At 29.6% G+C, this 72,089-nt stretch overlaps 3 protein-coding genes across 4 annotated transcripts; 2 read left to right on the plus strand and 1 right to left on the minus strand.

The window, feature by feature from the left end:
* Positions 1 to 5,322: 5,322 nt before the first annotated feature.
* On the minus strand, positions 5,323 to 10,665 carry LOC112688034 (platelet-derived growth factor receptor beta-like). Its single transcript, XM_025561048.1, has 13 exons — positions 10,341 to 10,665; positions 8,699 to 8,823; positions 8,445 to 8,604; positions 7,704 to 7,810; positions 7,489 to 7,606; positions 7,159 to 7,383; positions 6,940 to 7,069; positions 6,624 to 6,855; positions 6,437 to 6,559; positions 6,243 to 6,372; positions 6,078 to 6,156; positions 5,891 to 5,996; positions 5,323 to 5,554 (listed from the first exon to the last, which is right to left on the minus strand). Exons 1-13 carry the CDS (start codon positions 10,405 to 10,407, stop codon positions 5,456 to 5,458), a joined length of 1,701 nt encoding a protein of 566 aa, XP_025416833.1. The 5' UTR covers positions 10,408 to 10,665; the 3' UTR covers positions 5,323 to 5,455.
* A 13,684-nt stretch (positions 10,666 to 24,349) lies between these two features.
* LOC112688047 (high affinity cationic amino acid transporter 1-like) lies at positions 24,350 to 33,010 on the plus strand. Its single transcript, XM_025561067.1, has 14 exons — positions 24,350 to 24,591; positions 25,227 to 25,458; positions 26,583 to 26,711; positions 26,836 to 26,991; positions 27,495 to 27,599; positions 27,792 to 27,947; positions 28,998 to 29,122; positions 29,203 to 29,300; positions 29,369 to 29,508; positions 29,578 to 29,680; positions 30,138 to 30,274; positions 30,538 to 30,704; positions 30,924 to 31,032; positions 32,738 to 33,010. The coding sequence occupies exons 1-14, from the start codon at positions 24,577 to 24,579 to the stop codon at positions 32,842 to 32,844; spliced, it is 1,779 nt and encodes a 592-aa protein (XP_025416852.1). The 5' UTR covers positions 24,350 to 24,576; the 3' UTR covers positions 32,845 to 33,010.
* Positions 33,011 to 37,913: 4,903 nt separating this feature from the next.
* LOC112688042 (cationic amino acid transporter 2-like) lies at positions 37,914 to 53,416 on the plus strand. 2 transcript variants are annotated; one of them, XM_025561062.1, is made up of 14 exons: positions 37,914 to 38,147; positions 41,164 to 41,395; positions 48,561 to 48,689; positions 48,833 to 48,988; positions 49,268 to 49,372; positions 50,222 to 50,377; positions 50,902 to 51,026; positions 51,102 to 51,199; positions 51,279 to 51,418; positions 51,873 to 51,975; positions 52,092 to 52,231; positions 52,425 to 52,526; positions 52,662 to 52,770; positions 53,136 to 53,226. In XM_025561062.1, the coding sequence occupies exons 1-13, from the start codon at positions 38,130 to 38,132 to the stop codon at positions 52,727 to 52,729; spliced, it is 1,572 nt and encodes a 523-aa protein (XP_025416847.1). In that variant the 5' UTR covers positions 37,914 to 38,129; the 3' UTR covers positions 52,730 to 52,770; positions 53,136 to 53,226. The 2 variants fall into 2 exon arrangements, with proteins under 2 accessions (XP_025416847.1, XP_025416846.1); XM_025561061.1 differs by having other exon boundaries at positions 38,130 to 38,147; positions 52,360 to 52,526; positions 53,136 to 53,416.
* Positions 53,417 to 72,089: the final 18,673 nt, after the last annotated feature.

Raw genomic sequence — 72,089 nt, forward strand, 5'->3', positions numbered from 1 at the left:
TACACGCGAATAGGTTTAACTGTTAAAAAGGATTATGAAATGAATTTTAGGATAATTATTGTATTCATATTCCATGGATGCATCGATTGACATGAATATATTGAACCGATGGAGGCGAATAGCTATAAAGAATCGAATTCTACATCTTATTAAATTTCGATGGAATGTCGAAAAGTGTTAAATTTATATTGTTGTTTAAATATATATAATAACTTTATTAAGTCGACTGCTCTCAATGCGGGTTGTCAAAAAACACAGTATACATATTCAATATTGATATAAATTGGATTGTTTTAAAATTATAGTAAAAAATTATATAGATATAATTACGATTATTATAAAAAGATAAAATATATACTTGGTAGAATCGATAAAGATTTATAAAAGAAAAAAAACACATTTTATATGATACAAGTACCTCATCCATCACGATTTTACTGCTTTACTGAACACGTTTACTTACTTAAATCGTTCGGTTAGCCGATCGACGACCATTGTCTCCGTCCAACAGTCGGCGGTGCATAACCTTTTAACTTGACGTTCTCCAATGGTCAAGTCGAAATCCTCTTGTTTCCTTTTTCCTGGAAAAAAGAAACATAATTGCATACCTACTATAGGCATTGCCGTTGTTTTGAATAGTTCAGGCGTGAACGACCGAATTAGTATCTGATTAAGGTGTCTTCCGAAGTCTTACCACTAGTTACTGACATCTTTAGAAAATGAATACCACGAACAATTTGCGATTTTTATAAAATAACGTGGACGAATACCAAATGAAAACTAACGTTTCTTAATCGATGTATTAAAGTCAATATTAACAATTCCTTGACAACGTTATTTTGGTTGTCCTAGGATATTATAATAAACTTTGTATACCTAAATACGTAGAATTTCAGATTTACATAAAATTATTATTATTATTTATTTTTATTTTTAATATTTAAATACATTTACACTTTTAATTTGTTTATAGAACCAATACCGAACATTGTGGTCTACAGTAGGTTGGGGTGGGTCTTTGATTCTTAAACGTCTATCTAAAACCATTATAATAAGCATATAAGACATTAACATATTATGTTGTTTATTTTTCGATTGGTTGTTCATTCAGTTAGTGTTTCAAACAAGTATATTATACATTTTTCTGCACCGATAACATTCATTTTTATATCTAAGTAAAATCGTTGTTCCTCTCCAGTAAAAATGAAAAAGGTAATTTTTAAACACAGCAAATAGTAGCCTATGAAAAAAATCCTAAATTTCAAATCGAAAGTATATAGGAAATGTTATAGATTACATTAAAACCACACAACAAATACCGATTATAAACATCGAAGTGAAAATTAAAGCATATTTCTCTTAAATTTAGAAAAGCTGAGGAAATATTGGAGTATTATCGAGAAAACTTATGGGTGTTGATTAATTTTATCTATTAGCCTCCCCGCCTCCAAAATTTCAGGAAAATCAACGATTTTTAATATCACCTGTAATGTTTGCTATAGCACTAAGCACAGACAACATAAAATACAGGGCCGGTAGCAAAATAGGCAGCCGCCTAGGGCGGCAAATTTCGAATGCATCAAATCGATTTATTCGATTTATATTTCTATTGGAAGTGTTACAGCTTATTTTGAACATTAACAATTTTATATTAAACGTCGCTGTAGCACTCCGAATTGCTTCAACAATACCTGTATCGGTCGCATCAGGTGAACGAAGCTTTTCCAAATTAAAAGTAATAAACAACTAACTTAACCTTAATTTAGGTTGAATCGTTTTTACCTTGACGACACTTTCTAAACTATTCGGGCGACCATGTTTTGGTGTTACCGCATGACCACTAAGGCGAAGGGTTATCTCCTTTTCCCGAAAATTTGCTAGAGATTTATTATTTTTATATTATATTTTTGAAGTGAAAATACACGGGTTTTATTTGCTTGAGCAACAATTCGCTTACGTAGTAACCAAGAGTCTACAACTAAAAGTGACAATTAAAAGGTGCACTATGGTAAAATAATCGCAAGTAACATTTTCTTATTCTCATTTTGATTTTGTACCTGCCTAATAACTGTTGAGTAGATCTACCCATCTCGTATGTTTATCATATATTTTTACGATGTTGAGAAAATCGACCTCAACTGTTTTCATTTCGGGTTTTGACTCTTCTTACTGAATCTTTGTTCACAAATGTCGATAGTAGTTTAACTACATTGTCTCGTCAATTTACTACAACTTCTTCTGATTTTTGTGGTGTTGTCGAACAACTATCAAATTAACCTCTTAGTTTCTGTAGCATTGCTTTTTATTGTCATAATTTAACATTATAAACAGAGGCATGCCCAAAGCGGATGTTCACCTCCCATGTTTTGATGAAATTAGAAAAAAAGCATTGCTTAATATTTTTTATACAATTTTAGTTTATGATATTATTTAAGCATTTACCACAGTTATTCATAATATCCGTTGTCGATCTATCTTGTGCTATAAAATTAATCATTACCAAAATTATAATTTTGCACAATAATTACATTTGCAATATATGGTAGTAAAAATACTGATCCCCTTCGAAAAATAATTCGCACCTGATTACATTACAGAGTCTATTTCGTCGAGCCGTACCCAATGACAATTTAATCTCTTATTTTTAATGAACCATTAAAAGAATTGTCATATAGAAATTATCAAATATATTTTGAAATTTTCTTTTTTTGGAACTACGCGACATATTCTAACTACAACCTTAGCAGTAGCTCCTAAATCTGATTTATGTGATAATCTATAAATGCCGTTATTTTCTTGTCCGGTATATATTTCAAAATTATTGGAAAAGCATATCTTTTTTTTTGTAATTTTACTTTTTGTTTGTTCGACTTAGATAATGGTTTAAGTTTACGAGTATTTACTGCCAACAATTCTCAGAGTTGTACGATTCTCGCAGTTTTGACAAAGTTCGAGCAAATCATCAAAGACGGAGGCGGCGCATTGTATAGGCACTAAAAATACGTAATATGTAACTGTGTTCTATGACGGGCAAGGTATTAATTAATAATCATTTTTTATCCATGCGAATGCCATATTTCAATAATTTATTTATAATTACTACCATAGGCGTGCGCACAGGATGTGTTGTGTGCTGTTTTTATGACTTTTATTCATTCGGGGACATTGTTTAAATTTTAAGCTACAAATAGTAAAAATAAGTTAAAATAAATTAGCGTCTCCATAAAAATGGCAAAATTTTGACCCATGGGTTAACTCAAATTTATCCTTTTTTTTTAAAGAGGGTGGGTGTGGTGAGATTTGATAAGGCTCGTATAAAGGAAAGTGACCAAATTTTCTTATGACACAATGCATAGAAAATTCTTGCGCACGCCTATGATTACTATCCATTAATGCTCCAAGGCGATTTAAGCGTAATTGGTGTCGTGATATTTTACACAACTAACATGCATATTTAAGCTCCTCAATAAAAGCATCGTTAATGAGTGTCATTTTACTTTTAGATTATTGTGTAAATAAGATTGTATATTACTTGTTTTTTTTTAAATTTTTTTATTTTTATTTTGCTTTTGAAAATATCTTACTTGTTTAAATAAAAAAATTATCACCAGCGGATGATCGATGTTTGGCTGATGTGTTTAAATTTTACTCTCATATACCATTTAGTCAGTGTTTCCGAATTGCGTGCGAAATTCATTACCTAGCTCAAATTTCGTGCGTGGTTTTTTCGCGACAGAGTTAAGTTACATGCACAGAATTTTAAAATAAATTGTTTTCAATAGAAAAAAAAACATTGTGTATTATAATAATACATATCAAGTGTAAAGAATTAAAATAAAAAAAATTTATAAATTTTTCTAACTTTAAAAAAAAGTTAAAAAGTCAATTGAAAAAACCTTTACGAAAATTATTATATAAATAAATTAAACTGGCAAATTTTTGTTAGCTAATTTTTCTACGACATCCAAAAGTGTTATAATTTTATCTTCATACCGACCCTGTGGCTATCCCGAAGGGGGGTCTTGGGGGGGGGTGTCTCACCCCCAACGAAAACACCAGTCGGCAGTCGGACTTGTTTTATTATAGCCTAGGACCTAATTTTACTTACCGAAAACAAATATTACATATTTTTTATTACAGTGTACCCACGAATAAAATTTATATAACTACTTATTATACAATATAAAATATCATTATATATATATAATTAAATTGTAAATTTTAAGAACGTGCGACACTGATACATATATAGATGTTAAAAAGTAAAAATTGGACTACATATTTATACTACATACATTAAGTAAAAAATTGTAGTCGGCATTTTTTATATTATTTACCCCCTCTTGATTTTCATCTTTGGAACGGCCCTGCTGACGGATAATATCACTGATATAATTTTCCTTTTCTACTGCCTTACGTAATTTTTGTGTCAGATTTGAGCTACGTATTTTGACATAAATGCCAGTTTGTACATTTTTCAAACTTCTAAATCTGGAAAATATTTGAATACAAAGAGTAGAATATTTTATTAAGATTTGAATGAAACGATCCACAAGCATTAGTAGAATGCATTAAACTGTTCGAAAATTCGGTCCATACTGACGGCAGAAATTTACAGCTTTGTAAAATATAATTATTTTCAAAAAAGTTACAAAAATAATTTGTGTCTTATTTTTGTTATATTTATAATAGTACTACATAATACATACTACTAATACGAGCAGGTTGACGAAAACTTGTTGTCTGTTCAAACTTTTACGCATGCAATTTGGCCTGTTCCGAAAAATACCCTCACGTAACTCCATTTTATCACGAAAAAACTGCGCATGCAATTCAGTTTTCCTGAGGTGGGTAGTGATTAACTTTTTTCAAAATTATTGGGGCTTAAATAATGTGCAATAATGGGATATATATACCGGCTATTTAATTCGTGGTTACTACAATACAATTTTGAGGGATCACTCTTCTCCCACCCCTCGCCCAATAAATTACGTGCCCAAACGCAATGGCCATGATCACAATACAAATGAAATGCTACAAGGAGATGAAAGACTAAAAACTTCGATATTACGAGCATTATAATTAATCAATCGTTATATTTTTATCCTAGTTACTAAGAAAAATGAATGATATTACAAAATATGTTTGTATATTTATGCTAATCCTCATTTATATCTTAAGTAAACTATAGTAAATTCAATATTTTTCAATTAATAACAATAGAAAAATAACAAATATAATTAAAAAAACATTTAATTAAACAATTAATATTAATTATCAAGCATTTATCTCATATCTTATAATAAATATAGTCCTCTTACTAGTATATTATATCTCGAGAGGGTTTAAACCCATATTTACGAGTATTCCAATAATAATTAATACATTTCATACAAATTTTGTATGATAAACTATCAGTAGGATTTTCACTGTATTTTGTAATGGGTTTCAATTACTAAAATTTCGATGTAACTGGTATAAGAATGGAATAATCTTTTGAAGGTGTGTTTTCGTTATTCAGTTTCATATAAGTATCGTTTAAATGTCTCAGGTACTATGGATAAAATATCAATAATATTATAAGTACCGGTTTTTTCGAAATATTTTGATTTGTAAATAGATTATTAACCTTTGGTGTGCGTTCAAAGGGTGTTAAGTCAAAATAAATGATTTTTCAGTAGAATTTACTAAAACTTTTAAATATTTTCCTAAATTAGTTGTTACTTACATAAACTTATTTATACATCTTTTAAACTCATATATACTTTGAATTCAGTTTTTTCCAAAGTAATGAAATGATCATTTTTTTTCTTATCTCAAAAAATTGAAACATGACTTAACTCTTTTGGCCGCACATAAAAGATATACCTATTTAAATAGTTTTACTCACTGATATTGTGATATGTTTCAGTAAACTTTCCAGGCTATGAGTTATATTTTTAAATGATGGTCTCTTCGATGGATCGGTTTCCCAACATTTAAACATTATTTGAAATCTATATACAACAGAGTTTATAGTTTTAGAGCAGTATAATAACTATAGTCGTTCAATAAAGATACGTTTTTAAATGTTTTACATTCGTTTGTTGGCAAATAGAGGTTGCTCCATTCGGTAACCTTTGACCAATGCATTTAATAAATCTTTTACCCTTATATCTAGAAGTGTATAAGAAAAAAAATTATAAATACATTCCATTCTCACCAATGTGCTATTGAATGAATAAATTATAAAATGTATGTACTTGGATAAGGAGTAGCACCCAATGAGAATATTTCCCACAAAACGATTCCATATGTCCAAATGTGTGACTGAGTTAGGTAAACTCTATCGCGAAGTGATTCGATCGCCAACCATTTTTTGGGCAAATCACTCTGAAATTCAAAATCACCTATATTAGTGTTAAAATAATAAAATTAAAAATACACAATATCATACGGTTGACAAGATTTGGTAATTTTCATCGTGACTGTTCATTTTCAAAAATTCGAAATCACATATTTTTACGATATTCCCCTCGGTTAGTAGAATATTTTTTGTTGTTAAATTCAAATTAAATACCTTGAACATAAATATAAAAATATTTAATCTCACGTAGAAGTAATTTTTCATTGTGTGGACATACTCTTTTGCTAGCAATATATTCTAATCCTTGTGCTATTTGATACGACCAGCACACCAAGTCATAGGTGCACGATGGTTTATAATTACACTCCTCGAAATCCCCACGGTAATTCAGATACCATTTTGTTTCGCCGGGCATCAAGTATTCATTTTCATCAAAAATTTGTATACTATCTTCGTCGTGTTTTTCAATGAAATGTTTGTTTTCAGCATTATTTGAGCTATAAGGATTTCTAGTTGATGAAAATTAAAAACAATCCTTTCATTTTTTTCTACTATTTAACGTGGCTCCAAAATTAGCTCTAAATTCGAATTACCTTGATGATGTATGAATATTAAAATCTAGATCTCCATTAGGATTAATTTGGCTAATAAAACTGCTTCTTTGACTTGATAAATAGTAATGGATGTTTCCGAAACAACAATACTCAGTGATCATCATCAATTCTATAAAACAGGTATTAACATACCTTGTTAATACTTTTATGTTATTTAACCATGTATTAATATTTTCGAGTTTTTTTTATTTTTATTACTTTTGTTTATGCTTCCCGTATATGCTCCGAGTAAGTTGACTATATTCAAGTGCATTCCAATATGAATCATAATATCCAATTCAGAGCGTATAGCATTTATATGTTTTTGATCAGTATTCGATTTTGCCATTTTCACACAAACAGTGGTAGTGGTCACATTGTTAATCATACCGATAGCCTCAGCTTTGCAAACAACACCGAATTTTCCTAGACCTAGTTCTTTACCTACGAAAATACAAATAAACGAAAAATTAATATTATTAGAAATGAAGCGGTAGATAACTATTGTTTGTTGTCATTAACTCAAACATGAGTACATATTTATAATACCGAGTTTCAGTTGCAGTTTAGAAAATTCAAAAATTTTCACATCGGGAAGTAGATCCAGTTGTTCTTCGATTCTCGAATTTCTTTCTGAGTCGATCCTGAACTGGGTAATACACATATACTGTATACATATTAAGTATTTTTAATAAAAAATTTTGATAAGCGTATAAAATATTTAATAATTGAATAGGTATATAAATTATAAATGCCTGTTTTACCAATATCCGTTTTAAGTTAAAAAACGACATCGTGTAGAATGCTGTGATCAACATTGCGCAACAAATAAATATAAACATATATGGGTTATGCATGTAGTCTGGTTTATCTGCAAAGCAAAAATATTGTTTGTAAATAGTGTAAATAAGAACCAGCAACAATTATCTAGTGATAAAGTCGGGCGAGAATAAAGCATTTAGTTATTGAAATACCAATAAAGTGAAAAGTGAGCCGCGATTACCACTCACTTATTGGCAGTTTTTCTTTAGGGATATTTCAATTTTCTTTCTCTTTCCATGTAAAATATTTGAAAACAGTGATTAACAACAATTTTGTTGTATATATATTTCATTTGAATAAAAATGAAGTGTCTATGGTGTAGGAAAATACATTAATAACACGTCCCTACATTGTGGAAGTGTAAAATGTTTACGGAATGTGTATTTAATTGAAACATGCATAAAATACGCGTCAGCTGTCGTTCGTCCGCTAAATGAAGAACTCCTAATTGTGAAAAAAATAGTAAATAAATATTTAATGTTTTCATACAAATCATTCTGATTGCATACGAAAATCGACAGTGTACGTTCCCTATCACAGACAACAGTGGTTTAGTATATACAAGAGCCATACAAACAACACAATTCGAAGAATTGAACTATTGTCCAAAATATTGGAAGTCATATTGAAAACAAAGTACCTATAATATATATTGTGTTACATCGAATATTTTTACAGCTTACCAAATATTTTTAACGTGTAATTTTTGTGTACAGAATCCGTCAACGTTACATTGCATATGTATTCGCCTTCATCTGCCGCAGTAACATTTTGAATAATTATCACACTAACAGTTAGATTTTCCAAATTTTTGACGAAATGGTTCTCGACAACCCGTCCATTCTAATTGAAAACAATTGTTAAATATTGAATATATATGTTTAAACTCAAATGTATAATATGAATTAATGCACGTATAACGTAGTGAAACGCATACTTGAAGTTGCTGTTCGTTGGGCACTTTCCAATCAAATTTGACGTCAACATCTATGTTCACGGTGCAGTTAAGACTTACATTTTGACCAATAACTATTTGATCTGGACCGTTGATATTAACTGTAACTGAAAATAATATGATTGTAAAACGTACAGTTTTCATGTATTTTTTTAATTTTTTTTAAAAACGCCATTCAAAATCGCACTGTACCGTTTTCTAAGCTTAATGTTTTTAACTTAAGGGTTTTGTGTATATTGTAAACATATAAAGATCTTGATATCTCTATGGTTGGTATGCACTGGTATAAGAAACACTTGGGGAAAGTCTCTGATCATACAATCTAATGGTAAACTATAATAACACGTCATAGTGTCGAGAATAGGTTAGTATTAATATAAATTAATAGAATTTAATGAGATAATTTAAAAATTTAAATTAAATTATTAATTTAAGAAGTTAATATTAAAACTAGGTAGATAAATCTTTCGTAACGACATTTAGGTGATTTTTAAGGAGTTATAAGATATAGTTGTATAGTAATATGTAGCAGTTTGTACGATTGTTTTTTTTTTTTTTTTTTTTTTTTTTTAGGCGAGGTGCAATGTTTGGTTAGCCATGAGAGGATTTTTGTAGACGGAAAAATTGTTTTTTTTTCGGTATACTCAGCTACAATAGTATTTGGGGAGATGGGTTGGTCAGCGATGAAAGTGTTAAAAAGAAGAGAAGCGGCTAGCATTACTTGTGGGACTCTAGCGTATATTGTGGATATAGATGATAAAATTCAGTGGTAACGAACAGAAAATTGACGTTCAGCAACGTATAAATGAAATCTTAAAAAAAAGTGGATGGTAAAATTTTTTTTTAATTTATAAAATGAGTCGGCGTATAACAACTCGATTGAATACGATGTCATCGAAGAAGACTGTCGTGCAATTTTTTTTTTTCAGTAAGGATGAAATAGTATTTATTACACGATTAATTTGATGATTTGTAGAGTGATGATCGAGGAAACCGAATTGCGTATTTGGGGTGATTCCTGAGTTAGATATTATTGAGTTAAGTATTTCGAGGAATAGTTTTTCTAGGACTTTTGTAAAAAAGGAAGGAGCCTAATGTGTATGTAAGATATAGGTGAATCGGGTGGTTAGCCTGGTTTTGGAATTACAATTATAATAGAGAATTTCCACTGAAATGAAAAGTTTAAAAGACGGAGTATGGCATTTAACATATGCAATAAGAGTTAAAGTTTTACTTGGTAGACGTTTCACAATTTCACACGTTATGAAATTGAAATCTGGAGAACCCGAAATATAAAAATAATTATATCGGTCGGCATGAAGCGTGAAAAATCATAGAATTATTCTCGTTCACAATGTATAATAGAGTTAAAAAATGGAATTATATTTTCGATGTTTTTCTAAAAAACGTTTAGATTAACGATATTGCAAAATGACGTACCCGTTATACTGCAGTGATGTTATTTGCTTATCGATTTTAACCATGGCATTAATTACGCATCGAGCATACCACATATAATTTTAATTGTATGTCACACAAACGTACCAGACGTTGGACGTACAATTCCCTTATTAATTTTAACTTCGTGAAAAAAGACCTGCGGTAATTAAATATGATGACTCACTGTTTTCACAAACGGAGCCCAAAGTATAATAGCCACAAAGCAACAGACAGCTGATAAAATGCTTCATTTCTTCGGCGTTTGGATTTGTATTAGTAATTTGTTCATCAACAAGGTATTAGTTCTATTTTTTGTACGGTAATGTTGGATTACAACTTCCTTTTTTAATTTTCTTGCAGCTGCCGATAACGAGTCCTGCAGCTATATATGGATATATAGGTAGTTGGTCAAATGTTTTACTGAATATCTTCCATCCAATCGACCGCGATCGTTCCAGACGATATGTTACTTATTATACCATTATACTTTTCACGTACCTAATTTTCAAGTACGGTTGATTGCCGAATGGTGACTGATGCGCTGGAATGTTGGATTCATCTGATCTGTTTTGTCCTAATATGGTAAACGCGAAATATGAATCATTGAAAATCGTTACGTTATTCCTTGATAACGGGCATAAAATAATTACAGATAAATTTAATAAATGTAATAGAACTGCGAGTCGATGTTTTTTTTCATATTTGATGCATTTCCGCTGTCGGTTGCCAATAAATACGCCGATTTGGCGAGCTCTATTTTTTAAATATTGAGATGAGAAAATTATTAAAATATATGTTATATTAAATTAAAATGTACTCTAGATAAGTATACATTATACAGGGATCAAATCCGAAACTAAAAAAACCCAATAAGTTCCATTCCCTGGTATATGGTCAACCTCTAATATGATGAATTCAGCAATTCTAGGGATTTTGTTTTGAAATTCAATTTTATTTTTACGAAGAACTGATTCATTGATTGTGGTACGTTTGTGGTAAATTTCACTTTATTTTTTGTATTTTTTTTTTACCAATTTAAATACTGGTTATGCGACTATAATTACTATTAATCAAGATAGGTGGAAAACAATTGTCTAGCGGTATTTGTATATCGAAAAATAAAGTTTAAAGATACCATTATTAATAATCTTTAATGGGCTTTTAATCGTACTAAGTATAGTATGCATATAATTTGTTAATAAAAAAAAATGAAGTAGTTTTGTGAACGCCAAGTGGTAAAAACCCATTAAATATGTGTGTTTTATCGTTGATTATAGAATAGATCTATTATATAATCAACGATTAAATGCATTTATGAACAAGTATGTAATATAAAACTTGGGGTTTAAATTCGGCGTGATATGAATCATAGACATTTTATACCTCCATAGACGTGCATACACTTAGTACAAATATGCAAATGCACATAAATCCGGACTCTACTAATAAATTTTCTCCCGACATACTTTTATCGTACCAATTAATTTAAAGATAACGTGACATAAAACGATTAGGTTGACGTTGCGTTAATTTTTTTTCTCCAAGTTTTAAAATATAATAAGTTCAAAAAATAAAAATAAAAATAAAATAAAAAAAAAATCAATAAAAATTGTATTTCGTAATAACTGCTTGCTCCTTCCCGGCAGTGTACACGCCCCCCAATTTGGGAACCAGTGATTTAGAACGTTTGGAATCATTTAGGTTTTTATCAGATGAAAAATATAAAATTTCTTTAAAAATATGTAGGTATTTACAATATTATCCGTTCCCAGATCATCATTAATTTGAGATATTAGATTCCGGCTCACGGATTCCTATAACTCGATAATACAACGATTTTTCATAATTAAAAAAAAAAATCATCCGGCATATGTTCTGAAATTTTATACTACAATACCGTATTGAAAATTCGAAAGTATTTATTCCGAAATGTAACTAAAATTACTATCGTATCGTACAAGAGGAAACTACGTGTTTTTTGGTGTCTCATGAGTCATCGCCCATTAGATAATTTTTAATCAGATGGAATATTTAACTTTCGACCAACGCTTGACTATTGCATTTTCTGTTATATTTTTATCGTAAATAATTATTAATAACTCAATAATTTGCCCGTATTTTTAGCGATTTCGATTCGAAACATTGTTAAAACCGGTATAATCAATTAAATACAATATTTGGGTACAGATAGAACGGTGAAAAAATGTTTAACGACAGGATGATGGACATAGTGAAAGGGTTGCAATTGAATAAAATTAGATACGTACCAAGTCCACGGAAAGATAAAATTATCCGTCGGGGAAAAAAAATAATAAAAATTGTTTATTTTTAGCCGAATCGGAGAACACAATATACTTACGGTTTCGGGGCGATAACTATGCAGGAATTTCTGATTTTTTTTTCTTTCCCGGTTCCCGTCGATATAATATTACACAGACGGATTTAAAATGTGACCGAACACCGTCGAAGAATCTATTCGGACGAAAAATCCCTCGCATTGCCAGACATTTTCGACGCTGACGTTTGGTCCGTCTGATCTATGCACCGGCTTTCGGCAAAAAGACCGTTCCTGAAGGAAAAATTAAACCTAGATGACTATTGTCCGATGAAATCTCAGGGATCCAGTGTGACCATTACCATGGATGCGTCAACGTTAAAAAGTCAAAACCAACCAAATTTACAATGGTAGTTGAAACTTGTAACTGATTTGATAGGTCGTCCGAATCGGATCTACCAAAACCATCTCATTCTTCGTGGTCAATACTTTAATTCAAAACCGTTATCGGATTCATAACGTTTTACTGGAGCCGATCACACTTCCATGCTTCTCTGTCACAGCCGTAAATAGAGCGGTTTAGCTTTCGAACACCGAATATCACGCCAAGCACCCGTCACCCAAATTAAATATTGTATTCGAACCTTTCGTCGTTTATTATATTAACTACATGTACGCGGTATGCACAATCTTGCAACATTACGTTGTATTCTATTGTTATTATTCCGTTTTTCAATTTTGATCGGGACTGAACTTCTAGAATTTGTACCCGTGCCGCGTCTTATTATCATTAAATTATTCGTGTAATGATCAATGTACTTTGGATGACAAATGTAATGTACTCGGTCCAAGTATTAGACACAATGAAAATAATATTCTCAACTATTTTCTTAACCAACATTAATGTAAAATTAAAAGTAATTTAAATGTACATGATCATTTTTACAATCATAAGTAATTATTAAATATTAAACAATAAAAGATCCCGCAACAGGTGTCAAAACAAATAAGAATGTTAGTTCGAAAAATTATTATGTATATCGGTTGATGATCGATTCATCGGTTGATTCATGGTCGAAATGTATGTAAAGATAGAGAGCGAACGATTTTGATACTTGCGATTTAATCAAAAAAAGCTGCGTGCAGAAGATTCTCAAAACAATTGTTAGATATTGGAGATGGGAAAGTTACTACAGATGAAACGGAATGTATAAAATTACCGACCGATTTCTGCACAATCATTTATTCGCAAGATGCTCTTATTGACTAGATATTTTCCAATGTACACAGACAATACACAAATCATGAGTGGCTGGCAGAAAGGGCAATTTTAGTAGTAAAAAATGTGGACGTCAATGAATCGAATCTCAAGATAAACATTTATTACCAGGAGACATGGTGTATATCTATAGATATAGTTTGCTATGCTACTGAAGCTGTAAATTATCTAACAGAGTTTTTAAACTTATTGGACTTACCAGGCATGCCACCGCATAATTTACAATTAAAGGTTTGTCCTCCGGTTATTTTGCTTCATAATTTGACCTACCACGGTTGTACAACGGCACGCGATAAGTTGTTAAAAAATTAATGAAAAATGTTATCGAAGCCATAATTTTAAATGGCAAATTCCGAGGTGAAAATATATTATTACCACGAATCTCTATTATAATCACAGATGTGCCAATACAATTTAAATGCCTTAAATTTCCAATTAGATTGGCATTTGCAATGACTATCAATAAGTTTCAAAGCCAAACAATGTCTGTAGCTTAGATTTGAGTACATCATATTTTTCCCACGGATAATTATACGTGGTGTGCTCTCGAGCCATCCAGTTTTTTGTGGCGAAAGATGGGATAACAAAAACTATTGTTCACTCTGTTGCATTAAGGGATAGATATTGTTTTTTACTAATATTGTCATAATTAGCGATATATATAATTTTAATGGATCAATTTTAATAAATTATTAAAAAAATAAATGTTTGATGTTTTTTTATTTTTATATTTCGTCACCATTCATAGCACTCCATATTTCTTCCTTACATCCTTATCCTTACCCACATTCTTACATGCCTATATTTAATTAGTTATTTTTTTCTAGCAAAATATTCTCTAGAAATAATTTATATGACAAAACAACGTTTGTCGGGTCAGCTAGTTAAATATAATAAAATGTCCCGTAACTGATAATTTTATTTATTTACAAAATTCAGACAGAATTTAAAGTATAACTTATTTACTCATAAATTAACAAAAAAATAAAATAAAAAAAGTAACAAATCCTTATGGTGTTGTAATCACAACTAAAAAATCACAGTTTAATCAAAATATATCATGTACATAACATTAACATAATTATAATAGTAGTAATTATGTTCATTCTTGTCATGAAAATCTCTTTGTTCATGACCACATTGATTTTAAAATCTTCATATGGTTACTATGAAAACATCACATCAATAATTGCTCTGTGAAATAACAAATATTAATATTATTACTTATTAGGTGCTTATATTTTATTATTATTTATATTTCTAATATTCAACTATTTTATACAGTTATTAAAAAAAAATTAAATCACTTTTGTTTTTAATATTCAAAAATAAATTTGTATTTACTTGCTATTTCTGTTATTTTTTTTTGTTTTTTTGCAATTTTTTTTTGCAAATCAAGAATTTTTTTCTTTATTTTTTTAATTTTTTCCATTTTTTTCATTTTTTTTTTTGTAATCAAAATTGTCAAATTGATATGGTAACTTTTAATTTTTTCAGGATAAACCTGATTCAGTGAAAGTTGCCTGTAATAGAAATGTCACACATCAATCGGACGAAACATAATTGCGTTTGAATATGATGTATTTACACGCGAATAGGTTTAACTGTTAAAAAGGATTATGAAATGAATTTTAGGATAATTATTGTATTCATATTCCATGGATGCATTGATTGACATGAATATATTGAACCGATGGAGGCGAATAGCTATAAAGAATCGAATTCTACATCTTATTAAATTTCGATGGAATGTCGAAAAGTGTTAAATTTATATTGTTGTTTAAATATATATAATAACTTTATTAAGTCGACTGCTCTCAATGCGGGTTGTCAAAAAAACACAGTATACATATTCAATATTGATATAAATTGGATTGTTTTAAAATTATAGTAAAAAAATTATATAGATATAATTACGATTATTATAAAAAGATAAAATATATACTTGGTAGAATCGATAAAGATTTATAAAAGAAAAAAAACACATTTTATATGATACAAGTACCTCATCCATCACGATTTTACTGCTTTACTGAACACGTTTACTTACTTCAATCGTTCGGTTAGCCGATCGACGACCATTGTCTCCGTCCAACAGTCGGCGGTGCATAACCTTTTAACTTGACGTTCTCCAATGGTCAAGTCGAAATCCTCTCGTTTCCTTTTTCCTGGAAAAAAGAAACATAATTGTATACCTACGATAGGCATTGCCGTTGTTTTGAATAGTTCAGGCGTGAACGACCGAATTAGTATCTGATTAAGGTGTCTTCCGAAGTCTTACCACTAGTTACTGACATCTTTAGAAAATGAATACCACGAACAATTTGCGATTTTTATAAAATAATGTGGACGAATACCAAATGAAAACTAACGTTTCTTAATCGATGTATTAAAGTCAATATTAACAATTCCTTGACAACGTTATTTTGGTTGTCCTAGGATATTATAATAAACTTTGTATACCTAAATACGTAGAATTTCAGATTTACATAAAATTATTATTATTATTTATTTTTATTTTTAATATTTAAATACATTTACACTTTTAATTTGTTTATAGAACCAATACCGAACATTGTGGTCTACAGTAGGTTGGGGTGGGTCTTTGATTCTTAAACGTCTATCTAAAACCATTATAATAAGCATATAAGACATTAACATATTATGTTGTTTATTTTTCGATTGGTTGTTCATTCAGTTAGTGTTTCAAACAAGTATATTATACATTTTTCTGCACCGATAACATTCATTTTTATATCTAAGTAAAATCGTTGTTCCTCTCCAGTAAAAATGAAAAAGGTAATTTTTAAACACAGCAAATAGTAGCCTATGAAAAAAATCCTAAATTTCAAATCGAAAGTATATAGGAAATGTTATAGATTACATTAAAACCACACAACAAATACCGATTATAAACAGCAGTTCGAGGGATTTTGTTTTGAAATTCAATTTTATTTTTACGAAGAACTGATTCATTGATTGTGGTACGTTTGTGGTAAATTTCACTTTATTTTTTGTCGTTGGTGTTTTTTTTTTACCATTTTAAATACTGGTTATGTGACTATAATTACTATTCATCAAGATAGGTGGAAAACAATTGTCTAGCGGTATTTGTACATCGAAAAATAAAGTTTAAAGATACCATTATTAATAATCCTTAATGGGTTTTAAATCGTACTTAACGCATTGAATTTATGCTTACACTGAACTTAAAGCGATAAAATTAATTATCAATACAGTAAAAAAAAATGTTACAGCTTAATATTACGATTAATACAATTTACTGCGTATGGTACGCGCAACCGTAGGATATATTTCATCATAATTTTAACGTGTGTAATGTGATTTATCATTTTTTTATTCAATGCAATTAGAATTAAGCGTATAAAATACGTCCTAACCCATTCCTTGTTCAACGCAGAGTAAAATGTAATACAACTGTGGGGCGATAACGGATGAAAAGTTTCGAATTATAGAGTAATCTATGAAAATCTCGAATGTACCAGATTCAATGTAAAAATAATCATGAAAAAAAAAAATGATTTTTTCATCTTAGATAACCCTTAGATACCCATCAGCATTTTCATCTAGATATGGTAAAAGAAAAAATAAATATAATATAGATGAAATAACTATGATAGATAAATTAATTTAGATAAATCTCAACCAGGGACTGGAACCGTTTAAATTTATTGGTATCGGTTCCGGTACTGGTTCTCAGAAAATAAAATAAGTGTTTTGGTTCTATGATTAAAATTAATAAAGGTACCGGTTCCAGATAATTTCGGTACCAGTTCCTGTTATCAGTAAAATATAATATTATTTCTTATCAACGAAAAAAAAAATAGTGAATATACTCAAGGGCGCTAATAGGAAAATTCTCAAGGGGGGAGGTTAACATTTTAATTTATCAATCTATTCATAAATAGGATGACCCACGATATAGGGAAGGTTTTAAAATTTTACATTATACATATTGTATATAACAAACTGGAAGACTATAAAATAATAATTATTTAACCAATTTACCATAAAAGTAATTTATTGAAATTTTTATTTAATTAATAATATAAATTGGACACTTAAAACATTAGTTATATTTATTAAAATATTAATTTATAAATATATTAATTTACAATCGGGTGAGCTTGGTGGTAAGTTTACAAATGGCAAAAAACTTATTTTAATATTTAATAATGAATCTTCATCGCCGGAAGAAATTGAACGTGCCGGAGAAAAATATCTTTTAACATTATATAAAGCTCCAACCCACATTACGTCTTTGAATAAATTAAGACATGATGTTTTTTAAAAAACCGCAGCCTCTAACAAAAAAGAAGTTCAACTAGCTAGACTTCCACCTACTATCGATGCGGCAAGAGAACATTTACATCGAGTTTATTTAAAAATACAGTTGTTGCGTGACAATAAATTAGATCCACGGAATTGGGGCTGGAAAGAATATAATGGTAAAGTCACCAGCACCGGATACTCTTTTGAATGTGATTAGTTTTGTCGGCATAAAAACATGTGAACAAAATTGTAGCTTTCGAAAAGCAGGATTGGTATGTTCAGTTATATGCAAGCATTGTCAAGGAGGTTCGTGTTTAATTCAGCAATCGATCATAGATGATGAAGAAGAGGACAATTTATAGGACTATATTGATGAAATAAATCTAATTGAAAATCTAAAAGAAGAAACCAACACACCAACAATAAAAAAAATTCGACCCACATAATTTAATTAATAAGGTACAGTATGATTTTAATAATTCAATACATAATATAATATAAATATGAAAATATTAAGTATATTAATTAATTTGATTTCAGGACCTACAACCCCATTACACCATTCCAGGACCTACACCATTTTTTTTTTAAATTTAATTTCATAACTTATAGTTTGAAAAAATAAAAATAAAGGTATAATTTTCAATTTTTGTATTTATTTTAAAAATTATTGTAATTAATAGATATTTCATAATTCAATTTTTCTTTAAATTTCACTTTTATAAATATGTATGTCAAATAAAATAATGTATTATTGTAAATTGTATGGTCTTTAATTTTAGTCATAGGTATTTTTATTATTTTTATACTTAAAAAGCTGATGAGTTATAAGCGAAAACAGTGAAAGGGGCGTGCCACCCTTTGAAGAGGGGTGGAGAGCTACGCACAAGGTGTAGGTGTCAGGACTTTTGGTATGTTTATAAGTAAAGTATAAAATACTCACATACCAAAATTCAGCTTTCGGCAATTTTTTTTTAGTAGATTGTAATTAAATTTCTGATTCTTGTATTTTGTAATTGTCAACAAATTGTTCAATTATATCGCTACTACTGATATAAAAAACATTATTACTTATGGTAATTGAAATTTTTAAAATAATTTAACGTTTTATTATGTAAAATTATCTGCTCGTTAACTTTTGTCATAGGTCATTTCAACGTATCATTGACGGTTTTTGCTCAAACACAATAAAAAAAAGATAAAAAATTTTTATTTTTTATATTTTTTTAAAGTATAACACTTATCGCAACATATATATATACAAAAAGTATATTAAGTCTATGGTAAATTTTATGGTCTTTAATTTTGGTCATAGGTATTTTTAATATAAATTGAAAATCTGACGAGTTATAAGCGAAAATAGTGAAAGGGGCGCGTCACCCTTTGAAGAGGGGTGGAGAGCTACGCACAGGGGGTAGGTGTCAGGACTTTTAGTATGTTCATCAGTGAGATATTAACTAAAAAAAAAAATCAAAATCCTGCTTTCGTGGAATTAGTTCCGAACTTTTTTCTAATTTGACTGGACTATTCATGTAATAAATACTTTCAAATTTAATTTTAAATAGGTAAAGAATAAGAACTTTATATAGATCTAGGTATAAATATAATGAGAATGGATCCCCGATTATTTATAAACAAAGTAGTAACTACAAATATCTATGCTAAATAAAATTATTTAATTTTGGAACCTAAAAGAATTTTATAATTTAAAAATTCAGGTTCAATTTCGGCAACGTACATGTTTCGGTACTTCATTTATCAAAATTAAAATTTGGGTTCCGATATCTGTTCCTATTATTTAAAAGGTTCCGGTTCTAGAATCGGTTTTGTTCCTGTCTCTGGTCTCAACACTATTAATATACCAATAATATAATTAAATATTTAAATATGTCAATGGCAAATCATACAACTGTCCATGTGAGAAACAGTCAGAACGCAAATCAATACCAATATATTGAAATTTTTGGCTTCGAGCATTATTAATTGTAATATCGAATAAAACTTTATTGAGGAATTGAAGTCTCTTAAACTGGAATCAGTAGGAATTATAGGTATATGGAGTATTAAGGACATTTTTTCCGCTGTACAGTACAATATATTATCACCGTCACTATAACGTGTTCAACGACGGTGCGAAGGAAATACATATTTTCTTTTATTATTATTTTCTGATATCCAACCAATTTTTACAAGTTGTGTTATACATTAAAATTTTCCCCAAGACGCGTCCAAATAAAATGTAATAAGTAATAAAAAAGACAAAACAATGTAAAAAAAAAAATGCAAAAAGGTAAAGTACTGAAACCGTGGTTCGAATTTCTAACATTGGGATTTTTAGTCATATTTATCAAATGTTGACTTATATTATTGAAGTTTTAGTAAGGACCTTTTCTAGTAATAAATATAAATTACTTTACTCAAGCATAACGTAACATTCTAATGGTGAAAGAATTTTTGAAATCGGTCCAGTAGTTTTTGAGATTTTTGTAAAAAAACGCTGTCCATATAATAGTGAGATAAGATAGTCGTTATTCATGTTATGTTTAAAAAATCTGTGTACCTAATTTTAACATTTTAATCATTAGTAGATGTATTAATTTCAAATTATAAAATACACATTTAACCTTTGGTTAAACTAAATTATTTGAAATATATAAATTTTTATTTTTTTTTTATCTAGATCTATTTTGTTTGTATTTTATCTTATCTGAGATAATTAGAATCTGTTTTCTATTATCTTATCTTAATCTAAATAATCTTAGAGCACTTACGTTTTATCTAGATCTAGATAAATGTTACACATCTAGTCTTAAAACTGGTTAGAATATGTATTGAGAAGGCGCAACAGTAGGAGTAAACGTATTCAACGTGCAAGAGAGAGCGTTGTGCGTCGTATTGCCAACACAATGACATAATACAATTGGGTTTCATCGTATCTATGAGATTGTGTTTATCAAAAGTAATAACAACCATTAACTTTTAAAACGATTTTGTTGTCTGTTTTATTGAAGATTGTTTTATATTGAGAGTAATACATAAAAAAAAAAAAATATAGCAATAAACTTGTAGGAGTAGCTTTTTTTCCCTTATTTCGTAACAATCATTACAGTTTTACTGTGAATTACAACGTGATCGCGAACATTTTCAATTATGTCTCAAAAAGATCATTCAAGAAAAAATTGTGGTTCTAGACAAAATGAAGTATTTTCCTCTAGACACTTAAATATGTTTGTGTATTTATTTATCTATTAATTTAATAAATAAATTTATTATCATTTTTCCAACTTAATGACTTACGTGAGCGAAATAAAAACTTTTCGATACTAAAATTCTTGGTGTTTTTGAACTAAGTTCGGTTTATATGGCCAATCGTTTTATATGGGCAAAAAGGTCCCAACGTGTTCACATTAAACGGAATATACTGTACATCGAGTGATATCACAATTGGTATATCTTTATGGTTCACGGTGTATTATATTATTTACTCTTTTATTTCTTGTATTTGAAATATTTTCGACGGAAAATTGCATAAAGATTTTATTCGATGAATTAAGGTGACAAAATCTGTTGTCTTCTGGATATCCTGAAATCGAAATGCTCCATCCGAGAGAAGTAAAATAGTATCTCGATACAGGAACTTGGGTTCCAGGTCAAAATATCTCCAACAACATCTCTAGTAAAAAATATCTCAAATTTATTATTTTAATTGATTCAATAGATATTTTTAAACGGAGATATTTTGTACCATGTCCATTTTTTACTGGACATGTTTTAAATCGAAGGTATTTTGACTAGAGATATTTTTTATCCGAGATATTTTTGCGAATATTTTTTGACTGGTCATAAAGAACTTGTGGTGATTTTGAAATGTATAGATGTGGTATTACTGATCACTTGGTAATAAATATAAGGTACTGAAACATAGTAAGTGATAAATGTATCAAGTACGAACCAAACTCTCAAGTGCCGTGTGTTAATTTACAACGATTATTGCGTTGGAAAATGATTTTGTTTTGTTTCACCAACGTTATGATTAACAATAGTGAAGTACGTGTCATATAAACAGGCATTACGGAAGTGCTCAATGTTTTTTTTTTTATCATCGAAGAATTTTTTTAATCAGTTTTTCATAAATAAATTCGGTTAGTTATAATCCATGTGCGGAGGGGAAGTGATGTAAGCGGATTGAAAATCGTATGGTGAGATCAGGTTAAGTACTCAAAGCAAATCAATAAAAATTATGTTATATATTTGCACAATTGAATAATTCACAAACTGAACTGTAATCATCGTTATCGTGATACATTGTCAAATGCTCAAACTATGTTAATAGTGTATTTTACAAAATATAATAGCCCGATTTATACGAGCCAAAGAAATTTAGTGTACTCTTGTATAAATAGTGCTTAAAATATATGTTATTTAAATAGTAATTTTACCAATAATAATATAAAAACTATTAAAAATGAAGTTTTGAGCTTTTTATTGTAATCTATGACCATATCTATAAAATAATATGGAACTATTATTGAATTTATATTTGATTTATCGTTTTATGTCTATTGTGAGGTTCTGTATCATAAAAACCAAATATCGCAACAGACTTCATGATGAACTCGACACGAATATTAGTATTTTTTCCTCGGCATTTGAACCCGTGCCATGACTTTGATTTGTCTTACACTCTCGTGTTTTTTGATTTAACATACATTTACCAATTAATCTACATTAATCCTTCATTAATCCAGTTTATTCAGTATGACGCTATGATTAAATAACTGTTTATAATTTACTATTATTTAAACTGGTATTGTAAATGATTACCAATATATAGTATAAAATGAAGTCTCTATTTTTTTTTTTTTTTTTTGTTCTGAATTAACTGTTCATTATATAAATGTTATACTATAATTTATATTTTTAAATTGAGAATTAATTTTATAAAATTTTGTTCAGACTAAATGGCCTACGCATACTTATCGTCTGTTTGCCTATCTCAAATTAAAATTATAAACTTATATTATATATATATATATATATATATATATATATGATATCAGATTCTAATTATTGTGTTGCCATCAGATATTAATACTTGTGTAGTGGGTACTTATTAAATTATATTTTGTTCATTAAATAAAATATTTTTTCATTAAATTATATTTACTACTGTTATGATAACCAAGATTTGTTTAATTTAAATAACTTCTGTGCAATAAATGTGTGCATAAATGCAAATAAAATTTATATTTTTGAATAGCTGAAAACTTTTTTTTACATATTATGTGCACCAAACACATGGTAAAGTTGAGTTACTTTTAATAGCAGTCTATTCATGTTAAAAAACAATAAAAAAAAACGTTTTTTTTTTAAGTGTATGAAAAAAATATTAATATATGTATAAGTACATTTTTTATTTATTTTAAAGAGCTTAAACTTTAAATTAATTGTGTTCAAATATTTAAAAAAAAAATTATTGGATCGAGTAAAAAATACACGATTAAAAGTCAATATTTCGATAACATAGCGATATTACCATAATAACGTAAAAAAAAAAAAAACGCTGTAAGTCCCGTTACATACATAGGAACTTTAAACTCTGTATTAAAGTTATTTCGGATGTATAAATTGTAAAAAAAATTATGTATAAATTAACTGTTCAAAACATGGGTTTTTTTTGTCTAAATTGTAGTTTCAGATCACTGTGCACGGGTTTATTTAGCTATCATTAAAAAAAAAAAAATATCATATTAGTCTCAACATATATTGTATAATTTATTTATAAATCATGCATATAAAAAAAATCATTAAATTATTCAGTTTATGATGGGGACGTAAAGTTTTTAAAGCCGACAATGGTGACGTAGAATGAAAGAGGTTGGGAACCAATGATCTACGAGTAAATACATATTTTTTCAGTCGTTTATTTTTATTTTTCCATAAAGACTCGTTGAAAATGATCAAACAAACCTGCTCAAGTATAAGGTCTACAGTTCATTTGAGGCACTGTTTGATAGGATAATGAATGTTAAATTCAAAATCAGTAGAATAATCTCGTAGAATAGGCATCATCTTAGACATGTCGGCGGCGGATATACCTAAAGAATGTCAAACGACATATACGTAATACAATTGCCTATACACATTCGCCGTACTATTCGTTAAGTTTATAATAAAATATTTACGATCCCAGGGAGACCATGGGCATTTAATTTCTAGTAATAATTCAACTAGGTTAGGTTATCGTGTAAGAACGGTAAACGATTACCGTTCTCACAAGATTAATCGCGCGTGGTCTGTTGATTACGGACGTATCAGTGTATATTAACTTCAACATTGTCGGTTTATAGTGCATTTACTGTATGCGAACGGGCGAAAGTGAAGTACCGCCGCCGCCTTGTAAATCGTCAATAAACGAATTTTTTCAGGTCGTATTTTTGTATTATACCGGTTTATTTGGTTACGTTCGCCGAAAGAGAGTGGACATACATAGTGGTTTATCGGCTTCGACAACAGGCTCTTGAGTTCCACGTTCATTTTCTCCGCAGATACCATACACGGATCACGTTCAACATGAAACTGTGTTCGGTAAGTATTCATGATCCACGCTTATATCATCGAATAAATTTGATAACAATTAATGTTAACATAGATGTGTCTTGCGAAAATAACGATAAAAACCGTTAAACGGTGTTCAGTTTTCTCTGTCTCTCTATATTTCCCATATGTTTGCCTCGCCTAGAAACATCATACATAATTAGAGTTATCGAGACTGATTTTCCAGATGAATTCTGTACTGCACAATAGTGACAAAACGATTGGTACATTTATTTTTATTATTTAGGTACTGCATACGGTAGCATTAGAAATTATAACTAATTAGTTAATTTATCTAGTGAATTTTATAAAAGAACTTATTTCCTTTGATTTTAATTTAAACATTTTTCTTGTTCTTACGATAATTTTAACAATTATTGATCATGATCATTTAAATTAGATAATAATAAGTTTTATTTTAAGATTAAACATGATTTGTACATCGAAATATTTCTCTTAATCGCAAACCGTTAAGTTTATTTGTTACTCAACCGTATATTATTGAATGAAATGTGAATTTTTTATGAACACTGCGTGAATTTAATTATTTAAATAACACGTTTACAACACGATGTTATATTAAAGTGATTAAGTATTAATTGATTTATTTTATTTTATTTTTTAAGGGAGCTGATTTTTGCCAAATGCTCGGGAGAAAAAAAATGCTCGTGGAAGAAATGGAACCGGGAAAAGAAAAGTTCAAACGAGTGTTAAATATTTTTGATCTGACCACTTTGGGTATAGGCGCCACATTAGGATGTGGAGTGTACGTACTAGCCGGAACTGTAGCAAAAACGGTTGCTGGACCAGCGGTAGTATTGTCTTTCGTCGTAGCTGCAATAGTGTCTTCGTTTGCAGGTACGTACTTCAATTAGTTGATTATCTTTCAATACAATTTTCGGGTCGCAAAGTTGCTTACGAAAAATTTCATCGACATTTAAAATCTAAAGTTTATTTTTAAACATTTAAATTAAAATTTTTTTTAATTTTATCAGTAGTATTTCTAGTTTACTAGAAGTTTATATATTCTTTTTAATTTTATCCTTTAAAAATCATATGCAATTTTTTTTCAAATCTAAAACAATGCTAGGAGTAACCTAGTAACTTTTTTTTACAAAGGTTAACATTTTAAATTATTATTGTATTTCAATCAGTTAATAAGGATATTATAAAAGTATTGATTTCCTTTTATTAAAAAGTTTTTTTGAATTATTTTAGCGCTAAATAAGCATCGAATATAACTAATATCGTACTTCTAAAACTGGTATAATTTCAATAAACTCGTATCTAAAAATGTATGTATTACGCGTTACATTGTAGTTAAAGTTTTAATTAGATTAAAAAAGGATATCTAACGAAAATTTTGTTGTAAAGCTAATACCTCTTATTATATACTAACCATTATGATAATTTTATACATGTATTTAAAATTATTGCTCGGAAAAATGTATTATAAATGTAAATAGCTGCCTCAAAAATGATTTATTGAAATAATAGTATTATAAAGTTTAATGATACATATTTTTTGCTATATGATTGTGTTCAATAAGTATAAAATATTATACTAAAGATTTTCGGTATTCAATCTAAGTTTGCATCGCAATGATAAACCGATTGGTTATTTTAATTCAGATAGCTTAGGAATTAATACGTTTGCACATTAAATTTCGGAAGTCTTTAACTAGAACTACACCTAATTTTAGATTTCTGTAAGAATTTATCTTTGTTTTAATAATATTATATTATTGTTGTGTTGCTAATATAATATATATACATATGTTATAACCAGTGGTGCCGAACAAAATTTTAGATTGTCTGGTAAATGGCCACCCAATTTACAACTTACAACTCACCCCACAATAGGACGTTTTCACGGCACCACCTACCACCCTAAAAATGTGGTTTGATCATGACCAAACTTGAACCTAGTTCAACGCTACTGATTAAAACAATATAATGTTTTTTTTGTTTTTTTTTTTTAGGTGTTTGCTATGCCGAATTCGCTGGCCGAGTACCTAAAGCCGGGTCTGCATATATTTACAGTTACGTGTCAGTCGGAGAATTTATAGCATTTATTATTGGCTGGAATATGTTTATCGAGCACACGATAGGTGAGTTTTGCATTTCCAATAAACCAAGCGGAAATTCAATAAAATGAAGAAACGTCCGTTTTGATGATCTTTTTGCTTGTGTGCTGATAACGATAATTATTTACCTTTTTTTCTTTTATTTTAGGTACAGCTTCTGCCACCAAAGCTATGACAAATTATGTAGATTCCTTACTAGGATATCCTCAAAAAAGATTTATGATGAAACATTTCCCGATGAATATGAATTTATTGGGCGAATATCCGGACGTTGCATCGTTTTTATTCGTCATGTCCATAGCGTGTAAATGAAAACATAATATACGTTTGGAAGAAGAAAACAAATCGAAAACGTCTCTTGTTGTGTGTTTGATACTTTCATAAAAAATAAAATCCTTTTACATGATGTAATAATAATTTTATTTATACAAGCCAAATACAAATAAACATTGCCTGTAATAAACGTGCATTTCGAGTAGAACAAATATATTTTTACACTCGAGATTAATGTGATCAGATTAAACGTTTTATGTTATTTATTTTACGTATCAATGAAGAGGATGTCAAGTTCATGTTTGGTTGTCTTCGTCTATTGGAGAACGCGAATCGAGGTGTTTAGTAAGATTTAATGTTTAAGTTTATAACGTGGAATTTTAGAAGAGTATAACTTAAGTAATATGATAAAAAATTGTTTGAACAGTTGACGTCCTCTTTACGCACACAACGAAAGATGGTTTCTCGATTATTTTAAGTAGACATGAAACATTATTATTAGGTATTTGGTTTTTAACGACCCTTGTATTTCAGTGGTTATGGCTTGGGGTGTTCGGAAATCGTCCACCCTAAACAGTGTGTGCACTATATTCAACTTATTGACCGTGGGCACAGTAGTAGTCAGTGGATTTTTTTTTGGTACGTATATACATATACTACCCGACGAATATTAGTGTGTACACAGAATTTTGACTCAGTTTTGTCATGTATTGTTTTCTTATCAATTTATTCTGTGTCGTCTTTCCGTTGTGTAATAAAAATTATTAGGTGCAAATTGCATCTGACTGCAACTGAGGCAACATTATTAATTATATAATCAACTCGTTACAGCAAAATGGTCGAATTGGTTTATTCCAAAAAGTGAAATCCCGATTGGAGTAGATGGCGGCAATGGTGGATTTGCACCGTTCGGTTGGGCTGGAATAATCGCAGGAGCTGCGAGATGTTTCTATGGATTTATAGGGTTCGAGTGCATTTCCACAACAGGTTAGTTTAATTTACTATTCTAATACATATTATATATATATATATATATATAAAATTTAGACCTTAGAATTGATTCCATAGTTAACGATCTATTGTAAAATCTTTAGTTGTTTATCGAATTTTAGCGATTTTCGAAAAATGCGGTTGCTGGTAAACATGCTTTGGTTAGTTGGTTATTAGGTGAAAAATTATTTATAGCGTTGAGAATTTAATTAATTTTTTTAATGCTTAAATTCGCATAATAATTTATATTTAAATGTCAAAGAAAAAAGAAAAAAAAATATGAATTTTGTATAGTATTTATAATTTTGTAATATATAATTTTAACTACTCGTACATATGTCGGTTATTAAATCACGGTTTTATTTTTGATACATTGAATGGATGGAGAATGTTTGTCCAGTAATAATGGGTTTCACGCGAAAATTAATCTTGTTGATGTATTACGGCAATAGCGATTGCCCTTAGCATTGTATGAAGAATGTAAGTAGATAAAGTAGGTTAGGTTAATTTAATTTTTATAGTGTGGTATAAGTTTCAAGTTCTAAATTATTAGGTGTATATAATATACACACCTAATATTATTATAGGGTGTTCTAGCATATAATGATATTAATTTAATGTAATAACCATAATACCTAATCCTACATGTGTTATTTTTTTTTAAAAACTTATATAATCTAACATACAGTGAAAACAATTATTGGATTTTCAATTGCTTTATATACTTTTATATGTTAACAACAACTTGTTTTATAAAATTGCTATTTTGATATTTGAATTAAAAATTTAAAGTTATTTTTCTTAGCCAAGGACAAGATGAGTTGATATTAAATGTTACGTTATTCGTTTGATTTTTTTTTTTTATAAATATTAAATAGAAATAAAAAAAAAAAAAATGTACGAAAATATTTTCATAGCATAGTAGGGTGGGCCTTCACATTAAGGTGCATAGTGTTTGAATAGTGAACATCGAAAAGCCTACCCAAAGCTTATCTGGTTTATAATATCCACTTGTTTTTAGTACTAGTTTGTTTCAAAATAATTTAGGCGAAGAAACGAAGAATCCAAAAAAAACCATTCCGTTAGCCATCATGATATCGCTGCTTTTTGTAACCGTAGCATATTCTAGTATTGCATCAGTGCTGACATTAATGTGGCCGTACTACGATCAAGTATAGTATTTAATATGATTCTTTGAGTGAAATCCGATGACTCGAAAAGATGGATTAAAATCGATGTATTAATTTTTTAGGACCAGAACGCACCGTTGCCGGTCATCTATGAACACCTGGGAATGCCGGTAATCAAATACATGGTTACCATCGGTGCGATATTCGCTCTGTTCACCTCGTAAGCATATTGGAAATCTAAAATTTCCCGTTTTCGTATTTCGGTTTATAGTTCAGTATCATTTTCAGTCTATTAGGATGTTTGTTTCCGATACCGCGAATTCTGTACGCGATGTCCAGTGACGGTCTGCTGTTCGAATTCCTGTCGAATATCAACGAACGTACCAAGACGCCTTTTATAGCTACCATGATATGCGGTATTAGTTCTGGTAATTATTCTGGAATGGTATAATAATTGTCTGAGGTTTTCTCTAAACGGTCTAATGCTTGGTTTTCAGGCATATTGTCGTCGGTATTTAATCTGGAACAACTCGTCGATATGACGTCTATCGGTACGCTCATAACGTATTTGATTGTTTGTATCTGTGTAATGATATTGAGGTGAGTGCATTGAACATTTGAATATTGTAAAAAATCTCACGAACCCACTGTGCTTTCACTCTATTTTTATTTATTATTTTATAACTATTTGCTTTTGTCCAAAAACATTGTAGAAGTAGTTGATTGCATTTAAACCGTGTGCTTTTTTTGGCTTGTACCATTATTTTTTGAAATATTAATAACATTTATTAAATATACAAAAAGAAAAAAATCGCCTACTATAGATTTATATTTGATTAACAATGAGCATGAAAAAAGAAATAAAATATTTCGGATAATTAATGAATATTTATGGAATTTTTACAACCGTTTCAATATGAGATGTCACAAATTTTAGCACATGAATACACAGAAATGGTAAAACTTCATTTTGAATAATGGAAAAAATTTAATAAACTTACAACTGTTTTTATTTTTTTTTATGAATATTATTATTGACCGTGCTTTTTTTTTATAGATATCGATGCGATAATGTAATCAGCCACGAATTAGACGAATGCGAAACGTACAAAATACACAAATGGTTATTCCCAAACACAAAAGTACCAAACTCTGATACTCAATATATGTCAAGAGTGCTTATTGTCATTTATAGTAAGTTTTTTAACATAGTAGTATAGTGTTGTAGGATTTTTAGTAAGTTTTTCGTTTGGTATAATTAATTAATGTTAATTGAAATTACCGAATTGTTTCTATAAATTCGACAACGCAGTATTCGTCTTGAATCATATCAAAAATATTGATTTATAATGATTTTAAATATAATACTATGTCTCACTATTAAAATATAATTATGTTTACAGTTCTTTCCTGATAAAATTATAATATTATTGATTGTTTATGTTTATGTTATAAAGGTATTACGGCTTTCGTATTTTGCCTCTGCATGGCAAACATCGAATGTTACGATGGGGTATATATGTTCCCCATAACAGTCGTAATCGGAATTTCAGTCATAATCTTGTTAATTGTACTATTAATGTTGTACCGATTACCACAAGCAATCGAGACCTTACCATTTAAGGTGAGAAAACAGACACGTTACGTAGCAAAAAATCGTGTTCGGATTATTTTGCTTACGTATATACGAGTGTATCACAATAACGAAAATAAATTGAACATTACACGTTAAAATAGCATATAATTAAGTGTATGTTTGTCGTGCGATACGTTTTGAACTGCCATCTTATATTTTCCAAGCAAAATTTCTGCTGGAATAAAAAATTAAATTGTATTATTCTAGGTACCTTTGGTTCCTTTTGTTCCGTGTTTGAGTATATTTCTTAACTTGTATCTCATGGCGGAGCTTAATATCAAGACTTGGATAAGATTTGGAGTGGGGCTCGTTATAGGTAAGCATTAACGATTTGTTATTGGTTTATTTATTATAACAATTTTGCACAGGGTTTTCATCGACACCTGACATGATTTTAAATTGAGATCAAATGGTTATGCTCGTATCAATGCATAATGCGAGGTTAAAGGTTCTATGGGTTGATTCAATAATACTTCCTTTCTCGGGTGTATCTACGTATTCGGTAGAAAGGTAGAACATTACGCGTGGGATGTATAAAAATGTCTGCACAATTTTTCCGGCAATCAACGAGAGCCCTCTACCGATGAATCACAAAGAAATGAAAAGGCACAGCGGTCGGTGCGCAAAACCGCCATATAATGAATCTAGAATAAAATATCCAAGAACAAAATATCCTGTACTAAAATATCTAAGTCAAAACATTCAAGGTCAAAATATCCAACGGATAAAATATCCAGGGATAAAATAACCAATGTATAGGACAAGATATCCAAATAAAAAAATAATAAAAATCTGTATATATGTAAATAATTTTTTTATTTTTTTATTTATTTTTTATTTAGATACATTGTTCATTTTTAAATCAAAATTAACATTATTTAATATTTTATAATATAGTAATAAAATAGTAATATTAAAAATAAAACTGTGTTACGTTGTAACACACTACATATAACTAAAGATATAATTATTATATAACACAACATATTATTTTTATTATTATTATTTTATAACTGTATTATAAAGTATTATTAATGTTAAATGTTATTAAAATGTGATCTAAAAATGAACAATAATGTATTTAAAAAAAAATTTATACAGGTATTAATAATACAGATTTTTATAATTTATTTTTATTCGGATATTTTGTCGTTTATATTGATTATTTTATCCCAGGATATTTTATTCATTGGATATTTTAACCTTGGGTATTTTGACTTGGATATTTCGTCCCAATACCCTATATGATAACAAAGGACAAAGACGACGGTATAAACATGATTTGGAAACTAATAAAGCAATCCGCTGCAGAACGCATATATAATCGTCACTGCTAGCATACACCCTATATCTCTTTGAATCTCTATCTCTATCTTAAATCCCTATCTCTTTATAAAGATCAAACCTTTAACGAATGCGAGGCATCAACACATTCCGCTGTAGAGACACCGATACGCCCAGAAAGAAAATCTTTTTTCGTTTTATTATTTTATGGTATTCGAATAATGAGAATGACTAAATTATTTTTTATGCATATTTATTGGGTTTGCATTTTGTAAAAATAAAGATGTTTAAAAACTTTCCATCGGACATATTGTGTCACAATATATATAGTTTGAGTTTGGGTGGGCAGACTGTTTGGTATACTGGAGGCTATATTAAAGTCCAAAGGCTACCCTACAAAATATTAAACGGAATTATGTAATGATTTAAAAATATGTATTTAGTCAAAATTATTGAAGTGTACGAATGTTTATTACTATTATATTTATTATTATTATGATTATTACTGTCGTCATGGTTTTTTTTTCGTAATAGATTTAGTAATACATCAATTAAATGTCAATGTTGATTTATTGATTAAAATAAAATATTATAAAGAAAAGTTTATACTTATTTAAAAACAGGGACTGTACGAATACTTTTTATAATCACTGTAATTAAGTTACTCATATATTAAACTTGAAGTATTATTTAAGATTATTATTTTTTTGAGCTTAAAAATAATTTTTATTTTATAGGGGTACTTATCTACACATTTTATGGTGCTTGGCACAGTTTGGAAGGTATTAAACAACGAGCGATGGTCGCTAAAGTAAACAATAACGGGTTGAAAATTCGTCACTAAATGTCCGTTGTTAAATACAACGATTTTTATTTATGTGTATTGATTTTTGTTGTAATAATTATAACGTGTGTTTTAAATTTTTAAAGCATTAAGTAATGCAATCAAAAATTCTACTTGTAAAATTGTACAAATCTTATGTTAAAAAATATTTGTGTGTTATTATTTTATATATGTAAATTGTAAATAAATATGTTTTTTTTAAGAGTTTAAAATGTATTATAATTGTATTAATTGTATACAGATTATTTATTCAGCATTGCATTTACATTTAATTATAATTTCAATTGAATAGGTTGTATACGTAAAGAAACCTTTTAGAGTGAGCTGTACAGTTTATACAGCCCATAGATTTTAAGTGAAGAAGACTGTCATTTGCATGAAAAATGTGAAAATTATTTTCAAATATTCAGTGGGTTAATATTTCACCTTTTAAGTTAGTTAATAAAAGTAATGTTATTATGCTGATACATGTCATAAGACATGTTTTTCGTTTGCGTAACTCGTTAATTACATATTATTATTAGCGTTTTGTATTTTGACATAGGAAGATCACAATCATTTAAATGTAATTTAAAATGCGGTCTGACATGGATGACAAATTTTAAATTTGCTCGTCTGCGAATACAAAACTGACAGATTAAAATTTGTCAACGTATGTCCCTTTCAAATTATTGGTATCGCTGGTTAACTTAATACGATGTTTCTTAAATTATAAATCATAATAATAGGAACGTTGTGATCAAATGTAAATATTATAATCGACACAAATATTTTGACATTTGTTCGTACATTTTTGTGTACCTCCATAGTGTCTAATAAAGAAGTATTAAAATTGCCTATCTATTGCGCCGTCATGTTATTCAAAATGTAGTTACAATTTACATATTTCATTTGGATAGAATTTATACTTTAACGGTGTTCAACTATATACGCGTATTAAAATTGCTTATATCATTGTCATCGCATTATAACAATGATTTTGGTTTTTTTTTTTTATATATTGTCTTCAGTTGTTTAAACAATCTTGTTGTACATAAATAATTATTATTTATATCATTTACTGATACTATCGTAGGATAATTAATTTTGTTCGTATAAACGCTACATTTTTTATTCTTGTGCTAACATTTTTTTAATGTAATTATTGTTATTGTTTGGCAGTATCTTTTAGTAATAACAATTATTTTAACTAGAAAAAATATATACTCTAATACTTTAAAAAACCGTAAATATTACATGAAAGGCAGATCGATTAGATATTATTGTATTTTTAGTAACTTATAATAGATAGATATTCGTTAGGAATAAACCAAGAAAAATCCAGTAATTTTATGTAATTTTATGTAAATTTAATCTAAATTTTAATATATAATATGAAAGAAAATAGTGATATAAAGTTAATTATGTTAACACTTGAGATCGTATTTAAGCAAGAAAATATGTCGAATAAAAAAATATAACTATTAAAATACGATTGGAGATGGATACTTAATGTGCAACGCGACATTTTATTCAACAATAGGAACAATCATATATATAATAAGATCATAGTCAAGCCAACAAAAAATAAGAAAAAAAGAGTAACATAGACTTTAGAATAAATTTGAATGGCTGGTACATATATTAATTATAACAAGGTCGTAAGAATTTAAGGTGTTAGCGATTTTCGAGCAACTGCAATTAGTTACACTTACATCGTTTTTACCGCAAGTAAATTTCATTTTTTATTTATTTTTTTTTAAGCGGCTTATTATACTTATTATTGTGCTATACCGAATGGCAAGAATCCAAATAAGACACAGAAAATAATATGGTTTTTGTCGTAATGAAAATGTAAAGAGTCACGATATGCATACCAAACTGTTGCACACCATTAAATTATATTCTTCGAAAATCCGTGATGATAATAATATTTTCGAGTACCATTCATCTATAATTATTATTATTATAATTATTATCGTGTGCTATCGTATATTTTAATTCTACGTATCAATTAATTTCGGGAAATTAATTATAATGTATAGTCTACTGATACAGTGTACAGAAGTAATATCCGAAAGTCATTGATAAAAATAGTATAGATTGCGATGGTTTGCAGTAGCGTGAAATTTTGAGAAATGACCGTCGATAACGAACTAAATTTTGATACTGTTCTGGTAGCTGATGCATGACGCATAGACAGGCATTCTCTGCAAAAAGTTATTTACCAATTATAAATATATATTAGACGATGTAACTAAATCATAAATTTTATAAAATTTCGGACTTTAAATAATTATTTCTAAAAAGTCATATGTGAGGACTTTGGAAGTATAAATTCTACATCCTTCTCTTATTATACTTACTGAGGTCAAGTTAATTTGAGAAAAGATACTAATTCCGTTCTTTTTTTTTTTTTTTCTTTAACTAATGAACGAAATGTAAGCATATTTTTTAGGAAATAATACATAAGTTACACAACAAATGACACAATAAGATCGATGCATGATAAAATTTGAATATTTTAAATGTACTATTAATGTTAATTTTTTATAAAGATCATTGAGCATAATTATACTCTTCAGGACAGATGAGTAAATATATTTCCTGTTCACAAAAATATTTACTTTTAATAAAATTTAGGAATTAAATTGGAAGTTAGAAAACTTGCATATGAGTTTGATTGTTTTCCATCGAAAAAAAATATTTTTCTGAAGAGAAAGGGGTTGAAATAAAAGAAGTTTATTGCAAATATTATTCAGCACCTTATTGGAATAAGTAAAGAATTTGATCATAATTTTTTAAATTAACAGCAAGTTACACATCAAAATAATTTGTGGATTAAAGGCTTATTTATTTTTAAATATTTTTATTATACTTATTTTACATATGAAATAATTGTCATTTTTGTTGCAAAATATTCTTATATAAAGTAACGTATTTAAATTGTTGAGACAAAGTATAGGAATTTTACGGCAAAAATGAAAAAAAAAAGGGTTTATGAATAAAAACCTTATGAAATGCAGCACTGTATTGCCAATACGAATATGCGAAACGGTGGTAGATAATTTGATAAAAAAAAATGCATCAATACATGTCACATAACATTATCTCAATGTCGACGTATTGTATTATAAAATACTCCAATAAAATAATTGCTTCCTATGACCAACGTTTTGTTATAAATTGACAGTTTTTCAGCATTAATACGAACTGACTTAACAAGGTTTTTATATTATGCAATTGATCAGTTAAGGACAAAAGATATCAAGGGTTGTTAGTAACAACTTATTACGTGTTGCATAATTTGACATTAAGTGGTAGGTATATAAAAAGCTATGTAAAGGAAAGATAACCGTTTCCATGAATTTCTGTATTGTTTGCTGTTTTATACAAACATAGGTTATTACACGATTTCACCTTTATTTATATTTATTTACCAAAATAGATAAAGAAATATCAATTTTAAACATTATTGTCGACATGCGTTACACCACAACTATTAAATTATAACGATTTCCAAATAAATCTCAAACAATTAATAAAGTATCATCATAATAAAGACTGTTGAGTATTTAATGATATATTTTCTCTTTATCTATTAAAAAACAATACTTTGTCAAAATATTTGTATTTTCGGATATTGAAATTGTTACGCTAAGGAGTATAGTCTAAATGTGATGCAAATAATCTGTCTTCTTTCGACAAAAGAACAGTGTTTTCTATGCAAAAGTTTTATAAATTACTGAAAGTGCTGTAAAAAAAAAAAAATACTTAAGTGTTCCATTGAGTATAATTCATAATTATAAAAAATATAAAATCAACATTTCAAACAAACGAATCAACATTTTTATTTGTAAATTTTTTGATTTTGTAAATATTAATTTTCAGTATAAATGTCGAAAATATAAATATTTTTTAAAAAGTTTTCAAATATTTTAAATTATTTTTTTTTTATATTTAACTGTTAGTTTTATGCTAAAGTTCATTTTTTCTTGAAAAAAATTAATGAAGTGTTGTACTTCGAAATGTTGTGGAAATGACGTAAGAGTACCTACTATTTAGCATCCTTTTGTTGTAGTATGGGGTCAAGTATACTTAAAGTGACCACGTCCCGTTTTTCATATTATTGTCCTATTGTTCTTTAGGGAATTTTGGAGACACTAAACTGTCCCGTTTTCAGAAAGTAGTAAAAAAATAATAATTGTCAATATTAATTTGTTGATGAATTATTGTTTCTATTGTGTTTAAATAGTATGTGTACATGTGGCATATAAATACTGTATTACTGTATGGTTTTGTTCCTAACCATAATAGCACTTAATTTTTAATAATTATTAATAAAATAATTGTTAATCATTAAACTTTGTTAAAATTATGAAGATTTTTTTTTGTCTCGTTTTGACTAAAAAAATACATATATCGTCATCTTGTATACGCATTCAATATTTTAAAAATATTTTTATACTGATGACAACTGTAAATTAATTGTTTCGATAATTTTTAGGGACTCTGGTAATGAAATCGAATATATTCTTCAGAGTTATAGACAAATAATTGTTATTGGCTTACTATTTGAAATCTTAAGCAACAGTTAAAGAATTTTTCAATAAGAAAGTTAGTAACAAACTTCAATGATTTGTAAGATGATTTGAAAACATTTTTTGTTATTTCATGCTCTGAGTTATTTTTTCCATCTTGATATTTGTTTATCAAATCGATTTTACCGGTTGAGCAGTTTTCATCATATCTACTACACCTACTCAATATTTTAAGTTGTGGCAAGTTAAATATTCTGTAGAACATCATAATGTTTGAATACATATTTTTTTAAAGATATGGTGTGTGGCTAATTTATGTTATTTTATTTGAACAACACCATTGAAGTTCTTACATATATAGCCTGACACGTCACTAAATCGTACATTAAAAAATGTAAAACCAATGTTAAGTCATCGAATTCGTTTGTTAATTTTTTTTTCCACGGTTTAAGGACAATAAATGTATTACTACTTATGATTACTCTCATGTGGCACTTTAATCGTTATGATAACAAAATATTTATCACCTCAATGTCAGTGAAGAATACACATGACACCTAACTATGTTGCTAGTTTGCGGTAAATTGCGTAAAAGTGAAGTACTACAGTCTAAATCAACGATAAACAATTTCCTACGGTTCTCTTATTAACTTATTAACTCTGAACTACTTGATTACAGTTTTTCCTTCGACTTGCTGTATGTATCATATTCATGTTGCCGGTTTTGAAAAGAGATCTTAAAAAGAATTTCAACAGATACTAAACATGATTAGCTCATGGTCGGTAAGTATTATTTACTAAACGCGAAAATCGTTTATTATTATTTACACTAGAACCCGATTGAGCACGATTGATCTTTTTCGTAACCCGATTGAGCACGGTTGCAATCAAACAATAGGAACCAAAAAAGAACCCAAAAACCGGTGATACCCGATTGAGCACGGTCGTTATCGGCCGACCTTTTTGATGACCCGTTTGAGCATGGTAAAAAAAAAAATATTGTATACAAGGTTGTCAGATTTAAAACTAACTATTTGGCTGGCAACACACTAGCGTTATTTTACCGCACGACATTTTTACCGCGCCGTAATTTTACTGCGCGTTTTGTTAAAGTACATTAAAATGAAAAGAGCACAACACACGAGCGTCGCGCAGTAAAATTATGGCTCGATATTTCGAAAACTGTCGCGTACACCTTGACTTTACCGTACGTTAAAAATACCACTATAAAGGCTTATCGTGAGTACTCTGAATTTAAAAATGCTGACAACCTACTTAAATACTTATTGAAAATTGGAATCAAGTATTTAGGGAAAAATAATTTAAAATTTTACCTTATTCATAACAATTGAAACCCATTTTCATGCTCAATCGTGTGGTTTTTGGGTTCTTTTTTGGTTCTTATTGTTTGATTGCAATCGTGCTCAATCAGGTTACGAAAAAGATCAATCGTGCTCAATTGGGTTCCAGCCCCAAAAACCACATGATTGAGCACGAAAATGAGTGCGACGTTGCCGCTTTGTACCGTAGAATATTATTCGGTGCACCGTATTTCTGTGCATGCAAGATTTTTTTATCATTATTATGTAATTCAATTTTAGATTTTTAACCATATTTTATAATTTAAAATTTTTACGGCTCAGGTTTCCTAAAAGAAATAACTCTTCAATAGAAAAAAGACAAGAAACCTTTTTTTTTGCATTTTTTATATTGTTGGTGTATAGAGCTCGTTGCGTCCATATTATTTTTACAAAATAAAGTACATTTGAATATAATTATTTATAACTAAAAATCTTTTATTGGATTTTAATCACATGTTATAATTACATATTTTTTTTTTTTTTGCTAAAAAATAGCACTTGTACAATTGTCATGAAAAAGGTAAAGTTTTAAATTTTTTTCCCTAAATACTTGTTTCCAATTTTCAATAAGTATTTAAGTAGGTTTTCAACATTTTTAAAATTGAGAGTACTCACGATAAGCCTTTATAGCGGTATTTTTAACCTACGGTAAAGTCAAGGTGCACGCGACAGTTTTCGAAATATCGTGCCATAATTTTACTGCGCGACATTCGTGTGTTGTGCTCTATTCATTTTAATGTACTTTAACAAAATGCGCAGTAAAATAACGCTAGTGTGTTGCCAGCCTATAGTTAGTTATCAATCTGACAACGTTGTATACAATACATTTTTTTTTATTGTGCTCAATCGGGTCGTCAAAAAGGTCGACCGATAACGACCGTGCTCAATCGGGTATCACCGATTATTACGTCAGCGGTCCCTAAACTGTGCACCGTAGTGCCCTAGGGGCACTGCGAACACTTTCTAAGGGCACCGTGGTCTACAGTTTATAAAAAATAATTTTAAATGTTTAGATTTTATTTTCCTTATTGTTTTCGTAAAAACTTTATAGCAAATAATGAAATATTTTCTTTTGTTTATTCGGTCATTCTCATTTTAATCTTATAATATTTTTATCTAATAATCATAATAATTATAAAAATGCTTTTATTTATTTTATTTTTAGGTTTAAAAATTCATTAATTTATAATTAAGTTAAATTTTAATAAAATTAATAAAATTTATTATCAATGAGTATTTTTTATGTATTTTTATTTTATTCACAGCAAGACACCGTGGCTAAATTGAGTCCAAAAAAAGGCACCGTGGAAAAAAAAAAATTGGGAACCGCTGATTTACGTATTCACATTTTATTGTACATTCGTATTACAACTTTACTATGTATGTTTTACTTGTCAAAGATTTATAAGCACAATATTTACATCATCACACATTTGACAGAAAGTGTTAACGTATTTCTTGAGTAAATGCATTTAGGTGTCTAGGTTATATGTCAATGTCATTAGTGTAAGCAGTAGTGATGGGCATATCCGAATTTAGGAAATCCGAATTATTCGGATTTGCCAAATCCAGATTTAGGAAATTCGGATTTAATGGATTATCCGAACAATCCGGATTATTCAATTCGATTTTACTGTTCAATTACTCACTTTTATATTTACATAAATTTAACTTTTCTTCAGAAAATCTTATTCAATAACCATTCAAAGGTTATGCAAGTAAGATAAGTTAATTGGGTATTCAGTCATGATATCACTGTAAGTCATAAAGGTATAAAGTAAACTCAACAATTTAATACATTTTAAATTTGGTAACTAATAATACATTATAAAAACTGTAAAAACTGTTGAAATCATGATAAGTAAATTGAAATTCATAAAATATAATATTAATTTTTTGTTATAATAAAATAAAATAATTTATTTTACTAAAAATTAAAAATAATTATAAGCTGTATAAAAAGCAATTTCATAAATCCGAATAATCCGGATACTTCGGCAAATTCAGTTAAGAATTTGATTCAAATCTGGATTTGAATATCCGGATATCCGGATAATTCAGATTTTCAGATTTCATGCCCATCCCTAATAAGCAGTATGATGTTATTTACATTTCGATCAGAAATAATTGATATTTTTGAGAAAAACATTAAGCTATTATTATAAATTATACAAAGATCTATTATATTGACAGTTATATTTTTAAATATTGATCATAAAAACTCGCCACCAACAAAGAATCATAAAGTGAATTTTTTCGTTAATAAAAACCAATGATAGGTTTTTTTGTTTGTTTCATAAGTAGTTCTTCAATCTTAGTAGCTAAGGACATCATGATTCTTTCGATTAAACTCAAATCTTTTATATTGATTGTATTGGGAACAAATGTATTGTTTTGATAAGGTTTTTTTTAGTACTCAAAAAATGCTCTCGTTCCAGAGAAAATCTCTGTACGAACTATTGTGCCGGAAAAAAACGTTCTTAAACGTAGAAGAACCAGGAAAAGAAAAGTTAGAACGAGTGTTAAACGTTTTCGACTTAACCACCTTGGGCATCGGTGCCACGTTGGGATGTGGCGTGTACGTGTTGGCTGGAACTGTGGCCAAATCGGTTGCGGGCCCAGCGGTGGTGCTGTCTTTTATCGTGGCTGCAATCGTGTCTTCATTTTCAGGTACACCTGCTTAGGTTATTATGTAGCATTTGAAATAGTCTTATTTTCTCCTTTCCAATCAAATATCCCACTCAAACGTTATAATAATAATATAACCTTCTGATGGCCATTTGACAATACTGTTTAGCTGCTTCCAAATATGTCTAGTATATTTATTGGATTAATTACTTTGATTGTTCTGCATTGTAAAAACTTTTAAGGTATTTCGTACCCACTGTGAAATATTCGGTAATATAAACGTGCCAGAGACGTTTAAAATCAACTTGTAACTTTGCGTTTATTGTTACTTTTACGTTGCACCGATGTTGTGGTTACTGCTGTTGTACAAATTTGATGACATTTAATTTGAGTTGTATTAACGATTACAATACATATTTTACAATATTGTATTAACATCTTTGAAATGTTATAAATAAAACATTCTAGAAATATATATTTTACATTTAGTAGATGTTATTAATGAACAGACCGATTGAAGTAAAACGAGAAAAAAGTTATAAAAATTATAAGTATGAGTTGGATTAGAAACGTCATTATACGTAGTACTAATATCTAACCTACCTAATCTGGGAACATCTTAACTTACTTAACCATGATTGACTATTAATAATAGTGGGTATAATTTATGTATTTAGGTAATACAATTTTCACAATATTGAGCTTGGAGATATAGGATTAAGCAGTGTTATTATTGTTATCATAATGACATAATTGATGATTGTTATTCAAACTATCATATGGTTACGTTTCAAATAGGTTATTTATATATTGGTATATTTTATTTATAAATAGATCCAATATATATATATATATATATATATATATATATATACAGTAAAACCTATTTATAAGGACCCTCTGTTAGATGGAATCCTCCCTATAATGGAAAATGTCAGTAGTCCCGGTTCAAATAATATATGAAATTGACCTCTTTAAGACGGAACCTCTACAAAACGGAAACGGAAAATGTTCGTAATCCAATTAGTAAAAATACTCTCTGTTAAACGGAAAATAAAATTATTTAAAGATAAATTACAGTTACATAAGTATAAACTATATGTATATAATATATATGTTTGGTAACTAGATAATCTAAACTATATCATTATCTGAAATATCATTCGACGGTATCGTTTCACGATTGTCATATTAATTTATTTATTATTAAATATAGATATATACGTATGTACATACCTTTAACGTATTTTTGTTAATATGAACTGGGCAAGTCATCTTTATTCTGTCGAATTGTTCATATCGTTTAGTAAACGTGCAGTGCTCACCGTTTGTTTTATTGTCGTGATTTTGTTTGTTTTCGTACTGTTTTTAGTTTTTACTCGCAAATATGCCACGTACAGCTCTGATTTTTTCCGATAACGTTAAACTAATCGAGTTGAAAGAAACACAAAAACTAAGTACGAAGGAATTAATTAATAGATTTAAATGTGGAAAAACTCAAGTTTACGACGCGATAAAAAATAAAGAAAAGACTATGGATGAATGGGTAAATAGCAAAAACTCGGGTAAGAGTATAAGAGTGAAAACTTCCTCATTTTAACAAATTGACCAAAAGTTGTATGAGTGGTTTGTCAGCGTTCGGTCAAAAAATTTGCCGATTTCCGGTCCAATTATACAAACAGAAGCTATGAAATTGGCTGAAAACGTGAATGTCAAAGATTTCAAGGCTTCGAACGGTTGGCTAGAAAAATTTATTAAAAGGCATGAAATTGTTTGGAAACAAGTTAGTGATGAGGTTAATGACGTTAATCAAGAAACTGTGGTGGAGTGGAAGAAAAATATATCAAGATTCATTGCTGGATATGAAGTAAAAGACGTGTACAATGCTGACGAAACGGGTCTTTTTTTCAGAAGTATTCCTACTAAGTCACTAGTATTGAAAAGTGAGTCTTGTTCTGGAGGGAAAAAAGCAAAGGGTCGCTTAACAGTGCTCATGTGTAGTTGTATGGCTGGAGAAATTAGGAAGCCATTGGTATTTGGCAAGTCTAAAAAACAACGGTGTTTTAAGAACATGGAAATTTCTTCATTACCTGTCATATGGAAATTTAATGAAAAAGCCTGGATGACAACAGAGATAATGGAGCAGTGGTTGCGTTATTTTAACGCAGATATGCGATCTCAGAATAAAAATTTCCTAATATTCTTAGATAATGCTGCATGTCACCCAAAGATCGAACTATCTAATACCAAAATGCTTATGCTGCCCCCAAATACCACATCGATCACCCAACCAATGGATCAAGAAGTGATTTACACGTTCAAGTCTTACTATCGTAAGTTTTTGCTACAATCGTTATCATGCAAGATGGATAATTGTTCTTCAGCTCATCAATTCGCTAAATCAATAAGTGTTTTGGATGCTGTCAACTGGATAGCGTTAGTTTGCGATCATGTAAAAGCTGGATGTGTGCAAAATTGTTTTCGTAAAACCGGGTTTCTTTGAAATGAAAGAACCAATACCAATGCTATAGATTTACCAGAAAATGCTTTAAAAGATATTAATGAGGAATACGTTATAGCCAATGTTGATGTAGAAAATGTTATTACATTTAACAGTAAATTAGAGACGCACCAAACTTACGATTCGGTGATTTTTTAGAAGAAGAAGAAGAAAAAGAAGAAGAGAACGATGATAATGATGATAGCGAGACCAACGATGAGCCAAAAATAAAAGATTTTAAAATTGCAATCTCATACTAAAAAGAATTACAAAAGTTATCAGCCACCATTTCAAATTCAAATCTATTAGAACTTATAACAAAAGCCCGAGAATGTGCTGAACGTGCTGCTCTTAAACACAAAAAGCAATCAAATATTAAAAACTATTTTTCTTAATTATGAAAAAGGTACAAATATTACTTTTATTTTATTTTAGTATTATACCTACACAAAACAAATTTAAATAGTAAGTCATACATGTATAATAATTTTATTGTATAAATTTACGTTTTACGAGGTATTTACCTAAAATATAATTTTTTTAACACATACGTACATATACATACATTCTTAAACACTTTTTTTTTACCTCTCTAAGACGGAAAACTCTTTAAAACGGAAAAATTGTTGGTTCCAATTGATTCCGTTATAAAGAGCTTTTACTGTATATGTATATTTATAAGAAATCTAATTGATAAACAAGGTTATAAATCAGTATGATAGTATTTGACAAAACTAACCAATTAAGTGGACGCCACATCCGCTAGTGTTGTTTTCGTCTTACAAGTGTGTAAAATAGCAAATTTACGTTTAACAGATCACGTTTAAGTCCGTTTAAAAATGAGAGTAAATCTATTTATACGGATACTTGATGGTAATAGAACATTATCTGTGTTCATATGTTGATTTTTACGATTATTCACACTAGTTATGCACTAGTAAGTCGGAAACAACACATGCAATGTGGCGTTCTCTTAATGTAGGTACCTGAAATAAACTTGAATATGATTCAGTTTGGATAAGTTTTTATAATTTAAGGGGGGGGGACTTATACAATATAGAACTAAATACCAAATTCTCAAAAAGCAATGTCATTAGCTTATGATATATAAAGGGTTTTTAGGCTTCGATATCATATAATTAAATTACTTTTATGAAATCACGGCAAAATGTTGCTAAGCTATCGGCTGTAGCTACATCATATTAATATCTTTGCAATATTATAGAAACGTGTTTCCAAGACGTTGAGATATTATTAATTTCATGTTAATAGGATGTTGATATTGAAACATAAAATAACATTACAATATTAACAGTGATAACAGATACACGATGTTGAACATACGTTTATGGGCGCTGTTAGAGTTGCAACTTAAATCGTACAGCGCTACGATGTTATGAAACATTGAATGCACGGTGGGATATTATGATTTCTATGTGTATACTTACTATTTACTATTATAAATTTAAGGTTATGAATCTATTTGTATCTCTTTTTAAATACTAATAAAATATATATTTTTAAAAAATTGGTTTGAACCGTGTAGGCCAATAGTGATAAAAGCATATTGTAATATTTCATAATTCCCTGAGGGGATGCAATATTTTGCGCTACGGATTTGGCATATCTCGGGCCCCGGCTCCTGAAATGACTTTAATTGATTGGTTTAGTCTGGTCCTCCAAGTTGGGGGTTAAATTAAGAGTTAACAACCCTGCCTAGTAAAAGATTCTTATTATGAAACCAACACCTAAGTCACTTAAGACACCTAAGCCTCAGACAAGATGACATGGATTCAAGACTGGTTTTTGGAAACGGAAAGTTGATTTTAAGGTTGCGTCATGGAATGCGACAAGCTTATATAAAACAGGTGCAAGCCAAAATTTAGCTGATATTCTTAACACCTACGACATTAAAGTAGCAGCCATACAAGAAATAAGATGGTTGAGAGTAGGCCAACTAACGATTGTAGAGTACACAATTTTCTTCTCTGGAATGGAAAATATGCATAATTTTGGTAGCGGTTTTGCAGCCCAACCATAGGACATTAATACCATACATTAAAGTGTTTAATCCAGTATCCGAACGAATATTAATATTAATCATCAACTCTAACTTCATTAACATTTGTATAATAAACGAACATGCAACAACAAAAGTAAAATATGACAATGTGAAAGATATCTTCAATGACGAGTTGACTGAAACATACGAGAGTATCTCTGGGAACGTGATAATAATTAAACTAGGTGATTTCAATGCAAAATACGGACGGGAACCACAGTACTTCGCTTGTATAGGGAGGGAAAGTTTACATAGTAATAGCAATGACAATAGCGTTTGCAACATCAAATATGATAGTCGTAATTTATGATCATCAACTATGGTCGATGAAACAACGGGAAATTGGCGGAGGAAATACAACAAAGAGCTGTAAGATATTTCGGAACTAGCACCAGTAACAAGCTTTATTAAGGGCCAAGGAATACAATGGTTAGGTCACATAGTGAGAGGACGAGAGAACGAAGTAGTTAGAGTAGCATTGAGATGGAAACCATAAGGTAAAACACCTAGAGTTAGACTTCGGAAAAGATGGATTGATGTGGTAGAAGAAGTCTTAAAAACCTTCGAAGTTGAGGATTGGAGAGGGACAGTCCAAAATAGTGATAGGTGGCGAAGTATAGTAATAAAGACAAAAACTCTTAGAGAGTAAAAATACCAGAAGAAGAAGAAGAAGAAGAATATTACATAAAAATGATTATTTATTAGATAAAACTATAATTACCTGGAAAAGAGCTTCAGGAGGTAGAAATACACTACCGAAGCATTCCAAGGTTTAAAAAAGTCATAGTCGATAGATGTATTAAAAATTAAAACTAAAAGTTTATATTTTGTTTGCGTCACAAAAATAAGTGAAACTGAATTCTAAAGCGCACTGCCACTCCGAACTTAGGCCTACCACTAGCCGGCTTGGTTAGCCAAAATAATGATAGGGGCCGAAAAACCCTGGGTTGACTGACATCAACTGGAAACCTAGTTCGTACCACAGGAGGGGGAGCTCCACCGCACGTCGGACCGGCCTAGCTGCTCCGGACTCGGTGCCCCTAAGGTTGAAGAGCCTATTTTGGCTGAAACGTGATGGCAGTGGCACAGCGCGAGATAGTAACAAAACCACAACACCAAGTGGAAACCGCGGGTCCCAACATGGTTCTCTTGTCCACGGATTGAAAGGGTACGGGCCTAGGCTCAATGCTAGTGGTCCATACGACGACCCGGACCCCTAGGTTATACATTGGGGTTCGTTTCGACCGTGCCTTCTGAGTAACGTCTCGCGTTAATAGAAGGGGTGCGGACAATAAGGCCTCGGCCATAATTCCGGATCTCGTGTCTCTCCGAACTACTGAAAACTACACCGATGAAAACTGAACTGTGAAGGACGAATACGAGGGTGTGATTGTGTGAAGTGTGAAGTGAGCTAATTAGAATATTATTTTGATATTTTAGTTTTCTCTTTGGGTAAATGATCGATTTTACATAATATTATTTTCCGACTGAAACATTGACACGGACTGTCAACAGCGTTCAGCTGAAACAGTACGTGGCGTGCGGGTTCTTGAAATTCCTGATTTTATGGGAAAGACCAGCGCAAGCCGTTTATAACAAAATATCAATATGTACATTATTTCTATGAAACAATTATGTGATGTTTTTATGATGTTTCTTGTTAATGTTTTTGTGTGATCCCAATGTAACACAGCTGCAAGTTTTGTAACTTAGATTGCTCAGAGGGAATTATAATCTGATTATCCAGAGCTCTTCTGTTAAATCTATGCTTCCACTCACAAATCACACGAGTATTTACATATAATAATCAATATGCATAACGTTTTGATTATAAGAAAAAAAAAATTAAAACAAATCTTAATTAAAATTATATCAGAGTTTATACGGTCTTACGATAAAAATTAAGTTGTTATGACAAATGTTATTGGAATAAATTAAAAAAATTAGTTCTATCATAATTTACTTAAGGCTTATAAAAAAAATTATGATTGTCATTTGGTAAGTCATAAGTAAATTTTATATTGTAATAGAAAATCATGTAATCATATATTATCATTTCTAAAGAATATTATTTTAGATTCGAAGTGACATTTTTTTCATAGACATTTTTTCGAGTATTAAGTCAGACCACATGTACAAGTTTGAAGTACTTGGTACTTGTGTTTAGTACTTCTGATTGTTTTTTGTTCTATTAAATCGTTAAAATTGAGATAACATAGTATATAATAATAAGAAAAATAATTATTTGTTGTTATTTTTAATTACTTTGTAGTAATGTTTCAATAAGAGCAAAATAAAAAAAAATAATTTGGTAGAGTTGTAATAATTCATCGTATACCTAGTTATATTTATAAATGAATACGGCAGAAAAAGATTAAAATACACACAAAGAAAACTTTAATAGTAAAAAAAAAAAAATTACTTTCAGCTGTTTAACTTTTTGCTGTCTTTATTCATAATTTTATATTATAAATCCCAAACGAGGTCAGGGAAAATCTTACGTTTATTTAGTATATTTTTATCTCTATTCTTCCAATTCTTACACAAATATCAGTGTTCTGTTTAAATAGAAGCTTCTTTGAACTTGAATTAAGATGAAAATGTGTCGTGGATACAGATCATATAATTTTGTTTGGTATTTTCAGGAGTTTGCTACGCTGAATTTGCCGGGCGTGTACCTAAAGCTGGATCTGCATATATTTATAGTTATGTAGCTGTAGGAGAATTAGTTGCATTTATAATTGGCTGGACCCTGTATATTGAGCACTCAATTGGTGAGTTATGAAATTAAAACGAATTAAATATTTTCATAAAAATCAAGTTTTGACAATGACGTAAACATTAATGTAATTAACATGTAATGTTTATATTTGTGATTTATGTAATGTAAATAACATTAGTACATTTTTTTCCCCAGGCACCGCTTCTGTTTCCAAAGCTATGACTAATTATTTAGATTCTTTACTTGGAAATCCTCAAAAAAATTATATGAAAAAATACTTTCCATTGAACCAGAAGTTTTTGGGTGAATATCCAGATGTTGCGTCGTTTTTGTTCATCATGTCTATAGCAAGTAATAAGAAACTTGTACGATTCAAATACGTGAATAAAAAAAAACAAACTATATATTAAATGTTAATTTACTTCATATTCTTTATTCGTTTACAATTAAATTATTATTTATTATGCGTTTTTTTTTTATCTGGTTACTATTCATATGTATACAACTCAATGTTCTTTTAAACGGTACATTTCTTTAAAGTAAAATGCAAATCTTACACTCAAACGCTAAATTACTATAGAATTGTTATACCTATATAGTGTATGGATGTTTACAAATATATATTTACAGTGGTTGTAGCTTGGGGTGTTCGAAAATCGTCAATTATCAATAGCGTGTTCACTGCGTTTAACTTGATGACAATATTCACTGTCGTCATAAGTGGATGTTTTTTCGGTACGTATATCGCAACAATACTTTTAAAATAAAATAAAATATTTTGTGTTCTCCACTATTTAATAAACATTTAAATGTGGTTTCATTTCCAAATTCCGCTATCGTAATATTATTGTGTACTAAAAATTTCCGATATTCGTCAATTGTGCCGAATTTGGGACATTACCTGTATACTATACATCTATTGCGCCAGTATGAAAAGGATATATTGAAAAGGTATACATCTATTTCGTTGGTATATCAACTATATAGTACAAATAAAAATCATAATGGCTAAAAATTAAAATTAAAACTAAAATCAAACTTATCATTCTATATACTTGGTATTTATACCAATATTATACTATATATACTTACATTAATCCTATAAATGTTGAAAAGTTCTTAAGTTTAATATTAAAATTAGTTATGTCTATTTTACTATTTATTTTTTTGTCATAAATTTAGAGTTTGGTCTATTTGTGATAACTAAGAGAATACGTATTATGATTGTTGCGTTATGTTATTTTTAAAACTTCATAAAAAACAAAAATATTTGGATGGGGTCAGTAAAAATATTTCCTAAACCCTGAGTGAAATGCCTCACAAGCATTTGTTGTTCTTTCACTTAATATGTTACACGATGACCAAAGAAAGGAATACAAGGGAAAAGTTGCATTTTCATCAATATATGTATCAATGAGGTAATCGCAAAATGCATTAACTTGAAATCGATTGACGCAATAGATGTATACCTTTTTTCCATCCCATAATTTTTCTTTCTGTACCTGCGATTTTCGGCGTAGTTGATATAAAGCCAAAATTTCGTATTATTATCAGATAACGTTATATAGACTCAATTTATTTCAGGTAAACTGTCTAATTGGTCAATTCCAAAAAGCGATATTCCTATTGGAGTTGACGGAGGTGATGGCGGATTTTTACCATTCGGCTGGACCGGATTAATCGCAGGAGCTGCTAGATGTTTTTACGGATTTATCGGATTTGATTCTATAGCCACAACCGGTTCGCTTACGTTTTAAATAATAAGTGATTAAAATTAAGCATAGTGACATGCCAAATTTATTATGCCATGAATGATAATTGAAGCTACAAGTATCTTGTGATAACAAAAACTGTTATTTTTCATAGATTTAATCGATTTCATTTTAATTTATGCTCGACTTAGTAAAAACAGTATATCGTTACACAATACACTTTATTGTTCAAAATAGTAACATGCAGATAAGATTTTACTGTGATTTCTGCTTTGTTGTTGGATGGCGCCGTATTATATTGCTGTTTCATTTTTATTTCCTACCGATGTAATATACATTAAAACACTACAGCAAAGATACTTGTTTACTTAAAAATTAATCGACAATGGTTCAAATAATATTTTGTTTGCGGCGTACCAACTACCAGCCAGTATTCGATAGTCATCCCTAACTTTTAGTATGCTTATAAGACCAATAGAGTTATACATTTACATAAAATATTTAAATATTCAGATAAACTATAGTTTCGTTTCAATTACGATTTTCATTTAGGCGAAGAGACCAAAAATCCAAAAAAAACCATCCCGTTAGCAATTATTTTGTCGTTGTTCTTCGTCACATTGGCATATTCTAGCGTCGCGACAGTATTGACGTTAATGTGGCCATACTTTGACCAAGTATGATTTGATATAATATACCATATGTGCGATCCGCTGGACAACGTTAAACTAAATTGATGTCAAATTTTTTAGGACTCGAATGCACCGTTGCCGGTCATATACGACAACTTGGGAATGCCAATTATCAAATACATCGTTACCATCGGCGCAGTGTTTGCTCTTTTCACCACGTAAATAATGCAGTTTAATCGCGTATACACTCATTGTTTGACGATAGTCGAAGAATAAACTAACTTGAACAAATTTAAGTCTTTTAGGATGTTTGTTCCCTATACCACGAATTTTGTACGCCATGTCCAGCGATGGTCTACTGTTTGAGTTCTTGTCGTCGGTCAACGAACGCACCAAAACACCTTTTTTAGCCACAATGATTTCCGGATTCGGCGCAGGTGATGTTTCGATCCTCAGACCATCTTATCAAGAGGACAACATATCCGCATGAAGTGTTAATTTCCGTCTTAAAAACGTACCATGCATTTAGTAAAAATGTTAATTTTAACTAAACCGACCTATTGTCAAAACTTGAAGGGAAGAGTAACATTTATGTGTAATACGATATTTTTATTTCTTATACGAGTTTGTAAAATATTACTATTTGAAATTACGTGTAACTCGCTTAAGAAATCGACGTATAAACATAGATAATGTTCTTCTATTTTAGTTTGTTAATAGGTCAGTGTACTCTAGTACGTCAAATCCTACAAGACAAAATCGGTTTTACTGAACGCGCATTTGGCATGTTTCGAAAAATTATGACAAAACATCATGCGGATATGATGATTTTTTAATAATAATAATAATAATAATCTACGAGTTGATCATCATATTTCTCCTGGTGTGCAGGCTTATTGTCATCCTTGTTCAACCTCGAACAACTAGTTGAAATGACATCCATCGGCACATTGATGTCGTATCTGATGGTCAGCATCTGCGTGCTGGTTCTCAGGTGTGTATATCAGGTGTATTATTTTACCGTTTTGTATTTGATTGTCGAGCTTGCATAAGTCGATCATATGAGAAATTGTTCAGCTCGAAAACATGATCCGTTTTGTTCTAATTCAGATACAGGAACAACAACACATTTGTCGAACATTCGAATGACTTCAAAGACCTTATAGTTTACCGATGGTTCAATCTGTCGGACACGAAAATACCGAATCCCGACACGCAATACATGTCCAGAGTGCTGATATTAGTTTACAGTACGTTTGGTTTTTTTTCAGCGATTTTGCTTACGAGTATAAGGATAATATAATTGTGTGCCAACATGAATCCTGCTCGTTGTTGATTATTTTGTAATTGATTTTTCGATCATGTACTTGTTGCACAGCTATTTTCGCAGTAGTGTTTTGCGTTTGCATGACTAACGTCAAATGTTTCGAATCCGCCTTTCAGCTTCCCTTGACCATCATAGCCGGTTTTGCAGTCGCAGGCTTACTGATTTCCATGTTAATGCTACACAGACTTCCACAAGCAATCGAAACATTATCGTTCAAGGTAATAATACGTATCAATGTAATATTAGACTAATTTTATAGCAATTTTCAATCAATAATTGATGGTGGTAATGTATTATTCTGTTTTAACAGTCTTTATTGTTCATGATATGTTAATAAATACTTCGTTTTTCAGGTACATTGCGTTCCTTTAGTACCATGTTTGAGTATAATCTTAAACTTGTATCTGATGATGGAGCTTAATGGCAGTACGTGGATAAGATTAGGCGTTGGACTTATAGTCGGTTTGTATTTAAGAGTATACCAAGTGGATATTTTTTTCACATCATTTTAATATTTTAATTTATTTTATAAATACCAAAAACCGTTTAAAAAATGATTTAAAATGTTGAATAAAATAAGTTTATGCGTGTATGGTTTTTAAAAGTGTATAATTGTTAATTTTTAATTTTATTAATTTAAAAAGAGTTGCAAGAAAAAAAAAATAAGAGATCAACAAATATATTTTTTAGTTTTATGTTGAGTGCTTTTTTTATAAGGGTTAAACTTAATGCGTGAAAGTTAAAATAAAATAAATTATTATTAAATCTGTAAGGTTCATTAAAATAATTAGAATTGTTACCTAATTTTATATGTTTATATTTTATAGGTTTATTAATATACGTGTTTTACGGAGCATGGCACAGTTTGGAAGGAATAAAACAAAATACAGCCAAAGACACAGAATGCAAAAACCTGCCAAAAATATATTCTTAAAAGTTATGCATTATTTGGTATATTTATTTATAATTAACTCTCAATAACTTGAAGTAATTTAAAATTAAAACTAGAATTGATGACATAACTGATTATTCAATTTATGACTGTAATTTATACGGATAAATAAGTGTTACATTTAAGTACGAGTATGTGTTACCTAATTTATCCAAAAAATATTTTTATGTAAATATAAACATTGTTATTAAATCATAAATACATTTTATAAACACTTATTATTTGTATTTATTAATGAAATAGGCGTCGTTCACATAATATGTATAATATATATGTATATTAGTGGTATTTATAACAAGGTATGACGTTATTACAAAAAAAAAATTATAATTTAAAAAAATATTCTTATTAAACGACCAAACGACAAGAGATAATTTTCAAATGTTAGTTTCTGTTTAAATTTCCAAGTTACTCGTGTTGTTCAAATAAATTTAAATGCATTTTAAATATAATCGAAAGAAGTATTGCAAGTTGTAACATAAAATAATCTTCATGATCTAATTATTATTCTATAAAGTGTATGGTTTCCAAATATTAGTGATACTCTTGATTGTGATAATTCAATAATAATATAATTAAATTGATAAAAATACTTAAATATGCCAACAAAAATTAATTTTTTAAATGCACATTAAAAATTTAGTATGAAAAATAATAAATACTACTTTTTCCTGAAAAAAGTATTGCACATAATAATTAGAGGTTTACAATAACAACATTCGTCATATTAAAAAACTGTAAAAATAAAATATAATAAGAGTATAATTTACTAATAAGCTATTATATTCCAGGGACTTATAAGGCTTATCAAAATCATTATATCATTATGTATCAATAATATGTAAAATATATGATTTAAAAATGTAATTCAATAATTAACTAATAAATAAATAATAAATCAACAAATTTGATATTTTATTCTATCTCACATAATTGCAAATATTTATATATATATATATATTTATCGGCTTACTTGAATTTTAAGACTTTCTACGAAATCATCAATTTGAAGGTTACTCTTTGAGAGACATTATTTAAATAATATTAAATTTATAATTCTAATATATTAACGTCAACATTTATAGTGTCGTAGAGCTATAACTATTTCAAATGTAGAATATTACGAAGAATAAACATGAATCATATTTACCGTGAGTAAATATTCAGAGATATAGAATAGGAAGTTATAATTTGGTTCCTTAGTCATGGGTCATGTTTAATAACCACCTAATTCATTTATCTATTATTTTTTAAAGAGTTTAACACGTTTCTTAGATTATATAAAAAAAACATTTTGATAATAAAATGTAGGTATATTAATTTAAATCGAATATTCTTCGCTATGCAAAACAGTATATAATGTATAATATATATGTATAATAACTATTACAAGATACAATCAATATATTATATTCATATAGAATAGGTTTTTTATTTGGTTTGTTTTTCGTTTTACGTATGATATGATCTTTACGATCCAAAATTTCTTAATCACCTTACAAAACAGATTTCGATGTCTGCACAAGTGTAGGTAACGTTGACGGGGGTAGAGGAGACTATGTTTATTTTAGTTATTGTATTATCATTTTTTATTTGCTGAGGAGACATCATTTTGGCTAAAGTTTTCTAATATGTACTCATAGAGTGGAGAAACTGGCTAGAAAACTATGTAAGATGGTGGATATATAATGATGAATCAGAACTTATTAATTTTGGTATTTTTGCAGTACTTTTTATCTTTGCGACCATTTCTTTCACATTCTTACATCAACCATAATTAATAATAATCGATTATATAAACAACCCAGAGCGATTAGTAAAAATAAAACATAAATAGTTGAATCGTTTTTAGTTCACAATAAATAATATTTATTTATTAATGTAATATGTTATTCATCAATAGGAAGCAATGATTTTTTTATGCAAATTATTTTGTACTGATGATAGACTCTTAAGGGTAAGTTTATCTTTTACTGTGGTATTTTATTGATATTTTAAAAAAAAAAAACTGCGATAAATTTTTTGTACAAAAAAAAAAATTATTTTAATAGTTCATCGAATATATTATTAGACAAGAAAAGAAAATCGGTAGCCTTTCTAGGAATAACCGTTTTTACAGTCTACCCATAGTTTATCGAGTATGGAAATCTGATATCGGGTAATACTGGGTCATGGTCCTCATATATTGCAATGTCGGACAAACAATTTAAAATTTGTATGAATTTTTAGCGCAATCTACATATATCTTGGCACAACAAGTTGTTAGTTTTATCGATTTATTTTTGACACGACGAAACGTCATTCGAAACGTTTGTAAAACTATTACATTGTTATGATATGGTTTTTCAACAGATGCTCGTTCTGGATCATGAAAAAAAAGTAAAATCGTCAAAATTTCTTTGACACATGCGTGCATGTTAAGGAAAATCATCGCCTAATAACGTACGCTTCCGCTGTTGCGTCGGAAACAACGTATTCATAACGACCTACTTGCTGCGCTATTAATTATTTTTTTTCTATTTTATTTTTATTTTATTTTATTCTTCCACTGAAACGGCAAAACGCTCTCCCGGAGAAGACTAGTGGACACCGTAATGGATGTGACGTGGGCAGGGCCGTGGAAGGAGAAACCCGGACCTGGGGGGTGTATCTAAAGGTATATCTTAATTTTTCTGCAGTGTTCATTAAATTCTTTTAATTAATTGTGTTTAATTTTTAATATATTCGGTGCACAGCTCTTATCGAGCACACATGTTTATTAAACGTCCGCGATTCTTTTTATGTTTCACTTATACAACTTTGTCGATTTTAACAAAATTAATACCGCTGAAAAGGGGGAAAAAAGACGAATCACTAGTATTTCAGGTCTTACCCACTACGGGGGTCTGTGCTGCCCCAAGGTAAGAAAAATCACATTTTTAATTACCGTTGCACAAAATGTCTAACCAAAATAATACGCTGCCGCGCTCGTTATCTAACCAAAATAACACGTCACTGCGCTCGCCACCACAAAAGAAGCCATACAACAACAAGACGATAACTCCAATTAAAATTGTAAATGGCAATCAAATAATTAAACAAAACGAAATAATAAACACCGACCCGGACGATTTATCATCTGTTGATTGGACATTGGTAATGTCTCCTTACTCCCAAAAACGTCAGCACATTCCATCACCTATTACGTCTCCCAAAACCAAACAAAGCAATACATCAAATCAGTTTACAACAAAAAATCGTTACGCCTCACTTTCTGAAAACTTATCTACTCAGGAAATGGATACTGATCAAACGTCTGAATTACCAAATACCAAACCATAATTACCACCTCCAATTTTTATCAAATTTGAATTAAACTACAAACATTTCTGTGACGTTATCAAACTATTAATCGGTCCCGGAGAATTATTTTGTAAAAGTCTTATCAATAACCTAAAACTTCAAACAAAATCGGCTGATTCATTCCGAAAAGTAAATAAACTGCTCAAAGAAAAAGGAGTTGATTTTCACACTTATCAAGTTAAACAAAATAAACCATACAGAGTCGTTTTTCGGAACTTACATCCATATCACGCCTATCGATTTTATTATCCAAGAATTAAATGAAAACGGATTCACTGCAAGACAAGTTGTAAATGTAAAAAATAAAATAACAAAACTACCGTTACCCCTATTTTTCATAGACCTTGAATCTGACCAAAATAACAAAGAAATATTTAAATTAACTTCAATATGCTACACCAAAATTAAAGTTGAAGAGCCACACCTCCGACGCCAAATAATACAATGTCTTAGATGCCAAGATTTTGGTCACTCGAGAACATACTGTAATCACGCACTTCGATGCGTGAAATGTGGGGAAAACCACAATACTTCTGCCTGTTTAAAACCCATCGACGAACCACCAAAATTCGCACTATGCGAAGGACAACACCCAGCAAGTTATCGAGGTAACATTGTGTATAAAAATGTACAACAAAGACACCAGAAAAAAAAATAAAATTAACCAAGATTTTCAATCTGATATTAAATTATTAAGTAACAATAATCCCATACCTGTTAAAGAGGTCTATTGCACCACCCCAAATGATAATATTAATACTAATAATCAGCCTCACACTCAATCATACGCAGATGCCTCTTGTCAATTTAATAATACAAAAATCCATGAACAAACCACAAATTATTTTTCCAAAGAGCTCACCTCATTCCTAGATGATTTTAAATTAATTATTAATCCACTTATTTCACTTCTCACAACGGTTATCAACAAACTTTTAATAAAAAATAATGAATAACTCCACCCAATCCCATCCCTCATTAAACATTTTACTCTGGAACGCAAACGGTGCCATTCAACACAAACATGAACTTCATAACTTATTATTCGAAAAAGAAATTGATATATTCCAAACTCGATTCCCAAAAAAATCCTCTTATAAAAAATATATCCTCTCACGTTCTACCTGGAAACCCAAAACGACGTTTAAAAAGAAACTGGTCCTGTGACCTATTATAATAAATTGCCAAATTACAAATTATGAGGGTGTTGTCAATGGGCCTCTTCCCCAATCATGCTATTCATGCCATTGTTATTCATAATATTTATAATATTTACTTATTGTCTTTGTTTTTATGTACAGATTGTAAATTTCTTTAAAATAAAAAAAAAAATTTTTTTTTAATAATTTGTAGTCCCTAATTTCCAGCATCTTCTCGTCAAACCTGGTCGTGGGGTGTTTATACGAACTTTCCGGTTTCCGCCCGAGCCCCCGGGTACAACGACCGCTAGACGAAAAAAACGAAAAGCGAATCATGCGATCGCTCAGCAACGATTGTCGACTACGTACTGTTTGCATACGTTATATGTGTGTTACGGATTAAGTTCGAAAACGGGTAGTATACACATTACCCGTGTAAAGTAGACCCAATTCATATGAATAGTATAACATGAACATTATCCAGTGTGCTATGGATAATGTATGAAGTAGAAAAAAATTAACCAAATCATATTAATTCAAAAATATTAAGTGAATTATTTATTATCATGTTATTATTATATAGTTACATATAAAAAAATTAAATATACTTATCTATTGGAACCATTAGGGTGGCATTTTGAGTTGCAAAATATCTCCCCAGATTTACATTTACTCGTACATTTATTTGTTTAACGGTTATTTTCACACAACAATTTTTAAAATTTTGACCACCGAAAAAAATTGTGCATTAGCTATTTCATATAATATATATAATATATTATTCATATAAAGCTTTTTCTAGCCGAAACTTATAAAATATTTATAAAAGTTTTTCATCACGATTTATTTATTTGTTTCACGTTTCTTATCTCAGATGATGTGTTTTAATGTTTTGCTTCCGTCAAATTTACCGAATTATCTTCCTTGTTTTCATTGATTAATTTATTAAAACTTTCGCAAAATGTTTCTTTTTAAGAAGACAAGTTTTTTTTTTTTTTTTTTTTAAAAAAAACCCGATCGAATGGAGACGCGTTCGTGGTTTTGCGCCAAGGCCTCGGACATAAAACGCGACCGTAATTTCTCCGGTGTGAACCGTCGGCGTTATTGTTGCACACGATTTAATGACCCGCACAAAACGCAACGCCGCGTACCGTAAATGTGTGCGCGCGCAAATAAATACGTATCGTACGCGCCGCGTCCGACCACGTATTTTATGGTTTCGCGCGCGCACGACCTGTCGGCCGACGTGAGGATCGCGCACTTGACGGACGGGCTGAAAATCGCGTCTCGCGCGCAACGCACTCGTATATTTCCGCCTCGGACCGACCGTACCCGCGGCCCCGACGACCATTGTGCTCCGGACGACAAGTGAATTATCCGAAAATCATGTCCAGTCACGGGGCACGTCGTACGTGAGATCGCAAAAATAACCAACCGCAATAACCTAAATATTCGTACGTTAACAATCCGACGGAAACGTTCGCAAGTCATCCGGGTTCGCAGTCATTACCCGTCGATCGAACGTCAAAAAAAAAAAAATATATATAAAAAACCGTCTTGTCGTTCGCGTTACGTCCGAACGACCACTACGGTCATGACATCCAAATACCGATCGCAGCTACTGCGAATGAACGAAACGGAAATCATGTGTCCAACGTTCGATCGCGTACTATTCGCGTAGGTCGTTGCGATAATATTAATTCACGTGGAACGTTTAACGCCATGTTGCAGTCGTAAGACGTCTGTGTTCTTATAATCAATCATACGCTATGTGTCCTGAAATATCCGATTAGTTTCAAAACATTTAAAACCGTTATGAAATAAACGATCGAGGCAAATCTTTTGAATTTTTGGGTTACAAAGTAGATTAACATAACATACGATTGTCAAGCCATTACTTGTTGACGAATTTACTTTTTTTCTTTTTTTCCACCAAAAGAAATGCGGATAACATTTTTAACAATATTCCCGAGTTTCGATCGGAATCCTCGACGGATAATGAATATTTTCTGTTATGTATTAGGATAATCGCACGTAAGCATTCATTATGATTTGCTGTTGTTTTATCAACAACAATTTACATATATTTTTCGTACAACCTGGATTTTCAGTATTCAAGTTCAAGGTTTCCTTATTATATATTATTTTCTCCTTAAAAAAAATGTAATCATTTTTTTTCAACCATTTATCTATTTGAAATCGATTTTTAATATCATATGAGGTTATACTTGTTTGCTTTTAATACCAAATTGATGTAGGTATGTATATTGTATAGATATTTTGAAGGTCAATTACAGTATAACAATATACATTTTTTAGCACAACATTAAATTGAGAGTTTGAAATACGTGTTAAGTATAAAAAAAGTAACATTAATTTACTAGGTCGTATTAATTATTTCCGATGATGTAGTTGTAAAGTTCAAAAATACTAAACACGTATTCTCGTTTTTGTAAAAACCTTGAATTTATACTTGTCATTATTCTGTTCGCAAAAAATACACATATTATAATAATCACTATTAAGTTGAAGATTTTGAAAGAATTTAAATTTAGCACATAAGTACCATAAGTACATTTTATGTTTTTTTTTCATGCCATTATTTAATAAATGATTTAAATATAATAAAAAAAAACGAATACGTCTGAAGAGACAAAGAAAATGTGTGTGTGTGTATGTAAGAGAGAGAGTGAGAGGGAGAGAATGAGAAGGGAAAAAGAAAATTACAACTGTTTATTGATGGTGGGCGTGGATTCGATCTTTCAGGTTGCCAAACGGCAAGGTATAGGTACTTATCTTTAAATATAAGTCTATTATTAAATTTGAACACATAACGTGTATTACTTAATGAATAATGTGCTAACATAGGTGGAATGATTGCGTTTCCAGGGGAGAAAAAATTGTATGATTCAGGAATTCTATGTTATGAATAATAAATAGTGAGATGTATAAAAAACAACGAAAGCGATTATTATAAACCTACACCACATTTCAGCTCTAACATAATATCGGTGAAAAATACTGAAAATTTGAAAAAAAATTCTCAGGCCGATTCGAATAGTAATTAGAATCCAACGGTCCAAAAAAAAAGTATTCCCTGTTTCATGATACTAAATAACATTATCATGTGAAACAGTAGTCGTAATGTCAGCACGACGCAACAAATTAACTATACGTATCAAATCGCAAGCTCTATGCGATACCTATATCGGAGTTCATTAAACCCGTTACGGGATTACTCGAAAGATTTTGGAACGATGAATTCCTATGCAATAATTGAAACAAATTCCGTGAATGATTTATTGTGATACAACATGAGAAATAAAAATAAAATGAAAATCTCATTTTAGAATAATATTGTTTTCATAGATATGTCTTATGTCATGCTAATGATATATCTAAAATCAGCGGTGCTTTTAGATTGTGTTGCCTTTCGTATTTACTTCCTATGAAACTAAATTAACGTTATTAGACGATTTAATTTTTCTACATTTTCTTCTCATATCTTTCTTATAGCTTGAAGACATGTAAAGTTGTATAACTCAAATTTAATTATATAAATCAAAGACTGATTAGCGATGTAAAATAATAATGTATTATATTTTATTACATATTCAATGAAGCGATTGAGCAAATGCCAATACGTTACTTCGCGTTTGACAATGATAATTTTTGGTAGCAAAAGTATTTTCGGTTTAACGACCTGATTTTAATAATCGGAAAATTGTCAGTTGGTGTTTATGAAGCTCGTGAAATACATAATCGTCGAAAAATCGAAAACAAAAATAATTAAACTTAAATAAAAAAATGAATTAATTTATTCAATAATCACTTTTCCAAATGTTCCTTTAAAAATAAATGTTGACTCCAATATGACTATAATATTGACTCTCAATGTGATCGTTCACAATGAATAATATAATTTTGACTCTGATTCATCAAATAATAATCGTAGGAATTTAATCAAATTTGTTTATCCTAATAATTGTGCCTGCTATAGTTGAAATTAACACACATAATTTAAACATTCATTAATATGCACTTAAATTGTATTACTTGTAGTTATCGTTTATTATTTTATTATTAAAACTAATAAAAAAATAAAATATGAAGAAACTCAGATCAGTTCAAATGAAACGTAACTATAGTAGTCAAATATTGTTATTTAAAAAAATTACGTTCAGTCAAGTGTACAGTGCATGACCATTGGATATCGCATGTATATGTATTTATAATTAAAGTTAAATAAACCACTAACTTGTCGTGAATAATTTTATATGCTTTTATGACAATTTCGGAGTGCCCTCGATGCAGTGGCGTAGCTATAGTCCAAACAGCCCTAGGGCCAAATCACATTATTGTGCCCTTCAAGAAAATACATTTCTTAGGTAAATAAGTAGGTATTATATGACTTTTTTATGCGTATCAGTTATCATAAATTAGAGAATAATATTATATATGTGCTTAATATTACCTAAATAAACCATTATATTATCAATATAATAATACATTTGTATAAGAATAAGAATATTTATTGAAGTTATAAATGTATTTTAAACAAAATAAAAAATATAATACGCCTACTATAATATATTGATATACATTAGCTTAATATTATTATATCAAAATTTATTTTTTCATGTAATAGCTAATATACGAATATTGTAATGATAAGTAGTATATATACATAAATCCATTATATTAACATATTATTAATATTAATTTTAAAAATGTAATTAAATCATAAAAATATTATTTTGTTTTACAATGTATACATATAATAACTATATAGAATTATTAGGAAATCTTCGATTTTTTTTAGAAAAGATCAATAAGTGTATCAAAATGCATTGAGTATACACGTTTAGTTTCAATACTTAATAGGGCTAAGCCGCTGAGACGTTTCGACTTATTGAGCTTTTTAAATAGTTTATAATACCTTTCAACTTCGAAAAAGACTGTTTAGAAATCGATAACAGGTATGGTTTAAAAAATTATGAGGCCAGTATATACACATGGAAAATATGTAATAAGTGTATTGTGGTTACAAATAAATGATGTTGCAAGTTGTTTAATTGACCCGCCTTACTTTCGTCCCCAGTCTAACCTATCTATACTGTGGATAATCGTAGTTACTCTTAAAGCTGGTCGCAATTATGATTTAACTTCTACAATATATTTTTTTTCAAACAAGGTTTGGTGGTCAACGCCGCTCATTTTTCAAATGCACCCTACAAAAATGTGACGCCTGGGGAGAAATGGCCCCTGCCATAGCTACGCTACTGCATCGATGCAAAACTACTATTTTATTTTTTGGTTTTATAATTTACATGATGACTAAATGCTACAAATCATGCAGGACTATTTGATCATATATCAAATTCATATAGTTATGTTTTGCTGGTAATGAATAAATTATGTTTTATATTGTTTATATTTTATTCGCATGTTTTTCAATGTTGTTCCAAAGTTAACAGTATCAAGTATACAGCACTACACTAGTCATATAATTTCTGAGAAAAATAAATCGTTATTATTTTTATCGGCGAATAAAATTTTTTGGTTTTATCTTTTTATCGAGAACGATAATATTTCGCTTTCACATTTATGACACATTCATGAATAGACATGTTTTGTTCTATAATTTTAAGTTGCATAATTTAGCATTATGACACAACTTAAATTATTGTTTTAAAATTAAAAAAATTCTTATTCATTACTTTCTACTAGGTACCAATATTAATTTATAATCTGTTAAAAATAAAACAAGTCGAAAATATGTCAACTAAAAAAAAGACCAACTAAAAACCTGCATTTTCAAATTTAATGAAATAGTTTTTTATTTTGTAAATATAATATTGTGGTGGTTATATTTTTTTTAATATTATTTTATAGATTAACGTAAATTAATTGATAACTTGATAATTGCAATACTTGTGGTTACAATCGCTACAGAAAATGTTACTTGATTAAAAAAAGTTTCGAGATAAAAATCTCGAATTACAAAATATTATAGTTAAGCTTGCAACTTTTAATAATCTTATATTTTTGCGAACTTTTTAGACTAAGAATTATAAGAACAAATTATTTAAAAATTATTTTGTAAAATCAATCACAAGCAAATAATTGCTTGCAATTAATTAAAGTAAACATTAATATATATATATATATATATATATATATATATATATATATATATATGTTATGGGCAAAAGTCGAAATCGGGCAAACCTCAGAAATGCCCGGGCAAAACGCGAACTGCCCAAAATCCTTGGGCAAAATGTCATATTTCGGCTTTTAACCGAGCAAACCTAGTTATGACCAACCTCATTTAGGCAAAACTGCCAAACCGTATACTGACTTTTATCGTAAGGGTAAAACAGTAGTCTTAAATACGTTCGCTAATATTAAATACAAATAGTTATAAAATAAATATTATTGTACAAATATAATTGAATAAACTTAATTAATACATTTAAACCTTACTTGGGCTAAACTGTAGCGTTTTAAATAAATTCACTAATATTAAATACAAAAAAATAATAATCATAAAATATTGTTTAGATATAATTTAATGCACTTAAATAATAATAAAAATATAATGATATTAAGTATTTGTATAAAAATAAACATAATAATATTAGGTACTTTTATAATGTTAAAATAAATAATTAAAAATAATAATGCATTTAAACCCCATTTTGATAAGGTGTATTTTGTGTACCTTTAATATAATGAGTTGATAAAATACAATAACAGCGATAAATTAACAAGATATGCATGATCATCTATAATCGTAATAAAATCGTATTTAATATTAGCAAACATATTTAAGACTCTACGGTTTTGCCTTTATGATAAAAGTCAGTATACGGGTTTGGCAGTTTTGCCCAAATGAGGTTTGTCATAACTAGGTTTGCCCGGTCAAAAGCCGAAATATGACATTTTGCTCAAAGATTGTGGGCAGTTCGCGTTTTGCACGGGCATTTCTGAGGTTATATATATATATATATATATTATCACACAAAACTGTATGCGCATATCAACTCGTGATTGATAGTTATTATTTTAACTTGATGAATATTTTAAAATGTTACTTATTTAATGTCGTAAACTAGCTTTGACGAATTAAATACTCGATTCGACAATTATTTCAAATCTATTTATATTAATAAAATGGCACGTTAATTGTATTGTATTAATTGTGTTTATTTCAAACACTTAGACGAACGAAAGCAATATTTTGTATCATATACGTCTTGTTACTTAATTTTCTTGAAATAATTTATGAGTTTCAGTTCCAAACGAAAAAAAAAGTAAAATACAAGATGATTTAAAATTGTAATGTTTTTTTTTCTCAAATCACAATATGCATCTATATAATAGATATGAGGATATAATAGGATTTGCGTATGTTGTGTACTTTCACTTTGAATCACATCATCATATCGTGTTAAGCTAATCATTGTTTGATAGTGAATGTACGTTTTTTTTTCTATATACTTACAGTACTCAACATCTGTAGATTTGAATCGAATAAATACAGCTCGGAGTTGGAAATTTGGTTTAAGAAAAATAAGGACAATTAAATAACGTATAGAAAACACTGCCATAAGTATACGTATAGTAAATGATAATACAGAAACAAACTATATACATTTTTCGCAAACGCGATAAAACGATCGAAACGTGATCCTTCGAGTTAACGAGAGATCTCGGTCGTACATAGAATGTATCGCTGAAATAATGTGCTCATCGTGTGGCTCGTTTGGTGTTCAAACAATCAGTGACTATTATTGTGAGTGTAAACAATCGTATTGCGGTAACAATCTCTACTGTGGCAAAATGCTCGGATCGCCTCGCGCACAGACCCACGAATAGTATGTTTCGTTTGACTCGACACGGATTTGTTGAATCATTTGCCAAAATAGAATACCAAGGTTGCGTTTGAAGACTAACTCTAAGCATTTTTTTTTTGTGTTCATACGCTTTAGACTGCAGTGATTATACGTCGATGAAAATCAATTATTAATCGTACAGCTGGGCTGAATACTTTGTTGATTTAAATCGTTTATAAAAGTTCGAAAATGTACTAAAATATGCGTTTTTTATTCTTATAATCTTGATAAATAACAATTACAACGATAACATTTGATTGAGTAGCGCACGGATTACATTTGTATTTAGGTTAGCATTAAACTGGATAAATTGTACTGAAATATGTAATTTCATAAGTACCCGAGTCCTATTAATAACATATTATTACTATTATTACCGTTACATTACAAAAAAACGTGCCCATACGCGAACATAAATGACGTTTCTCGGTTTCGGTATTTCAGCTTCTTTACGCCTCCAATACCGAGCGACGAGATTGTATGCAAATGTTTTTAATTATTGGTCCTTCGATGTCCACAGACGAATATTGTTAACCGTACGATGTGTACACACAAACGTGATAAATGTATATTATGTGGGCAATTAGAATAAAATTGAATGCACAAACGGGGACGAATCGAGAAAATATATATCCGTCAAGACCGACACCTCTTATCGACACAAAGGTTGGTAAGTGATGAATATTAGAGTCCTGTAGATTGATATTAACGAGATCCAGAGAAAATAAAATATATTTCGTTTTATTATTTAACAGTTATGTTTTAAAAATCCTCGTATTAAGTAAAATTTACCGAGCGATATATTGCGAAAAATCAAATAAAAGAATCTTAATATGTTATTATTCGTCGTTATATAAAAACTATTTCACAAATTATTATATTAATATACATTTTTTTATAAATAAATTGTAAGAAAAAAATGAAATGTTGACGGTTCAGTATTCGCTTGCGTCGATCAATCGAGTCGGTATTGTACTCGTGGGCGTGTAAACGCATTGTGCGTTTTGAACACTAAGTGCGCGGGTAAGTTCATAAAACACCGCCATGACAACGAGGAGTAGTAAGTAGGAGCGGCCACAGATTATGCTCGACGCGTTCGAAAAACACACTTGAGAAAATCCGACAGCAATGATATATTATATGACGACGAGAAGTTGAAAATGACACGCAGAAACGTTTGATACTAATAATATAATATTATGTATAGGAGGATAATGTTTATTACAATGCGAAATGCGATGGGAGACGAGTCGTCGACAGTGGGTACGGAAGGAGACTGTTGTGGACATAGAGAAGGAGACAGAGAAAAATAGTCTGAAAACCTGCATCAGTGGAATGACGCGTATTGAGAAGTCACGGGTCGGTGGGCTAGTGACCGGAGAATGCGGAAAAGTTTTATGATAAATACAAGTGGCTGTTGACTTTTTGATGGATGGAACGATGTTGGAGAGAGATCTATTCGATGGTGTTGAAATAATATAATTACGAACCGACCAAGTACGATGTATTTATACTTACGAAACGCCGCTCGTTCGCAGATACATAACCACGGGACCACTAGTCAGAAGCGAAATCACTTGTAATCAAACATATGCAATTATCTGTGTACGAACACACACGACCGCGTGCGTACATCTCCGAGACGAAAAGACTATTAATTCGGTCTCGAATAAAAAAAGGTCATATTTTAATACGGCTGCAAATGGTGTTTCTAACCCGTTCATTTGGGCGGTCGACGGTTCAACATAGTATAAACGATCATTGCATTACACTGATTTACACGGTTTATTGCCAAACGCATCCGCAGAAATGTATTTTTACATGCACAGAGCGTCGTACGTATTTGATTTCGATTCATAGGATTTCGTGACGAAATCTGAAGAACGATACTATCGTCGGGATCGTTCTGTTCGCATGCCGCGTTTGGTTTCAACGCAGATTGATGTGCTGTGTATAATGTCATGTGGTAATATTTTTGATATTTATCGTTCGAACCGACGGTAGACTTTGAACTGCACTATAATGCACCGAAGAATGTGATCGATTCAAATAATCTGGTGTCGTTCAGACTCCCCGAAATGACGTGCGTTGACGGTGTGTACACAATGAAGTTTGTTATCCTTCCACACATGTTTTGTACGTACGGTATTCATGTAACTTCGATGATTGACAAAGGAAGTTTTGGGTAAAAAAAATATCTTAAAGAAAAAAAAAAGTCAACATCTTTTTAATATTATAAATAAACAGTTGATAATTTATAGAAAAACAAATTTGTCGAAAGAACTGCGTACACTGTTGGGAAATTGGAACACTGTTGTACACGCGTTAAAATAAATTAGGTTAGGTTATGACGAATCCATGTTCAACAAATTTTTGCTGTAAAAATAAATAGGTGTTCGTCTTCAGAAGAGAAAAAAACTTAAATATAAACTCTTTGACATTTAACATTCACAGTCATCAGATGTACAAGAGTATTTGCATCAATTTTTTAAATAACTTGTTATTATTTTTTACGTGCTTTATTTTTATTTATTTTTATATTATGTTCGTATACACGTACAATGTATGCCCTACATACATGTATTTGTGCTTAATTGATATATTCGATTTACATTAATTTACATTTTAAATCATGCTTGTTATGCTTATTTTACTGCTACCAAATGTTTGCGATCTTTGTAGTGTTTTGTCAATTTATTATTATTTATTATTTGCTAATTTACATGTCAATATAATATTATAAAATAACACGTAGTTATATAGTAAGATTTAAACTTTAAATTTAAATTTAAAATTTGGTTATGAACCGATAAGTCAATTGATTAACATGTACTGCAAGAATTCGTTATGTAATTTATCCATTGCGATAATACGGCAATAAAAGTACTTTAAAGTACTTCGTTTAATAACAGAAGTTACAAGATATAAGATTAATACATTTAGATAGGTCATGTATGTACTTATATTTAAAATAATTTTGAATTTCGTAACCATTGATTATTTATTATTAGTTTTTTTTTATAAACATATTTATGCGAAAAAAAATAATATAAGTGAAAGTAACTAATACTAAATTAAAAAAAAATTAAACTCAATTAGTATGTTGATGTTGAATACTTACTATACTATGTGATATTTATAGATTTTCAATTTTCGTATCAGGTTATATTAATTTAATTTATTAGTCAAAAAATCTTAATCCATTTACAAAAACTGTTTGTTAATGAAGAGGGAATGCGAAGTGAATGCACAATATATTATTAAAACACAAATACGTTCTATACATTTATACACCGAGAGAAATAAATCATTGATTTAGAATAATTAGCGGTGAGAATAAGATAAGTTATCTTAACATTCTCGCCACTAATTATAAATATAAACTATAGGAAAACGAATAATTGACTTGTATCTTGTGCAACATTATAGTAGAAAGCATAGAAGTCGATTGAGAATCAAGAAGAATCAATAACGGATCCAGGGGGGTGTTGGGGTTAACCCCCTTACCACCAAAATCAGGAAAAATATATATTAAAAACCAATTATTTTATGAATTCAGCAAAAGATTTTTTTTTTGTAGTACGAGAGAAAGTATATACTTATAAGTAATTTGTATTTGTATTCATACAAGAAAATAGTAGTCTTAAATTTAAATGTATTGTATTTATATGTATTATATTATTTACTATTATCTTAATTCGTTATCAATCACCGACTGCAATGTTATAAAAAATAACCCAAGGGAAAACATTTTTCAAACCCATCTTCCACCAAAAAAAGAAAATCCTGGATCCGTCACTGCTATTCAGTATTTCAATAGAGACGAGATGAGATTGGCTAAATGAATATTCGGCATGCGAGAAAAACTAAATTAATTGCTGTGTTGGACAGCAAAGGTTTAATCGTGACGTGAAAAAAGATTTTTAAGCGCAATGACGATAGTCCTATCAAGAACTTGCGTTGAACTCTCTTTAGTCGACGGTAGTCACTGATAATGGAGAGATATTAAATACTTTACATATCTAACACTACTATCACAATATTGGTATTTCATGTTTTCTCGTTTTTATCTGAATATACGAGGACGTCACACGCATTCACTTATTGAGAATCTTATAAAATTATTCAGAAGAAATAAATTGTGTAATGTGAATCCACCACTTATTTTAAGGTATTAAATAGAAATTTAAATACGTGTACAATACGATACGGAGTGTATAACATAATAATATATTGTGTACGAGTCGATGTTGTATAATTATTGATAAAGCAAGTATAGTAAATATTATACCAACAAATGTATACAAAGTTTAACTGTTAAAAATGCTGTAGAAGTTAATAGCATTTATACATATATTATACAGATTAAGTTTTTTAATATTCACATAAATCGAGAAAAGTCGATTGCACGTTTTTATTGCGAAATATACAGATAGTATTATCGAGTACGTGACGTCTTCAAAATATGTTAATGATGATTTGGGAATTTCATATTTGATTTATTGTGTAGTTTCCTTATTATAATTATTTTTCGTTTAGTTTTCCTTATTCAGACCGTTTGTATGATATAATCTTCGAAAAAAGTACCAACGTCTAGATTGAGACGTTGCCATCACGTAGCTAGTAATAGTTAGATATATAAAAAAAAGATTGTTTGGGGCTGTGAATAACTTTGACTTAATTGGCTCACTCGGTTGCGCCATTTCATCATATGTACTTGTATCATTACTACATCCAAGGCCGTATCTAGAAACTTTTTTCAGGAGGGGTCCAAAACTTGTATAATTTAATTTTATTGAATTTAGATTTCAATTTTTGATATTTGGTTAAAAATAAGACAGGAAAAGATTTAATCTTCTTTTATTAAAATTAAATGCAGTCAAAGATTAATTAGAGCTTAAGTCATTTTTGACTGAAAATATTTGTTGGTATTAAAAATAAATAAGTATTTTAAACATTCCTAAACTATTGAAAAAATTTCGGGGGGGGGGGGGGGTCCAGACATCCTGGACCCTAACCAGATACGGCCTTGACTACATAAACGGATCCGAGAATTAGAAAATACCTCTACTAGTGAACGACTGTTCACTCGAAAAAATGTTCGGCAGTCGATTGTCAGCTGCAATCATGTAAAACGTTTGGCTAGTCGCAGTCCGTGTGTTCATTTCTGCGATCGTAAAATTTTCCGATATTCCGTCAGGCATAGAGGATGAATTGCAGTAGCATTCTAAGGAAATTGTTGATTAATGCGGATGACAAATCATTTAATTTTCAATAAAAACACACACACTCGCTCGCGAACGATACGTGATTTGTGTACACATTATCGCTAAAACATTACGATCGATGTGCGTTGTCTTTTCGAGGAATAAAAAACCGACCTTCGATAAGAACGAAACTCTCGGTCGTAGTTTTCGTATTCTCACGCACTCGTGACACATGGATTATGCACGTATGTTTGCCTAGGTACCGAACGGTTTAGAATAATTGAACAGATTTAGTGTACGCGTGCACTTGGTTTCAAATCGTTTTATTGGACACGATAACACTACCTACATACTGCGGTGTATGCGAAACGATGCGTCGTAATACAGTCTTACTTACATCCAGTGGCGTACATACGAGGGGATTCCCGGGTTCAAATCCCCCCCCCCAGGGCCAAAAAAAAAGAAAAAAAAATTGTTTTATTATTGATGACGTGTAATATATTCGTAGTTTCATTATTACGCTTTGAACTTGAAATATACAACTTTACAAATACTATAATAATTAAATAATTATATTGATAGGTGTTTGAAAAGTTTTGTTAACTATGCTGTTTTTATATTCCAATAGCTATTAATTTACTGTAATGTAAAAGTAAACTGTAAATTGGTAAAAAAGTTGTATAAAATAATATCTATTTATATCAGTTATTTATCTTATTTATCTGTGCAACGAAAAAAAAAAAGATAACGATTATTTTTTTTTCCCCCCCCCCCCCCCCCCAGAGCAAGATTGAATGTACGCCACTGCCTACAACTAACGAACTTCGACGGAACTCTTTACGTCCGTTTAACCACGACGTTTTCGTCGAAAAACTTTTCCCTCCAGCCAGTCAATAAACAACATTCATGCTTAATGAAATCTATATCTCGGTGTTGTTATGAATCACGGCAAATCAAAGTTTCAGTAACGGTGAGTTGCTCTCGGCACCGTTCGTCGTAGATTTCATCGTACCGAAAATGTATGCCGAATGACATTTTAAATGTTTTAAATAATAGCAAACATTAAGATTATCGTGTAGGCACACGTTGTTGTGCATTACATTTTGGATATCGTATAGCTTCCACATGTAATTTTTTCGGTAAAAACGATTTTGGAAATCAAAACAATCGTATTTCTAAAAAAAAAAAAAACGAATTTATTTCCAAGAACGATCAAGTTCTTTGGACAGAGGTTCGACTGTGC

This window comes from Sipha flava, unplaced genomic scaffold, assembly GCF_003268045.1.
Source record: "Sipha flava isolate LNK unplaced genomic scaffold, YSA_version1 36_pilon_pilon, whole genome shotgun sequence".
NCBI lineage: Eukaryota > Metazoa > Arthropoda > Insecta > Hemiptera > Aphididae > Sipha > Sipha flava.

What these genes read in the sequence shown, in the direction of transcription:
- LOC112688034 (XM_025561048.1), bottom strand. Translation starts at nt 10,407, where the DNA reads ATGAAGCATTTTATCAGCTGTCTGTTGCTTTGTGGCTATTATACTTTG. An exon ending in GGGCTCCGTTTGTGAAAACA is followed by an intron (nt 8,824 to 10,340) that starts GTGAGTCATCAT and finishes TATTATTTTCAG; the next exon opens with TTACAGTTAATATCAACGGT. An exon ending in AATATTCATACATCATCAAG is followed by an intron (nt 6,856 to 6,939) that starts GTAATTCGAATT and finishes TTCATCAACTAG; the next exon opens with AAATCCTTATAGCTCAAATA.
- LOC112688047 (XM_025561067.1), top strand. An exon ending in AGTCAGTGGATTTTTTTTTG is followed by an intron (nt 27,600 to 27,791) that starts GTACGTATATAC and finishes AACTCGTTACAG; the next exon opens with CAAAATGGTCGAATTGGTTT. An exon ending in GATATGCGGTATTAGTTCTG is followed by an intron (nt 29,509 to 29,577) that starts GTAATTATTCTG and finishes CTTGGTTTTCAG; the next exon opens with GCATATTGTCGTCGGTATTT.
- LOC112688042 (XM_025561061.1), top strand. An exon ending in GTGTTTGCTCTTTTCACCAC is followed by an intron (nt 51,200 to 51,278) that starts GTAAATAATGCA and finishes AACAAATTTAAG; the next exon opens with TCTTTTAGGATGTTTGTTCC. An exon ending in ATCTGCGTGCTGGTTCTCAG is followed by an intron (nt 51,976 to 52,091) that starts GTGTGTATATCA and finishes GTTCTAATTCAG; the next exon opens with ATACAGGAACAACAACACAT.